Source organism: Diadema setosum, chromosome 8, assembly GCF_964275005.1.
Source record: "Diadema setosum chromosome 8, eeDiaSeto1, whole genome shotgun sequence".
NCBI lineage: Eukaryota > Metazoa > Echinodermata > Echinoidea > Diadematoida > Diadematidae > Diadema > Diadema setosum.
Window position 1 is genome coordinate 18455740 of NC_092692.1, and position 67645 is coordinate 18523384.

At 38.9% G+C, this 67645-nt stretch overlaps 3 protein-coding genes across 3 annotated transcripts; 2 read left to right on the plus strand and 1 right to left on the minus strand.

The window, feature by feature from the left end:
- The first annotated feature begins 238 nt into the window (after positions 1–238).
- Positions 239–6717, plus strand: LOC140232052 (uncharacterized). The gene is made up of 5 exons (XM_072312204.1): positions 239–298; positions 2242–2449; positions 3151–3298; positions 4458–4569; positions 5863–6717. The coding sequence occupies exons 2-5, from the start codon at positions 2287–2289 to the stop codon at positions 6097–6099; spliced, it is 660 nt and encodes a 219-aa protein (XP_072168305.1). The 5' UTR covers positions 239–298; positions 2242–2286; the 3' UTR covers positions 6100–6717.
- A 5683-nt stretch (positions 6718–12400) lies between these two features.
- Positions 12401–34971, minus strand: LOC140232116 (uncharacterized). The gene is made up of 18 exons (XM_072312264.1): positions 34862–34971; positions 33162–33271; positions 30718–32541; positions 30125–30464; positions 29365–29655; positions 28787–28944; positions 28251–28410; positions 27318–27641; positions 26448–26642; positions 25103–25278; positions 24044–24312; positions 22702–22870; positions 21963–22056; positions 18141–18205; positions 16773–17357; positions 15898–16517; positions 15284–15424; positions 12401–14477 (listed from the first exon to the last, which is right to left on the minus strand). The coding sequence occupies exons 2-18, from the start codon at positions 33207–33209 to the stop codon at positions 14375–14377; spliced, it is 5562 nt and encodes a 1853-aa protein (XP_072168365.1). The 5' UTR covers positions 33210–33271; positions 34862–34971; the 3' UTR covers positions 12401–14374.
- An 8896-nt stretch (positions 34972–43867) lies between these two features.
- On the plus strand, positions 43868–57623 carry LOC140232048 (uncharacterized). The gene is made up of 3 exons (XM_072312199.1): positions 43868–44372; positions 53899–55717; positions 57376–57623. The coding sequence occupies exons 1-3, from the start codon at positions 43868–43870 to the stop codon at positions 57479–57481; spliced, it is 2430 nt and encodes an 809-aa protein (XP_072168300.1). The 3' UTR covers positions 57482–57623.
- The last annotated feature ends 10022 nt before the right edge of the window (positions 57624–67645 follow it).

Consider the following 67645-nt stretch of genomic DNA (forward strand, 5'->3'; position numbering starts at 1 on the left):
TCTCTACAATGTAATACATGTATGTCGAGATTTTGGAAATAAAGACTAACTTTTCACATGCACTCACTACACAATCATTGATCCGCATAGCTTTTGCTTAGTCTTAACTTCCGCTGATCAGACCCAGATCAAAACGGCTCACCCAATTCAAGCATATGGCCAATGCTTTCGTATCTACGTCTGTCTTGCGGTGGTACCTTGCTCACGGACGAACAGCTAGCTACGCAATCCAGTGCCAGTGGTGACTTCTTGATGACACAAAACTGAAATTCCTGAATTCAACCGACCTGGAACACAGGTAGGTGACAAACCGTCGAGTATAAGTAGATCTAGCTGCTGTTTGCGTCACTGATAGAAAGTTTAATATAGTAATCCATGCGTTTACGAACCAAAATAACCCGGCTCTTTTTGAGTTTGTAGGTAAATATGCGTTTCATTCGTGTAGTCCCATATATATATAATTTTGTTAGTCATAATTCAACTTCATCGATTCGGCAAGCACGGCGCGCACGGCAGTCACAATTTAATTTTCTTTGTGAAGCGATAAAGTGAGTTACCACAGAGGCATACCACAGAACACTTGGGTAAAAGAATACAAGTTTATGTAGAAACTTGTATAATTATGCGGCGTTTGCGATTAGTAATAGACTAACCATATTGCATATACATGCAATGATAGATTTTTACAACTTTTCAATTGGTTGGACTTGGAACATGATGCTATTTACACATTTAGATGGGACTTGGAGATAAACGAGCTGCTGTGCTGTATTAGTTTTGTTTTGTTTCGCTTTGCTTTTTTGTTTTGTTTGTTCTTTTTTTGTGGGCGGTCACTTCAACGGCTTGGCACCCTGCTCTTTGCCATGAATGAATGAAGGGGGATTTTTTACATGCATGAGTTGTGACTCCCTTACACAATACAAATAGGACCTCCATTCTGTGCTAGCCAAGCGAGGGACAGAGTGGTTTTGCCCCTTTTATGTAGCATGCATGTTGAGGGGACTGGGGACAGGATGATAACACACAATTGCTCAGTGAGAATCCAACCTGGGTCTTTTGGATCTGGAGGCAGACGCGCTGTTGACTGAGCCAAGTCACTGTCCTTGCTCTTGCTCTAATTCAGAACATGAAAATCACATAGGTCTATGACTAGATCCAGACTTTTTTCAGACTTTGTATATTTCTCACTATTGTCTTTATCAAGTCAGAGTGTGAAATTTAAAGGGGATCGTTAGTTATGCATTCACATGGATTGTAAAGCAGAACTTAGAAAATCACTTGAGACAATGCTACTAAACTGTTACTACTACTGTAGCCTGACCAGACACTGTGCTGCGCACAGGGTCTGACATGTGTTAGTGTTTCAACGTTGTAAACGACCGTCACTATTGACGGCAAAATCACATAAAATACCTTTTATTTTGTATGATTTTAAGAGTAATATAATTGCAACACTTACCTACAGCATATTTTCCTGATTGTTGAGTTGAATTCGGCGTTTTGTTGGTATCCAGACCTTATTGTTGAATTTTTCGGAGTATAGATCGTGCGGTGGCATCTTTTCCTTCGAGAGCTTCAAAAAATCAACAAACTACCACGCATGCGCATTCAGAAGTGGTTGCTTTTTACCTACGCCTGTGCGCCCGTGCGTTTCATGTGTTACGTAAAACTTGTAGTAGATCCGCGCGTGCTGCACCGGCAATGATTTGACCTTTTTAGTCGGGGTCATCCGACTATCTCCGACTACCTACGTTGTAGTATACGAGAGTGAATGCCATTCATATAACACGCAGATGAGGAGTGAAGCAGTAAGGACGTTTACAGACCTGATTTCAGCCATAGATTTCGGTAAGTTTTAGACGTAATTAAACAAAAAATCGCATACCGGTTATTGAATGATGGTCATAGATTACGATAGTTCCTTATATTTTAGTTTTCCACGATTAATAAAGATATATTGATTCATGAAGGAAACAGTGAACGATAACAACGTCCGCGAAGGAAAAGAGGTGCAGCGCTGTCGCGATTCGCAACAGCGCTGCGTGTAGTTACTACTACTGTAATTATGCACAGCCCTGTCACTGCACTGTACACAATGTGCTTTGCACAGCATCTGGTCAGGCTACTACTACTACTAGTACTACTACTACTGTCTAGTACTAATACATTAAAGCAAGATTTGCTAAAGAATACTCCCAAAAAGAACATTTAACATTTTATGTACATTTTATTTTCATTCAGGATTTGATTCTACAACCAGCTGCTTGTGCTCTGACCAAAACAATCATGTCACAGCTCATAAACAGTGTGGTGGTCTCGATCATCTCCACCCTCCTCTTTTTGAATGTGGCATCAGAATCATGGACACCAAGCAAATACATTGCAGAGTGTGGTTACTCGCTTCCTCCTTCTTTTCTCTGTGACCCTGACAATATTTTGGATGACCCAAGTGAGTTCATATGTTTAATCTTGTAAGTTATCATTTGCGGTACTTCTAAGAGAAGTTTGATGTTTTTCCTTGCTAATTATAAATATTTCCTTTTCATCGCTCAATAAATGATTATGGCAATGTTTACAAGAAAAAAAAAATCCATCTCCTACTTATGAGCTCATTTTTTTCACAATTGTCTCGTATACTCTAGGTCATGATGCTCTCATTTTCTTTTTCAGTTAACTTCCTGTCGGGAAGAGACAATTTTGCATTTCTGTTATAGTGTCTGGCTTTTTAAAAGAATCTAATCATTGGTCTTGCCATGGAAACAATTATATTCTATTGCGGTGTATTTAATCACAGTATGAATCGCTACAGCCAGAACATGCATTGTTTGCTTTTGGTTTCAGTATGAGTAATAATGTGATGATATGGTATTATAAACCCAGGGTAGCTAGCCTCTTCAATGTTAGCACAGTTCTTTCAGAGGTTTCTGCAATCATCAGTACTCACACACTGCCAGGAACTCATTTTTAGCACCTGGGTTGAGATAGACATGATGGATAAAGACCATATCCTGTTCAAGAAATTGGCACTCGGCACTTGGTAGGACTTGAACTCAGGGCCTCCATGTCAAAGTCAAGAGCCATATTCATCAGGCTTTGGTTTACCTAAAACTCAAATAAAATTGATTAGATATTCTGTCATATAACCTGCAGCCAATGAAACTGCAAGTCAGCTAGCAGAAATCAACAGCAACAACACGGAGGGCGTCATTTACTGGAAGGAGGGGCAGTATGTTGAATTCTTCTACGGCTACACAATCGCAGCCACTGTTGTGGGCAGCATCGAACCAGAAGAGAATGAGTAAGGCACAGCATTATGTTGATATTCTATATCAAGTGTAGTTTGCCTGTTCTGTGGAATTCATGCATCCACCTCAGTCTTTCCGTTGTCTTTACTGTGAGTGCTTTAATGGGGGGTAATTTACCCAAAATGGTGTATGCAGACAGATTCTGTGAAGGCAGAAATAGTAGCAGTACATGCAAATTAAGTTTGGGGAAATCTGCCAGTCTGCTCAAACATTACATGAATTTTAAAGTTTTGGTTAGATCCATGTGGCGCTGTCCATGGAAAAGAAGATTGCAATAATTTGTGGTGTCACAGTAAAACAAGGATAAAATGAGTATACAAAGAGAATTCAACATATTTGAATTTTTTCAAGCACAATGAGAGAGCATCTTACTCTTTCAGAAGACAAGGGAACGATATTACCTGTAATGTGTTCGAAACAAGTCACAGTTTTTCAATTCAATTCAATTCAATCATAGTTTATTTCCAATCTACGAAAATCAAAACATAGTACAAAGTATACATGTCATGAAATAATATTGTTCAAACATTTGCAAAAGATTCATGTAGTATCCGAGATAAATTATGTAACAACATATATTTATATATATATACATACAATAATTAGGAGGAACAATACATATGTACTTCGTGGGCGTGCGGAAAATAGATTCGATTATGGAAAATAGTGATCCACTAAAAAGCAAAGCTTGTGGGACGTGGATCGCTAGATAAATGAGTAAATAATATATTATTCGAGGGTTTTTTATAGCTATTATATTTGATATAGATTATTTAGTCATTTGTAAAGATATACATGTAGTTATATTGAGATATGCAGGTACATTTTACCAAGCTTTAAATTTTGATGATTTTTTAATATGTTTTCTTTATAATAGCTCTGCATATGAATCACACATGTATATGGGTTAGATTCCCCTTGAACAACACTTTGTTTGAAATTAAGCAACAGGATAGAATAATATTGGCAAATTTCAATGCAAAGAAATCAAGATTCAGTCAATGGAATGCAATGGCTTGAAGTAATATGTCATAGCATATCAAAAGCTAGTGTTGCGAGTATCCTAGATAAAACAAGAAAACAAACACAAGTAACTCATGTAGGTGTTTAGTCAGTCTTATGACATTGTTTGTTTATTTGTTTAACCCACAGAACTCCTGACCAGAGTATAAAAAGATTTGGGGAGGCAGTGCAGAAAGATTGGTTTGGTCACCGGAAATGTGATAACTCCACTCTTGTGCTCCTTACCCTGAATTCCTCAAAGGTAAGACTAGAGTTGAAATCAGTCGAGATGGCATGTCAGATTTCGTTATGATTCTTTTTGCATAACGATGTATTTGGTCAACACTGAAGAGGGTAGGTTTGATGAGAAGAGAATTCTGAATCCTGTTTTTCCGCGCCATCCTAATGTATCAATAGGTATCATGTGTAAATGTCTTTTAGGTTGCCATGTAATTTTTTTTGTAGGTGTCTAATTGGCCATGATCTTGCAAAACTATGTATCTCGTTTGTGGCGATTTCGAGATACTTTATGTTAAAACAACGCTGTACACTGGCACCGGTTCAATGGTCCCTAACCAGTAAAAATTACTGTTGCACCAGTAACTTTTTCGGGAATGGACCATTAAACGATGGAAAAAACAGGGTACCTATTGGTCTGACAGACAGGTCAGACCAGTAGAAAAAATAAAATAAAATGGGTTAGTGTGCAGTCCTGGTTTAAAGTTTGAATGTTTGCCAATTTTCATATGGCGATTTACATAAAATAGAAAAGTGTTCTATTCCAAAAAGTAAAAGTATATTTTTCATATAACTCAAAATACATTAATTCCTTATCAAATATTTAGAGATATTTTATGGGATTTTTTTTTAAAGATACATAGTTCTGCTAGATCAATGCTGTAATATGGGTAATACCATACACTACATCCGTGTAGAGAGGTAGAAACCAGGAAGCTGTTCGATCAGTCGTTTAAGAAACAGCTTGATGGGTTTATACAAGTGACTGTCTTCTCAAGCAAACCGCAAGAGCATGTCTACCTGTGTGTGTGTGTGTGTGTGTGTGTGTGTGTGTGTGTGTGTGTGTGTGTGTGTGTGTCTGTTTCTGTGACTGTCTGTGTCTGTGTGTGTTCACTTTGCTAACACATTCAAAGTGACTGAACCAGGTTTTCATTGTTATTCTATTTTTTTGTTGGGAAAAGTGCAGTAGATGACTCTCTAACCTCTAATCAGGGTTTATTTGTGACAGCCTTCAGTAGTCCTGCATGTGTGGACAATCATGTAGCAACCTGCGGGCATTTCCGTTAATGAGATTTTGCTACAACGACAACGAGTATTTGAAGAACAAGTGATGACAGTAAGAACTGATAGCCCTGAGTATCTCAATATGACAGGGGTTCGCCTGTAAGTGCCATGATCCCCTGAACGTTGACAAGATTATCATTGCCAACTGGTGGCAGAGGAAAAGTAATGGTAGATGTTATTGCCTGTGCTATTGTCTCCTTGCACAAGTCTGAGTCCTACCGTAACCCCCTTGATGACTCCCTTTCAACCCTAGATCTCCCTCTTTCCCGGAGAGGGCTCGTTAAAGAGAATGCGAGCCCATCACTTGACAGTCTGCGATCACCTACACGTGGAGGAAGGGAACGTCACCGACACCCTGATGGCTTGCCTGGCTGACCTCGACGCTGCCATGGAGGATGCCTTCAGACCGATGACCAACACCGGCTGGGGATTCGGCGGGGTGATCGCCATCCTAGCCATGCTCTTCTTTCACTACTGGATCAAGTATTGAGCAAGTCACCCATGCCTTCCCTCCTCCTCCAGATTTTGCTCAAACACCAATTCAACCCCAGAGTTAGAGAAAAGAAAAAAAAAATATACACTGGACTGATATAGAAAGATACAAAATGGAAACATATAAACAAGAGAGTGTCTTAGTGCAGATGAAATGAATGCATGCATATTTTATGAATCAAAACTAATAAATGGGTTAGTGAATATTATTTCCAGCTCTCAGACTTTTGTGATGAAGAGTTCATTCACAAATAACACTTAAAATTCAATAAGAGTGAAAAATGCTTTGCAAGTAGGATCACTAATAAAAGTCACTCCCATACACCTGTCAGCAGTCCGAGGTCTCCTGAGGTGAGGAGCTGCTGAGGCAGTTTTCTCCTGTGCATTTTGATTTGGGGATGACCAGAAAAGTCACCAGAAGACCACACTCTTAAATTCAGTATTTTCATGTATTGATGAGTGAATAGATAGATAGATGGGAGTATGAGGATTCCAAACATGAAAGGTAATACTGCCCCCCCCCCCAAAAAAAAAAAAAATAATAATAATAAATAAATGAATAAAAAAAAATATCTGGTGCTGTTCCACAGGCAGCCAGTGGAGGGTTTGAAGAATTGGGATGATATGAGATTACATGTATCCTGTACATGTGCTGGTTACCAGGTGGGGAGTGGCATTTAAATGCCGTGTGGCATCTACAGTTGCCACCTTGGGATGTCGTAGAATAATGAGTTACAACCGTCAGCCCTTGATGTGGCATGCATAAGTTACTCAGCAGCCCTCACAAAGGAATTTGACAACATATAAAAGACTGCAAAGGTTGTGGAAGGTATGATTCAAACAATATGAAATATTGGATGCCCTCATTTTGTTGGCACCATCTTTCTCTGTAGCTATTCTAAGGGGATTAACATATTTGACAAATGTTGAGGTCTCAGTTTTGGGCTTCTTCAGAACTTTCATCAATCACCTCTTCATTTTTTAAACTTGTCATGCTCTTAGCTCTTTTCTGTCTTTTTCCCAAACTTACCGCACAATCTTCGTAGTCGGTGGAGAGCTTCTTGCTGCTTACCTTCAGTATTTAAAGCACAATGAAGCCACTCAGTTACATAGAACCAAATTCTGTGTATTTATTATTGATGAAAGGTCAGTTGTGGCATATAATGTCTGTGTGATACAAGTAAAAGGACAAGTGCAATCATAAAAACTTCTAGATAAATGTACAACAATAAAAAGAGAAAACGCATGAAGATATGTGTGATAAGAGATTTCTATCATTGTAAAACTGATTTATTCTATGTTTAAGAAAAAGGATGGTGCTCAAGGTATAGCATGTTGATGATTAGTAAAGTTTAAGTCTGTATGTGCATACAGTCAACCTCACCGAAGTCAACCTTTCACAAGTTGAAAAATTGGCCAATTTAAATGAAGATTCTACTAGGATTGATATAAACGTGTGTAAGTCTAAATTCATGTAAGTCAAAAGATTTCCTGCAGTCTGTTGGATTCGACTTAGTTGAGGTTGACTGTATTCAAATCTGTATTTTTTTTTCTACCTTCAATGAATTCTCTGTGTATCTCCATGATGAAATATGAAATATGATGATTTGCAGATTTCTGATGAATTGCAGAAAACATTTAAGGTCCAAAATTTTGTTTTCCATTCTGGTGCCAAAACTCCGATGCACCATTTGAATGTGAACAAGAAGAGACTATTTTTTTATGAAACGATTTTGATATTATGTAAATGTGATGGTAAATTCCTTGTCTGCCAGCCATCTTCTTCCTTGAACAATAATTATGACAGTCTGTGATCATTGCAGAAATAATGGGGCAAGTCTGCAGTGGTATGTAATTGAAGTTTTATCAAGATTTTGTTGCTGACTTTTGAAGTAGTCTGTGAAGAGAAAGCAAAGTATGAATCACATTTTGGTCATGTTATCAACCACACTACGTGATATATTGTGACTATTTAGATTTAAACAGTGACATGAAATGAATGCAGCTGTACTTAGCAAGGGAAATGTCTTTGGGATTCTTTGCATGTCTGTGGTGACATCTTTTTATGAAATACCATTTTGGGATGTGGTTTTCCTTGTTATTTTCTTCTCATGTTCTGAAATATGCTCTTGTTTTTGTGTCAAATGTAAAGTGCAGACGTCTTGCTTGTGCTGTCGTTCATACAGGTAGTTATCAATCATGTCATATACAGTTAGTGGATGATGATGTTCTAGTCTTTGTGATAGGGAGATTTTCACACTTACAGTCTCAAACTGTAAACCAAATTAAGTATTTTGTCTTTCCTAGGTGAATTTCCATCCAACCCTCACTTTACAGTGCCTTGTTTTCTAAACAAAGAAAAAAAAAATGTTCTGCATCATAATTGATATTTAGAAAGTGTATGACCAATTTCTGACCACAATGACAGAACAGATGTGAGCATTGCTGACATAATTGGGGAAAAAAAAAGCTGACTGATTAAAAATATTTAGCATATCATTTTATGTTCAATAGGTGCATGCAGTCTTGAACATGTGATTGAATTTTGCCATGGTTCTTGGATATGCTCATTGTTGTTTTATAAAAACTCTACTCTTCTGGGAGCATATTCCCATTTCCTCTCTTTCATGCACTCATTTTGAAAACTTTCTTTGTTTTTAAGCAATTATGTTGTTTGAAAGGTCCCCAAAAATATTGGGTGCATGCCTGCAGATGAAATTGATACACAAAACATTGTTGTTAGTCATAGATTGTTTGTTCATTTGTTTGTTTGTGTGGTTTTTTTTAAACAAAAGTATTTGATGATTACAAGAATAATCAGATTGTTCCATGTTTATTGTTTCATTTTTGGTGATCAATATTCTATATTGTCAGTCAATAATCTAATGATGAACTGCTGTCATCGTCATTGTACCATTACCAAAATTATTATGTCATTTTTTGAAAAGGTGAAATTACTTATCCATTTATTTTATTGCTTACTACCCATTTTTTCTCTATTTTCAAAAGCATGCATGTGAGCACATAGCTACCTTACTGCCCCTGAGTGTGCATGGATTTTGTTGTGTGTAGCATATATGGCTTTTATCTGCCAGAGGAATATTTAGTCAGAAAAGCTGTTATTACTCAAGAAATGTTGTGTCTGCATGATACATGGTGTTCAATGTTCAACAGTGTAGCTTACTTATAACCATCCTATTGCAAAATGCAAAGGGATTGTTGACTGTTTTCATTTTCAGAGTGGCTTACTTGTAGTGTGATCACTATGTCTGGTTCGAAAGTATCAACCAACAATCTTAAATCCAACTCCTGGTTCTAACTTTTAAATTCCCAATTTTTACTAAATCTTTTCATAAGATGGCAAAGAGTATTGTCATGCATTAGTGTCATGTGTAAAGTATCAGATCAAACAGTTGACCAAAAGATCGGTCTGTATCGCGTCATTGTGGATATGTTCTGCAGAGACTACATCTGGGTTCACAAATAAAGTTTTAAAAACAAAGTAAAAACAAAACTCCTCCAGACAGACAGATTTTTCTGTGTAATCAAACTGCTACTGAATTTTAAAAGGAAGGGAAAATACAAAGAGACTTTTGCATTTTTAAAATCTTATTACCTCCACCAAGGGAGGAGGTTATTACCTCCACCAAGGGAGGAGGTTATGTTTTCTTTACCATTGGTTTGTTTGTTTGTTTGTTCTTTAGTTAGTTAGTTAGTTTGTCCGTGTGCAAAATAACTCAAAAAGTAGTGAACGGATTTGGATGAAACTCGCATGAAAGGTTTAAAATGATGCAAGTAACAGATGATTAAATTTTGGTAGTGATCCGAGAATTTTTGGGGAAGTTATCAAAGATTTTTGATATTTTGGCAGGTTGGGTCAATGAACTTGGGAGTTCAGGCTGCGCGTATTTGAGGTTTGCATGCGTGCACTAAAGTGCGTGCTCTAGTTTTTGCTAAGGCGAGGCGCACCGTGCAGCTGAGGGTTTATGACATAACAAAGGCTTCTATATTGGGAAATCGGGCGACTTTCAGCACACAATGCTGTAAGTATGTATCTGGGTGGAAATCACTGATATCTCTATGGAAGAATAAGATCAGTGGTGGAAATGAGCTGCATGCTTGGCGGAGGTCTGTGCTCTCAGAGTGCTTCTCTAGTTTATCTATTATATTTACTTTTGTATAGGCCTATGTCAAAGGTCTTCCAGTCACAAAGGAAAATATTCTTTTTTCCCCTCATGGCACAATCTGAAGTTTTGCAAACCACTATCGTCTGTGTACGGGTTGCCTCGTCTCAAGGTTCTCTGTGCTCAAAATTCAGAAAGGTATGCTACCAAATGTTATGCATAGGCGCCTGCTACTCTTGAGAGACCTTGATTTGTATTTATATCGGTTTGTTTCACCAGTGTGACTATGATGATATCTTTGTTCAAATTTTGGCCATGTTTACTAAGATATTTGAAAACTATGAGCACACACATGATAATTGTACGAGCAGACTTCGGTTCAGCTCCATACTGAGAGTTGATGTTTTGTCATTCCTTGAATATTTTGTGTCAGTATTTGTTTCATTCCATTGCAATATTGAATGACAGGTTTATAAAATTCATATTTGGCCATATAAATATTACCCAGTAAGGAAGAAAATACATTTATTTCAAAGGTACAGTGTACTGTGTATTTGATGCTTTGTGTTGTCATTGTGAGCATGTGTATTGCCCAATGGTTTGTATGAAGGATTTTGAATACAAGAAGTGTGTGTGTATATATATGAAGAGTTTGTTTGCAAAAACCGATAAGTCCATACTTGCCAAATGGAGATATTTGCGATTAAAGGTCAAGAAAAATAAAGAGAATAATAAGAAAATTTTTGCTTCTTTTGACCATAACTTCAAAAATGTACCTTTATATGTAGTGACCAATATATCATTTAAAAGGTATTATTTTGTACTTTATGACAGAGACTGTACTTCAAAATGTTAAAAAATGGACTTATCGGTTTTTGCGAACAAACTCTTCATATATATATATTTATACAGGGCTCGATATAAGCTTTTTTAATCGTTTTGGTTGTGTCACGAGGCAAGATACCAAGCCGTGCACAGATACATCTACAGCTGTGAACAAGGCCTAAGGCTGAAAGTTTGGAAATAAAGTGCAGTTGGCTAAAGCTACATAACTGGATGATCACTCCTTCATTCATAGACATACACATACACTACATATGTATTTATGTGTGTGTGTGTGTGTGTACAAATGAGGGAGAGACCATCCAGTAAATATAGCACTATATATATATATATATATATATATATATATATATATATATATATATATATATATATATATATATATTCATAAACATAAATTATACACGCACACAGAAGAACCTTGATATAACAAATGTTGATGAAATGTGGGATATTACAGTTACATCCATGGTCGGGATTTTTCTTTTATAGAAATCAAGGTACAGTACTGTATACGCCATATATTTTGCATTTTGTTTTTTGTTTTTGCAGATTTTGCGAGTCTGGTGCTATTCGCAAATTTTACAGCATGCAAAAGTATCAACTTTGATCCTGACGACATGAATGCAGCCTGCATGTGTACATTTTTCCATCTTTTACTGTACTCCACGATCGCATACTCAACCACTCGCGAAATTGTTGAGAAGTTTCAATTCCTTAAAAATTAGACTCGCCAAGAACTGTAAAAGTACATATTTTCATGTGAGTAATTTTTGCGCTTGGCTGGGTAACATGGATTTCTTGTGTTTCTGATTCCGCGGAATCAGGACATTAACTACTGGAACACACATGGCATGCAAAAATATTTGCGTGCTTTTCTTTTCGCTCTAGCTGCTGGTTGCGCGTACTGTAATGCGCAAAAAATTTCCACACCGTGAATATGTCTACTTTTGCAGTATATGAAGTATACAGGATTACGTTTTTCTTACAAGCTCGGATATAACTGAATCTTATGACTTCCACAGAGAAAAAAACAAAAAACAAAAAACAGAAAAACATAGCTAACTGAGCATGCTGAAGCAAGAAAAATCCCACATCAGCTATAATAAAGAATATGGTTGGGCCCTGCTGACCCCCTTGTAACAAGTTTTCCTTGTAACATACATTTACACTGAAGAGAGAAAGACGGACCTAAAACAGACCAGAGCTATGTGAAAATTTGATGTACGTGTATATACACTGCACAAGTACATGTATAATGTTATCATGCTACATCTTTAACCGATTTTAATAGTTGCCATTCAGGGATAAATGAACATGACAAATCAAACGTCAAAATATTGAGTAAATTTATTCAAGAAAATACAATTACATGACTGTACAAATGTGAACTATGACAAGAAGATATACTGTACAGAAATTTCACACATCTCTCATTCCTTTTTTGCTTTGAGCAAAAATAAATTTGTACAGACATGTACAGACAGCAACTATAATTCAAAATTTCATAGTAAATACATCTAGGCCTACACAAGATAATTCAAGGTTACACAATCTACACATACATAGGGTTGCTACATTTCCATTTCTCCCCTCTTTTTGCCCACTCTTTGCCCACTCTTTGACTGTGTACAGGTAACACATAATCGATAACACATAATCCATTTACACTGCACTCCACTTTTTAATTCACCTTCTATAAGTTTTTCAGTTTCCTGTTTTTACCCCCAAAGATAGGCCAGTCCCATTCAGACTATGCAAAACTATGCCTGGAATACTTCTTGATTTTTTTAACTTCTTGTAGATTGAGTGCAAAATCACACTACTGGCAAAAACTATGCTTAGTTCAAGCGAGGCAAAACTACCTGTAGGTTTTGTGTCTACCCCCATGCTCCACAGGGGCAAAAATTGTACGCCCTCCTCAAATATAAAAAATGCAAATGTGCAATTGCTTGCAAAAAATGCGCAATGTAAGGAAACAACATGGAATGGATCTAATCACGATCTAATCACACACTAACTTTTTTTTTAAATTTTCACCTGTGCTTGTCACACTACAATTTTGCAAGAAGTTAGAAACTTCCCAAGTGCATGTGGAAGTGTCTCTGCTTAAACTTCCTGAGAAGTCTGCAGTCAAACTGCCCAAACTACGCAAAGCAAATACTGGGGAGTGAAACTACACATAATCTTAGTTTCACATAGTCTGCACTGGCCTACTGTCAAATACGCACACACACTACCACAAGCATGTTTTCCTACAAGAACGTTGCACAGTACACATTCAGAATACATGTACTGATAATCCTCCAAACAGTCTTGCAACATATAACACCACTTTCAAGCTCACAAGGCTGATCTAACAGTTCCTACAAATTTCTGATGGTTGTTTTTGTTTTTTTGTTTTTACTTTTTTTTTTGTAACAGGATTAAATGCAAATTAATATGCTCATTATTAAATTGCCTATAAAACTCTTGTATTTTTATTTTCCTTGATCAAGATACACAGGTGCTAACACTCACATTCTCATAATGAGACAGCTAGGCAAACAACAGGCGTGAACATAACAAGCTTGATCTTCGTTACTGAATACTGAGAAAGAAATTTCCCTACAAGAATACTTCATTTTGTCTGCATTCTGCTATATGCTACCATAACAATTAGCATGATAATGTGCAGGCACATATGCAAATAATCCAGGAAATATAAACTTTGCCATCATATTTCGTTCCATGACGCACTTATGTTTACACTTTCAAAATGTTTGCTGCGGTTTCAGTCTGGTGCATTACTGAAAAACTACCAATCTACATACTCCTCCAATATTCACTAGTGGGAACAGTATGTCCCAGTGATTCATGGCAAATGTTGGGCCTTCATTGTCTAATAATAGGACTGCCAACCTTGAGGCAACAAAGTCGGGGAGGTTTGAAAGGGGAATCAAGAGATAATTGTTTGTTACACATTCAATTATTATACAAAAGGAAGCTATGACTAACACACTAGAAGGCTCTTATATTCCTCTTGAAGAAATTGTCTACTTTTTGAAGTGCTGCCAACAAAGTTACTGATCATAGTGAATGAGGCATGGTGGCACCCCGCAGGCTGAGAAACCTCACAATCATACCAGTCAAGACTGGATCAGGATGACAAACAAAGATAAAGTCCACGTAACCTGATGCTCTCAGAACTGCTAGAACTCTGACGGCATCCTAGTTTGAAGTTAGCAGACAATTTTTTTTTTTGTGTAATGCCATACAAGTCTGCCTGCCGACTTATGAGAAGGGAGGTAGTGCGCCAAGAACAAATCAAGATGACGGGGGACAACCATCTGTGGAGAATGTGCTGGTTAGGCCGAGGTAGGTTGCCGGTCTCAGGCCCAAAGAGATGGCGTCCAGGTAGTGGAAGAATCTGTGTGCAGGTCAGAAAAAAAGAAGAAAAAAAAAATACAATAAAACGTGGCAGCTATACACGCATACCAATTTAGAGAATGTATTAATGATGCATAAGTTCATAATATGAATGCCAGTATTTTCCTACCAATCTCTGTTTCATTATTTCATCAAATGAACATCCTTTCTTCAACAAGTATGAGTTGATGACAAGGTCTGATTTCAGTAGGAAACTATGGACACCTGAAAATATGCATCTGACTTACGTGATGGGTTATTAAAACTTTAATTCGCATACAAATTTGATCAAAGACTAGATAAAAACACTGTCTAATTGTTATCAAAATGTCCGAGTTTTCTATACTTTTACTGATTCTGATGGGGGGGGGGGGGGTGGGGCAGACTGACTTTTGAGAGTAAATAGCCACCAGCATTTGGGTTATGCCAGTAAGGAGCTCTTTGCTTGAAGTAGAACACATTGCAGGTTTCTGTCTCTATGGATCAGCCTGGTCTGAAGCCTGTGGAATGGGTGCAGGTGCAACACCCCTCCCCACCCTCCCAATACTTATACTCTGCTGGTCTCTTGAAGATTATATAATTGCGCTGAAATTAATGTGACTGTTCACCAAGCTTGAGTGATTCTGTTCGAAATTCGGTCGATGATGTCTCATCAAAGAAGTTATACCTCAGTATATATTTATTCATACCGTTAAAATATCAAACTTGAGGAGATTTTTACTTTCAGATAGGAAATGGAAGAAATGACTACGTTTGCAGACAGTCTCTAGAAGAGAGAGAGAGAGATAGATGACTCTGACGACAAACCTTCTCTTCAGGTTAGCCTCTCGTCTCCTTTCCTCAAAGCGGCATATTCCCCTGACGGTGGGGAGATAGTCCAGCGCCAGGGCGGGGTGGTTAGGGTAGACATGCAGTGGTAGGTGATCAACGGCTGCCTTGTGAAGATCTCTGTGATACAAGAGTGGAAAAAAATTCATCTCAGTGACTATGGTATCCTTGGGAATGAGCTTTTCAGCACGGGCAATAGGAATATATAAATATGCCAGCAGAAAATGTTGATCTTGCCTAAAATGTAAGCATAAGAAATGAGTGAAAGAACACTCTGATAACATGATTTCAATTGGGAAAATGCAAAATATTACTGGGAAGTACCGTAGTGCAATCTCAGAGCATTCCTGATCTTAAAAAAATTGATTTCTTGAACTGATTTTTAAAAATGAATTAGAACGATTACCATATAATGGTTACAAGCAGTATTCACTATCAGAAATTGAAACGCATTGGCAGTTCGTTACCTGCATGCAAACCAATACTATTGTAGGGGATCGTTTCGATCATCATTTACTAGCAGCATCATACATACCCACCACTAAAACATTCTACCACCATGGAAACATTACGGAAAATATATTCCAACTCACCCGACTGTGGACTGCAAGTCTTTTCTTTGTAACCGAAGTGCACTGTTGCTCTCCGTTGGCGAGATATCTTGTAATATCCGACAACTGTCCTCATGCGAGAAACCACCAAGAATCCGCTCACTGTAATGCCTATATTTTCTGCGACAGCACACCAGACTCGCTGCTTCCAGATGACAGTCGATCTCTCTCACCACGGACTCGCTTTCCTCCGAGTAAGGTCTGACATCCGTTGAATTAATGTCTGTAATCCCTTCATCTTGGCTGTCATCCAGCCCCGGAAACATCAGGGGTTGCCACCAGTCCTGGTTGCCATAGCGACTGAGTCTGCATCCCTGTCTCTGCTCCTGGGGCAGCATGGTGTCGAGGAGGGACATCCTGTCCACGTGATCAGCAAGGACTTTCATCAGTCCACTTTCCAACTTGACAGACGCCTTCTTCTGGTCAGCTGACAGAACGTCTCGACTGGATTGGGAGGGACAAGTTCTAAGAGGACTCTGGCCCTCCACCCATGATGGGGCTAGGAGTTGAGGTAGATTGATGTGACACAGATCCAGTCCCTGCCTGCAGAATGAGTCTATAATCAATGCTCTCCGACTTGAATCATCTATGTGCTCCAAGTTCTGCAATGAGAAACAACAATTTCAGTGTGACTTTATATATCATTCAGCAACAGCGATATTCATAGCACCCTCCTCCAGAATGAGAAAAGGCTGATAATAATTCCTGATAAGTACAAGGGCTACTGCATTCGATCAAGGGTTATCAACTTGTAAAACTTTTGGCAGAATAGCACAAAGGAATGCTACATGAAGGTGACAAGATATCTATGAGAACAGGTACTAACCCTCTCACCTCTGATGTCATTGCAAACATACCTTCAGCAATAGTAGTGTGTCTGCCACTGGTCCTGCTGCATTACCAAGCCCTAAGACACTCTCCAACAACCCACGATGCCTCGCACACAGTTTTTCTGAGTCCCTGGGGGCTGCACTTTCACTCGCTCCATCTCCCTGCCGTTCCTCGTGTCTGCCTTTTGGCTCCACCTGGTTACAGGTCTTCTCCACAACCTCCCCTAGGCTGTCTCCCTGTGTGGTTTGATCCTTATTTGGCAGGTCTGCTCTCGACTCGGTGTTTAGTATCTCTCCATCTGAGACATTCTGAGGTTTTTCGGCATCAGAGCTAACCCCATCACCACGTGGTAAATGTTTTGCATCAAATTCACAGCTCTCCTTGCAGTCCCGTTTAAGTGCATTGGCATCTTCTCTGCATGACAAACCCTTCGAATTCCAGACTGCCTGGACGTTTGTTGGCATGGCAGCCGAGAGGACCCAGAACTGGAGGTTCTGCAAGCAGCGTCTCACGTCGCAGTTGAAGAAGCTCACCAGAGAGGTCATATCTGGCTCACTGACACACACGTTCTCTGCCAGACACATCAGCTGCAGGTGCTTTGTGAGCGAACTCTGTTCAAAGGATGCATTGAGGAAGTAAAAGGTAGATCCCCAATGACAAATGCATGGTTCTAATACTTTTGAAAATTAAAGCTGATACACTGCAAACTCTTTGACAATTTCAATAATGACCCAAGGTTACTCTCCCCTCCAAATTTTATCTCTGGATCTGACTTGCTTTGCAGGGATGGGCGGACAACTCCAAGTGATTGTCCACACTATGGTTTTGGAGGGGAAAGTCCTGCAGCATGGGACTTTCCCAGCGACATGGGTGTCAGTGTAAATGCAGGGAGAATTAGTCGAATTTCAATGGTCTTTAATAATCTGCTTATAAAAACCAAAAGGTTGCCATTTCAGCAGATGGACAAAACTGACTTGAACTATTTCATGGTTTGTTTACACTTGCATCCTTCATTCATTCCTACCTATTTTTTTTTCCTCAATCATCATGTGATAAATACAGAGTTATGTTTTAAAGAATCCACAAAGAACACACAAGAGCATACAGACACATGCATGTCCATTTTGATTTGTATCTGTACATTTTTATCTGTACTCAACTACATAAATCAGCAAATGCCAGATGGATGTTGAAATGTGACATACTATTGACACATCACAATCCATCTGCAAAGAAAAAAGCTATTTCACAGTCTATCAAACCATCATTTTCAACAAATTTGAAGATCAAAGAGATTGATTCTTCATGAAATTAATAAAGATTTCTTTCAAAACACCTACTAGGGCCATTTCCCCAATCCTGGCTTTCCCGATATCCCTACTTGGCACTCTTACCACTGGTGGCTTTTTGAACTTCAGTTCTTCAAATCTCCCGGGCAGTGTGTACGCAAACCGTGGATCTGTGTAGAGTGACATAAATAGAGTCAAACGATTTCAGCAACAACATTCAACATACCATATATGGGTCATTCCATGGGGTTGGGTCTTCTCTAGATTTTCATGTTGTGTAGGGAATAAAAGTCATATTCTGACAAATTTATCAAATAATTGTCTGTGGTTTGCAGTTATTCTTGAAGAGAAATGTGTGAAGAATTATTTGATGAAAAAAAAACAAGCCTGTGTACAAATGTATTTTGTCTATGACTGTTTCACTAATGATGTCCCATGGTTTTTTGTGGTTTATGTTGTGACATAAATATATGCCATTTTCATGGCAATGTAAAACAGGAATATACAACCTTTCAGCATTATGCCTATCATAATTAAGAGAGGCAAGGTGACTTCTACAAAGACTATAAGGCACATAAACATTTGTAACAAAATAAGAACACCAGAGCATCTTCAAGCAACCTCATACCTATGTTACAAACGATGTCCATGGCAATTTTTGTTGTAACATAGGTATAGCATGGTTTTACATACACTTCCAATCATAATGTGATCAGAAACTTTATTTCTATAATGAGATTTATATTTCAGAAGTATTCTTATCCAAAAATTAGCATCAAAATCCTCCAAATAAACGAGAAAATACAGAACATATCACTGTACTTCAGTGCGATGTCCGGCCTCTTCGTGTAACGTAGGTAAGGAAAGACGCGTCTCGCGATAAAAAGAAGAGCTACTAACTTCAGCAATCATATTTATGTCACTGGCAGTCCTCCCCCAATGGCAGAAAAACTACTCACAGCCAATATACACTTACCTGGACAGTGCAAGATCTGTTTTTCTGCCGTTGTCCATGTAACGTAGGTACAGGAGTTTTAATGTTTCTGAAGTCAATTGGTAAGCTTTTACGCTATTTTACGAAAATAATAACATTTGTCATATTCTGTAATTCTATTAGAGGAAAAAAAACGACATCTAAACCTCTGAACTGGCCAAAAATACTGTGGACGATGATACTGTAGTCCCACATACTGAGATATTTGTTACTGGTTCATGTTCATAATTTTGATCGCCAAATTTTCCGTCCATGCCGGTCTCTGCAAAAGGAGCATATAATTCCTCTCTTAGAAAACCATACAAAAGTATATCAGTGTATCTTCACTGCAATATAAATTTGTTTTACCTCCTGATTATTGTGAATTTTTGGACCCTTTTGTCATAAGGTATCTACCAAGGTAGACGTGCTAAAGTTAGTATTCATCACTATATACTAGTTGGAAAACGTAGATGTCCAGACTGCATCTGAACTAGAGAAATAGAGTTTGCCTTATTTTGCTGGTGATATTGAGAGAACTAGGAGCTGTGAAATTCTTTCTCTTTAACAGATTTACTTCAAAAATGTCAATGTTTTCCTTCCAAGATTCCACTGACCTGTTAGATGCTCTGATGAAGTTGTTAACATTTCACAAGGATTCACCATTTCTATTCCATGCTAACCCACTGTGAAGTCTCAAAGCTAAAATGCCAGTGTCCTATTCAGTTTGGGTGGGTAGTGGGTAGGAAAGGCTTCAATGAAATTATGAACCCCAATCAAAATTGGACTATTATTGCTCTACACAATCATTCAAAAAGAGGGCGACAATTTTGATGGGGGATGAATATAAAATAGGGCCTAGTATTATTTTGGGAGTCTATTAAGGACCATAACCGTAACCGTAACCTTGACCCTAGCCTAACCTTAGCTACGTTGTAGGACACTGGGGGCAGCGACCTGCCCTTCCTAGCTTACATCAAAACGAGTTTTTAGCATAGAGTATGAAAATGATATTTTCCTATGTTTTACATGCTATATTATTATTATTATTAATATATATATATATATATATATATATATATATATCATTTTAAGCATAACCCATTTTTTTTCCAATTTTGGTGGGAGGTACACATGGAACTCTAGCTAATGGGTATGCCAAGAGGTAGAAATGTAAGCAAAATTGTTGAAATTATTTAATTCCATTCATAAACACACAGATACATCAACAGGAATATATAGTCAACCCCGACAAAAATTTTCTTTTAATTTTTTTATTCTATTTCTCTTTACACCTTATGTTCAGTTTGTCGATGAATCTGCCATGGCTCCTCCTCTGCCACCACTACGTTTTAAACTACATGAAAGAGTGACAAGGACACATCCACAGCACTCCACAAACAGAGAGGAAGCCGACAAAGCAACACCCAAGAAAACGAATGTAACAAACTAGACAAGAAGAAAACTGCACAGAGGGAAAATGGACAGAAGAAAAACAAAAATCGAGGGCTAAATGGACATTGGACAAAAGAGCAGAAATTAATTTCAAACAAAGAACATGGAGAAGACAAGAAGACTTGTCTGATTTCTCTTGATTAGTTTTCTTAGTTAGTTGACAACTAGTTGATGATGTTAGTGTATATAAGGTCAAATTGTGTAAAGCTTCACTTTCTTCTTCTTCTTCTGATTAAGTCTGCCTTCTTTCATACCAGAGTTACAAAGAATTGAATTCTGTGTAACATAGGTATTGTTCCACAGGTGTGCAGTAGATATAATTCCAAAGAACTGTTACAATAGTGTTATTTGTGGGAACATACATAAAGTCTATATGTGTAGGTTTTAACATCTCACACCACAATAAAGGAAATTAGTTGATATGTCGTAGTGTACCTATGTTACAAAGACATACTGTCCGTGTAACATAGGTAGTACACTGTGGGCGAGGTTGTTGACTGAAAACCCCTGATTATAACAATAAAATCATGTTTTCACTTGAATACCCATACAAATCACTTGCTTCAATTGTGGTGCTTTTAAGAATATTGTCATTGTGTCACTCTTGATGAAAAAGTTAAACCTTTGATTGAAATTGTTAATGGTTTGTAGAAAAAAACATGTTAATAAAAGTGGCTTGCAGTTGACATCAGAACATACAATCTTACTAATAATGATCTCATGCGCCTGTTAAATAACATGTTGATGTGTTATGGACGAAAAAAACGTGGATGTGTTCATTGTTATCATTTCAGAACACAAAATTATGAAGGATGTCAACAAATGAAGTCCGTGTAACATAGGTATTTTGCCATACCTGTTTACCCATGCTGACTGAAAGTATGCGAAGTAATAAACAGATTTCTAGTGGAATAAGTTGAAGAATGGGAGTAACAAATCAGGGGGAAAAAGGAAATTTCAATTTACCCAACTTGAATTTTCAACTTGTATGTCACAATTTCAGTCCCAACCCCATGGAATTACCCATATACCACAGACTGAGGAAGAAAAACAAAAAGCCACCAACAATGACTAAAGGAACTTTCAGTGAAAGAACCGGCAGCAAATTTCACCTAACCACAGCTACTGATAGCAAACACACAAATGAAATGCAACTTGCAACTCATTAACTAAACAATTTAATAAAGATTTGCCGTTCAAAATGTTAAAATAAGTGTTAATTTGTGTTGTTGTTGTTGGTATTCGTGTGGGGGGGGGGGGGGGGGGGGCTTTGTTATGAATATCTCAGGCTACTGTTTTAAATTCAGTTGAACTTTCTTCCCTGCTTGTTAAATGTCTACATTGTATATGCCTTTATGTCTGAGGTTTGAAAGGCATGGACAGGAAAAGGAAGACATCTAATGAATTAATGATTCAAAGACTGATATTATACAACTTGAACATGTAGAAAGCTGCATGGAACTGGAAGCTCTGCTTGGGTAATGGGACATTTCAGTTACCTGAGGTAGTTAGGACGATTGGTCTCTTGGTGCTCTCCATGAGAGATGTGATGGCCGATAGAAAACCTTTGTCTTCATCAAATATAATATCAACCTACAGGAGAAAGACAAGAAAAGGAAGATGTGCCACTCAATCACAAATTTTCAGCCATTTGCATTTTAAAACAGGAATGCTTAACAAATACCACATGTATACTGGTAGCTATTCTACTCCTTATCTGAGGGACAAAGAAAAACAAACTTTCACTATAATTTCAAAACAAGCCAAGCAATGTTTTGCTCTCTCTTCTGCTCCCCTCAAAAAAAAAAAAAAAGAAGAAATATCTCTTCTCTTTAAGAGAAGAAGTAATACTTCTCTACCATTCATATAATTCCTTAAAATCAAAGTGACTAGGATTTAACTTCACAAAATAGCATGTGAGAGTATCCCACGAGTTGAAATATTTGTAGATCAATCTACTCTATTCATGTTGTGGACTTCATTTCTTCAAGGCTGCACATAAGAATTCTGTACTTTTCTACAACAAAATCTCAAAACAATCTTTGGCCTATAGATACATAATATGATAGGTGATTACCAAATACAGCTATTTATCATGACAGGTGTGGAAATAAAAGTTCCCTATCAAATTCAAAAGGTTGAGTGCTATCAACTTTGCATGCACAAAATGCCTACCTGATTTTTTTCATTTGACCAAATGCTAAGAAAAACAACTGAAAAAATAAGAAAAAATATTACCTCATCAAAGAGAATCAGAGATGTGGCAGTGGTCTTTGGTTTGTGGCCGAGGTCAGACGTTGGCTTGGGGCCACCTAGTGTCTGCTGCTTGCTGGCCTTGGTCTGAGAGGTCAAAGGTCTCTTGGCCGGAGACTTCTTGGCCAGTTTCTTGGGAGATTTCTTTACTGTCCTGTTACAAGTATATTAGAATGAAGAGAAAGGAATTATATCTTGTCAGAACAATATATACACATGTACATGTATATGTGAGCTGAAAGCCCCATCACAGTATGCTAATTTGAATGCACTTCATAAGTCATAGACCAAAATGTGTTTTATTTGACTATATAGGAAAAGAAAGCTTGGATGATATTAGCTTTGAAAGTTAACTACACATGTATATGAACTAAACAGTCTCCGAAGATGGAATATGCTAAAACCTACTATTCAAAACAAGTGAAAAACACTAGTTAGGAAACACAAAGCATCTGTCACAAGTTTGAAAAGAGTGTGCTGGTCTATAAGTATTTTATGAAATGTTCTACCAAAACACATGTGGTAGATGTGACCACCTCCGACAAATGCAATTCTGAACTAGCAACTGGTTATACAATTTTGGAGGAGACTTTGTGCAACAGCACAAAAACCTAATATGTACAGGGGAGGTGCAGATTAAACATGCTTCATTACCAACATCAATTAGGGTAGCTTTAATGACAAACACAAGAGCAGCGGTCTACCTCTAAAGGTTAAAGAGAGAATAAGCAACTGTTATATTTCAGAATGATTGCTTCACGTGAACATATTTTCCCCAGGAGAAGCAATATTCCTTCCCTGTACAAGGTACAAATACACTGAAGATAGATAACTGTATAGAGATATACTTCCAGTAGACTTCAAGCACTCTTAGCATTGACCTCATTCTAGGTCAAAAATGTATTTTTCCTTTTTCACATCAACACTCATTCATTTCCATAACGGCAGACCAGAGCAAAAATATCATCAGCTGAGAGCCAGAAGGACGCTATCATGTCGTAAGATTTGAACATAAATAAAATCGAAACAATTAATTTTCATGAAATCAAACATTCATTTAATCAAAAATGGAGTTGATTTATAAGCATCATTCCAAATATCAGGTAAAAACACGCCCTTGTGGTTTTGATTTTTAACATTTTACTGAAAATGAAAATAATCTAATATTGAAACCATAATGTAGAGGAGATTGAGCTTTGCAACATGATACCAATAACTCAATATGCCCCAAAATTGTGATAATGCCCTTCTGGTTCTCAGCTGACAATATAATACACACATGTAACGGATGCAGAAATATAAGACAGATAAAATGCAAAGCACATACCCTGGTTTTTTGACTGGGGATCTCTTGTTGACTTTGTCCCCCTTGTTGCCTGCCTTGAAGAATGCAGCAAAGGCTTTCGGAATGGCCGGCTTCTTGTTGGTGGGAATTTTCCGGTCCTGGGAAGACAGAGACTTGCTTGGCGATGACTTGAAGAGGTTGGTAGAGGAGATGCCTGGTTGCCTAGCAACCTGATGAGATTGGGTGACCTCCCCTAGCTCCATGAGGATCTGCCGTCCACTTCGACGAGAGGATGCGTTCACCTCAAACACCTGATGTGAGGAAAGATTGATACCATGTCTTTTTACTTCATTCCCCCATTCCATATAGATTTTTTCTCATCGGTCACTCATTGGAAGCAAAGTTTTTTTCCCGTCATACTGTACCAGAGCATAGTCAGATGAATCCGATTTGTGTTGATCAACAATCAGCTCAGTGTCAGACATGTCTGACGTGATCCTCATGGATGATCTTGCCTCATCGGATCATATCTGACATGTCTGACACTGACCTGATAGTCGACTGACACATGTTGCATTCATCAGACTGCGATCCAATACACGTTGGTTGGTGGTTGGAAGCAAAAAAGATTTGCTTCCAACGAGTGAATGATGAGAAGAAAAATCTCTGTGGAACTGGGGTATCAAGTCACCATCTCTGCAGCAGTTTTCCCCGACTTGATGAGCCATGAAGCTTGTCAAGTCAGAAGATTCTGCTAGGATTGAAAGCTTGGGCCCCTTTAGACTCCAAGCCATGAAGGTCATGGGTGATGTCACAATATATTCACAACTTAGCCAGGTGATAAATTACAAGAAACAACATTTAGTAAAGAAGACAACATAAGTTTGTACAAGAGGCAAATCAGGGGAAAAAAAAAAACCTACCTCTCCTCATCTAAAACTATAGCAGCTATGTGAAAAAAAAAAGAACTAAATACAGATTACTCCAACAGAGTCTCTCCTGCAAAAACTTTAGCCCCCTCACAACTGGGTTTTTCTATGCTTGCAATGTTTTTACCTCACCTACTTCAAGTATTCATGAATCAAAAGCCAGTAGTCTCACCTCAAAGCCCTGCTCCTGTGCACAGGCGTAAACTAGCGATGTCTTGCCAACCCCATGCGGTCCCACGAGGAGAGTCGTGTTACACAGACCGTCCTCATCGTCGCTGTCGTCACTGTCGTCGCAGCAGAAATCCTCATCACTGTCATCGTCATCATCGCTATCGAGTCTCTTGGATTCTTTGACAGGAAAGAGAAATAAGTAGTGAGGCACTTCCAAATGCAGCTGTATGGATAGTAGAAGGGCAATTCCGCGGTTAGTAACGTTACATTTGAAAAAATTTAGATATTTGTTTTTACCACTAAATTACCATTTATTCACTTCAAGTCAAAATTATGTCAAAAACATGTTCATCCTTCCCAGGTTTATGATACAGAAAAGAATGAACACAATCCAAGAAATATTAGAATTGCTATAGCAACTTAAAGGGCTGGTTAGTAACGTTACGAAAAAAGGACATGACAAAATAAATCAATGTCTTGTAACAAAAAGTGTGCAAAAATTCAAGTTACTTCAAACAAAGTGTTGCATTAATTTCAATTATTGCATCATGACAAATGTTCATGCAAATTTTTTTAGCAGTTCGACCAATAATTTTTTAGCTAGACCCCCAAAAGCATGGTTAGTAACGTTACATTTGTCCGGAGTAATTCCGCAGGTCATTTCACCCTTTTGTAATTGACAAAATGTCACATGACTTCTGGAGTATTTAAATGTATTCATCTTTTACCCTTTAGCAAAACTTTGAGGAAAAAATTTCAAAGGAACCCACTGTAATTAGCATTTAAGTGAATTTCAGCGTCCCCAGTCCCACATGTACATTTTAAATGATGGTTTTAGATCTCACAAAATCAATGAATATGAAAAATAAAATCTACTGAATTTGAAAGACCCTAATGATTGGTGAACATCCATGGCATTAGTTGATACCTAGATTAAAGGGTAAGATAAAGAGGCACATTTCTTTTATCCATATCATGTCCACCTAACTGCGGAATTGCCCAGCTAAGCTTTTTGTCAACAAAAAATAAGCCTGTGAATTTCAATTTTCCTAAATCCAAAGCATATTTCTATGGTGATGCAGTCATAAGAGGGGAACATATCCTCAAGTTATTTAGATGTTGAAAATCTTTTTTTTTTCTTTTTTTTTTTTTTTTTGGTCTTTTGCTTGTTTAATCCATCTCACAGTGTTTGACAAACATTTTGGCAAGCAATAAAGGCATGACAGGGCAAAATGCTGGCATGGCTCAAATATAAGATACTAAGCAGATCCAACATACAATCTAACATATGTTCAACATACAATCCTTTGCAATCAGAATGCAAACAATGCCACAAATCAACTGACTTGTTTGTTTCTTCTTGGCCTTGCTTCCCATCCTGGACGTTTTCTCTTTCATCCTCTGGGTCTTTTTCTTCCATTCTGAGAGCCAGGAGCTGAACTTCTTGCAGGTAAGAGCATTGCCTATCATGGCCGATGCTGAGGTTGGCTGGTATTTGTCCGTCCACGCCATGCTGGCGAGTCTTTTGTCTGCCTGAGCTTCTGCACAGTGGGAACAGAGTTGTCAAGGTCAAACATTGTCATGGCAACAGATCGTCATGGCGATACTATGTCATAGTAATATATCGTCACGGCTACAGATTGTAATCGCAGATACCAGTACATTGTTTAGGCAGATACATTGTGAATTCTTTTGAGTGTAATTCATGCTACAAGTTGAGGAAGAAAATGTGCTTAATCCAAAAAAAACAAACCAGATATATATTCAAATGAATTATTTTTGTTTCTAGTATAAGATTGCAAAATTGGGTGACGTCTGCCTTTGTGAGTTTGCAGTGAGGAAAAGGCAGCTCATCCTCATGTGACCTCAAGTTTGCAGCTGATCATTTTTTGAATTACCGGTACATAAATGGTAACTATTCCCAAGATGTTGAAAGTTTCAAATGTAGTACATTCCTAGCAGAATGATCAAATTCATTTGTGATCATCCATTAGATCTCGACATGAGAGAGAGAGAGAGAGACAGACAGAGAAAAGTTATAACCCTTCCATTACCATATGATCATAACAGTGATATGTCACTCATTACTCAAGTGATGAGTTATTGACAGTACAAATGATGTCTTGATGAAGCAGATGTAACTACGTCAGCTCTCAAATATTGGAGAGATGCCAATGCCTCTTAACACATGGCAGTTGGAGTGTATTTGCTTCTACCTTCAGAGCTGACTTCTTTGCCATCCTGCTTTGTAGGGTCAGCGTCCGAGGGGCAGGATGTAACTTTATCTTTGCTTTCGTCATTTACAGCAGTCTCCATGGCAACCAGCCTCCTGCTGCTCCTCCTTGATGACCTCCGTAGACTCCGACCGCCGTCGGTCTCGCCGCTCTCATCTGTGGTCTGCGTCGCAGCAGAGTCTGCTGACACGTCTAACGATCTTCGTGCCATTTTCCGCTTTCCGCTGGCATCCTCTGTGCCATCCTCTGCCTTTCGCTTCCCCCTCACAGTCCTGGCCTCTTTGGTCTCTTGTCCATCTTCAAGTGCTGTTTATCATACCAATGAAAAAGACAAATAGAACATATTTATCATGAATTTATGTCAGCAGTGTACCAAATCTATTTTTTTTTTCTAATTTCTTACTTTTTAATCAAGCAATATGATGCGCGACAAAAGAAATACTCAGTGTACATGTGTACACCGTAACCCATGAAACTGAGTGGATAATAAAATAACATACCGTATTCTCCAGCGATAAGGCCGCATTAATTTTCACAGAAAAGAAGCAATACACTCAGGCTGCGGCCTATTTGCCAGCACAACCATATCATGGCCTGTTCAACCTAGAGAATAAAATGCTGAACCAAAACACATAATCATGTAAGGGACTATGTAATGTGCCAATGAGCAAATCAATGTCAAACAATGAATCAATCAATCTTATAGACAATGCTATGTTTCGCAATCAATTTTTTTTTTTTTTTTTTTTTCATCACCTACTAACTGCTGTTGTTTCCGTGCCAATTTTTGGGTAGCGTGAACATGTTGCTTCACAGAGCTGTCCTGGCCACAGCATTACAATAACCTGTCTTGCACGCATCATAACATTACACAATGATCATAGCTCTATCTCATAAATTCATTTTCAGACTTACCATGCTTGTCCTCTTCTGTTTTTTTCAGCTTCTCACCAGACTTCTTGGCCTGGTACATCTTAAATATCCTCTGGACTGGAAACTTGGGGTTGGTCTTGAGGATGCCATCCAGGAAGGCCTTCTTTTCTGCCTCTGCCAGTGGAGGGTGTCCATGGAAACCCTAAGATGGAGATGATATTTGGAAAGAGCAGAAACAGAAAAAAAGTGTGCAGAATAAGTACCGATGACAAAGGTTAAAGTAATTCTGAGAATGCATCAAAATAGAATTAAGAGCAGCACATGCAATAAAGCTAATTGACAAACAGTACCTAAATGTCATATCAAGCTCCACCATGTATGGGTACCGTCACAACTATACAGAAATCCTAAATATCAATTTGTCTTGAAATAATGCCATTGCTAGATGTTCTTTACATGGCAAAGAGATTATGAAAGCCAATGCCACTTAAAAGAACTAAAGGTCTACTTGAAAAGATGTAGCTCAATACGTCCTCTCAAAGTACACGACTTGCTCTCATGCTGTCAGGCATGCCTACCCTGAAATCAAACGAGGGCGCTGCAGACATCCTGCTGAATGTAAGGCTTCCCAGGTGTATCCCTCCCTTGGGTTGCATGGGTTTGGGGTCATTGACAGGATGAATTCTCCATTGACCATAGTTTGGGGCAGGAAGATTCCAGAATATATCAGAGGAATCTGTACATGGGAGAAAAATTTACAATGTAGATCTGTCACTGAAGAGAGATGTAAGTAAAAGTTCCTATGATATCAGCAGAATTCTCTGGAAGACAGAAAGCAATGATGAGATGAAGTGTCATAAAATCAAAGACATTAGTCTTCATTTGTTTAGTTCCACTTGGTTTTCAAACCTCTTCTTCAACATCTTTGATCACATATGGAAACCATCAGTTCTCCTACAAATTTACCTGGTATCATCTGAAAATGGCAGTTGCATATATTAGGCATAAATCAGCAAAATATATGCTACACAAATTACCAGAAAAGTATGCAGTTTTCTAAAATCAATTATCTGATATAAAGAAATTTTATCCCCCCCCCTTTACAAGACTGCATTAACAGACTAGAATAAGAAAATGAAGATATATCCCACAATACCTTTCTGCAACACGTGCACAACTTTTTGAAGTGGCAAATCTTCCACTTCTTCCACCGACCCAGCTGGCGCCTTCAGCTGTTCAAGCATGTTGTAACCCAGTGTAGCCTGCCCCGGAGTGCTGACAGGGGGCGGGGCTAACTTCCCTTCAATGAGGCTGTCCCTGCTGGCCTCGTCCATTAGGAGGCAGTCTCCGCTGGTTGCCATGGCAGCGGCGAGGCTGTCCTGCTTGAACTTCTTGGCAGCTGCAAGCTGGCCTTGCTTGGTGAAGATTGGAGCTAGTTTGGCTGCAGCTGGGGGGGGGGGGGGGAGGGGGGAGGAACATGTACAATCTGCTGTAATCTTGGCATTGAAAAAGCAATGTTAATATACTTGCAAATAATGTACAATGAGCATAGACTAGTGATGCCACATATATATCCAGGACACAAGTTTGACACTCAAACACCTTTTAGACTGACTTACATAGGAGGCACCTACAGAAATGGTATATTGACATGTCTAAATTCGACAGAGTATGAAAATATCTTCATATCTTACAGAAGCAGATTGTTTTGCTAAGTAGTTCAGTACTTTTTACTGTGACTGCCTTCATATCATTTCCCAAAACTTGGTACAGAGGCTAGACTAACAAGCTAACATGACCTCATAGCGAACATGTATACATGCACGGTGTCTGCGAGGACTAAATCATATGAAGCAAGGCCTTGCAAGACCGCCTGACTGAAGAAAGGAGTAGGAATTGTTGGCCCAAATACTCACGTTTACGTGGCGTCTTCGGTTTGTTCCTGGAACTAGACCTTCTCCTGTTGGGCGAGACCTGCTTCTGTGTACTATCTCCACGCTGCTTTGTGAATACCTCATTTCTTTTCCTCCCCAGGATCATTTGTTCCCCAGCTTTACCCTTCTTCTTTCCCAGCACCTGTGTGAGGCCACTTCTACTGTTGGTGTTCGAAGATGGAGCTGGGAAGCTCTTCGCAAGTGTCTTCTTGGCAGTCCCTGAGAGTTTGCTTGCATTTTGGTGTTTGGTTGCTGTGGCCACCTGTTGCCCCTTCTTTGCTCTTTGCAAAAGCTGCTGTGCCTTGGTTACCTTGGTACTCTTCTACAAAGTATGACAAACATATTAGAAGGATAAAAAAATTAGGCTTACGTAGCTACATCAGCATGAATTCAGTAATCAAGATTTGTACACGATAAGACATCAAACAAGACTTTATCTCTCAATCTCCAATATCTGAACAAAAGTTACAATGAAAAGACAGATAAAATGCAGTGTGCTCAAACTTGCAGATGTCAAAAGGGCTTTGGCAAGTGGGGACATATAATAGGGGAAAAGTGAATAGGCGGAGTCTTACCTTTGGAGAAGACTTGATGGCTGTCAGTTTCATTTTAAGTGACCCTTCACCTTTACTTCCTGGGAGTAAAGAAGCCTTGAACTTTCTGTTGCTGTTGGCGACAGGACTTTCAACTTTTTTTGCTCTTGGTGCAGCAGCCTTTTCCTGCTTGCTGTCACCTTTGGGTTGTTTCTTTTTGTGAGACTTTGAGGGCAGAGAATCTTCGAATTCTTCCACACTTTTGTTGAGGTCAGCTGTGAGGTTCTTGGCTGCCCTGGCTCTCAGCACTCGTCTGGTTGGTTTGGGAGACTCTCCATTTGATGTCGCAAGATCTGAAGTACTGCCCGCCTGCATTTCCTTCTTTTCCTGCTTGACAGGATCAACATTCATTTTAGTCTCGGTCTCTCCCTCCTTGCTGTCTACAGTATCCTTACTATCTTTCCTCGATGCAGCTTTGTCCTGTACATCAGACACACACTTCGAGATTTCTTCACACTTTTGATCTTTCGTTTGCTCAACAAGTGCTGCCTTTGTGTTGTCAAGATGTTTCACACTGTCCGTGTCTTCTTTTTCACGACCCCCCTTCTCATTTTTGTCCTTCAGTGGGCCTTTGACATTTTGCGGGCCCACCTGTTGCACTTCTTTCAAAGATTTTGATTCCACTGGAGCCTCTTTTTTCAAACTTGCTGGTTTCTTTTGGAAGATGCTGTAAACTGGTCCAACTTTCTTCACCTCCTTCTCTTCCACAAAGATTACCGACAGTTCGGGGTTAGTGTCTGGCACACTCACATTTGACATCAGTCTCCGGGGACGAAACCCTCCCTCTTTCGATGATGCACTTTCTTGATCCTGACTTGGAGACTCACTCTGAGGGGACGACTCTTTGTCCCCATTGGCCTTGCTGCATCCCTCGAATGGACTGTGGACCTGGGCTCGGACTGTGATGACCTTGCGTGGAGGGGGATCATCTTTGCCCTCTCCATCTTTTCCTGCTTTCTCCTGCCCAGGACTTGACTTTGGTGGTGTTGAGACTGACTGCTTAGCAGTACTGGGGTCAGCATCTTTGACTACCTGTGAGCAATGAAAATTTGGAGGAGTATGTATGACGTTGTCTGGGATCTCCTGGGAATGTGGAGGCTGGCAATCTTTAGAGGCACCCTCCCCTCCTTCTAAACTATTCCGGTGGGTGTGTGCCGAGTCCTCAACATCATTTTCCACATCTTCCCCAAAAGAATTGAGGAAGTCCATGTAAGACACATGAGTACAGGTTTTAATCTCAGCACCATCTTCCCCCTGATTGGGGAATGTCACATCAGTGGAATTGGAAAGTTCTTCAGTTACATTTTGATGTTCCTCAGCTGATTGTTTACCCTGAACATCGGGAGCGCCTTCCATCTGCCCTTGGATTTCACCAAAAGCCTCATCCAGCGAGGCAGAGTCCAGGCGAGACTTCCTTTTCCTCCTACTGGGTGGCGCAGGCTCAAAGTCCTCTTCACTTCCATTGCTCACTCTGTCTTCTGCCTTCTTTCGTTTTTTCGACCCCTGGCTGGCGACTTCCTTGCTTTGTTTCGTTTCCACCTTCCTCCTCTCCCTCTTAACTGTGCTATCACTTTGAGAGTCTGTGGCTGAGGATTTCCCATTGCAAGTAGCATCACTAGTAGTAATAGGTGAAATTTCCTTCTGCGTCTTCTTCGAAACTGGGAAGTAATTCCTGAGATCAGATGGTTTGTTTTCTGTCACTACAGGACTGGGCTTAGGAGTTGCCTTGAAGAATGTTGCAATGGATGGTGTGCTAGTTTTGACATCTGCCTTCTTCTTACCCTGTTCTGGAGTTTGAATCACCTCCTGCCGATGGAGAATAACAAGGAAACAAATGAAAAACAATGTTTGTTGACATTACAGCACATATATGGAAAATAGGAAGCACGTACTGGGTAGCTTGTAACACTATTTTCTTAATGTCACTTTAACAGTCAGAGAGTGTGGAATATGGTGAAATGGGTTGAAAATTGCATACCGTATATAAAGTTCAGGAGTTTTATGGTGATTTTTCTGAGGGAAGAACGTTCTAATGGCTACTTCACTGACAAACCAGGTTTTATACTATTTTCCCCTAAAAGCATAAATACATGGGAGAGCTGAGAGATGATGACATCATTGCCTCATTTTTTATGAATAATCCAAGGTGGTGACATGATTGTGCCCAATACCACTGACTCTTTAAAATCTGTACAAATTTACACACACACAAACCCACACACACACACACACACAATAATTTTCCAAGCAAGTTTATTAAAACTTTCAATGACATGTTCAAATGGCGTGAATCTTTCTTAAGTGAATCATTTGAACAGAGTTAAGCATCTTTTTACGAATTAGAGTGATGCAACTAATAAGTTCTTGTGATGCAATAGGAAAACAAAGAAGACATAAAAAGGACTCCTGCATCGATCTAGTCTTACATTTTCAGAGGGTGACTCGCCCTCCTTGTGATTCATCATTCCAATCATGAAGAACTGGCAGTATTGACTTTCCTTGACATTTGTTGGTTGACAGGTGCTGTTTGTAACATCTGTGGGCCAAACTAACATGCAAAGATACAAGTATACAACCATACAATATTCAACATTCATGGTGTGTATAAAGACAGTGTATTCAAATACATACACGGGGCATTAACCATGGGTATTCTGCACTTGTTTGTGGGTACTCCACAATTTAATCACAAACTTTATTCAACCAGTCTTTTTTTTTTAAACAAAAGTTGTGCTCCTTAATTGTACCCATCCTAATGTATGAACCATTCTATATAATCAGACATACAATGTAAATGTAGCAATTGACTACGACATGCATCATATTAAACCTCTGAGAGATCCAACAATACATGCACAAACAGAATTCAAATCTTGAAATAACAATTCATTTATTTATTTATTTATTTTTTTTTGGGGGGGGGGATACAATTCCAAATTAATGTCATACTAGTATTTAAGTTTTACTGTTCTCCTTATCAAACTAAAATTGGCTGCTTGTGCTTTTTGATCTCTATTCCTTCTAAACCAACACAAAATAGAAATTAATTTGTCTTCCAGCAAGTCATTCATAATCATCCATAGGCACCTACATGTATGTTCAATGTTCAAAAAAAAAAAAAGACAACTTCTTTTGTTACCATGGCACTTCATATTACATGTAGGCTGCCTAACAACGCACTATACTGATAACTGGGAAATCTCTTAGAGAGATTTTGAGAGAGCAGGATTGGAAACCTGGGCCCGTTTGTAGAAAAACGAGGAAACAACAAAGGGAAAAGTCAGGACTTTTCTACCGTGTCGACTTGTCGAGTTGTCAACTTTAGCGATGTTGACTTAAATAAAGGGAGGTTTACTAGCTGTATTGCCATTGGCATAACCTTTGGCTTGACAGGACCCTGTCACTGAAGTGTACTGTAGTCAGTCATCAAGGCTTGGACATACAAGATCGTGTGAATAACCATCAAGTTGTGCAAATTTAATTTACATATTGGAGGGAATAATTTTCCTGGTATCGCATCGCAATTTGCTATGCATTTTTACACCACTGCTACACAAAGTCACAAACTATCTTTGATTGTGTAGCAGTTTTCTTCCATAGAATTGTACAGGATATCATTTGAAATATTGTTCATCAGTTGAAATTTCTAATCAAATTTGAGTTGAAAAATTATTCCCTACAGTTTGTAGGCCCTAAAATGCAGTTAAAGCATAAAGGACACGCTTGAATGACTTGGGTTTGGTATCTAATTAAAAATAAAAAAAATGGTTTCTAGACTAGAGTCTAGACATTCTGGACTTCTAAATTTTACTTCTACTAGTCTATTAAATTAATCGATTTCCATTATTTCAGCATAGACCCTACACTACAGTAAAATCTACTGCACTGGAACATCCTACAGACTACTCTTGACAAATAATCTGGGCTAAAAAAATCGCGGTATCGTATCGGTCCCCTCTTGTTCTGCGAGTGCGTCTTCACTACTAAGCACTGTAAAGTTTACGTGCAAAGTCTATGGGTATGGGTGTATGGAGGTGGATTAGCTAGCCGGCAATGACAAAATGAATGGCGGTGAATGGAGTGGTGACCGATATCAGGATAATGCCAAATACTGCAAATTACTTACCAGACAATTCACAAAGTCTCGTGCTGCATTTTCCGATCCTGGCTCTTCACCTCAACAGCATAATTAGACATCTGCAGTGCAGTGCATCCATGAAACAGAACAAGCTCCGTATAACTTAGTACTCCGTACGTACAATACGTGCACGATGAATCCTGTGTACTGCGCTAGCTGCACTAATGTGTAGTTGATTGCCTTTTCCTATAAATCTCCCGCGAAATCCAAATGCGCGAGATTTTGTCGACTAGCGCATAGACTTTCTTCAAGTCACTTACTAGTATTTTGAAATAATGACAAAACCAGCAGACCCTACCGAGCTAGCTCCATCAAAAATGACAAAAAAGATTAACATCCCACCAAAAAAGCAATGTAGCACCGTTTAAGAGAAGTAAATAAACTCTCAAATTATCTGTAAAATGCAAATAGATCTATACATGATGATAATATTGACGACGTCGACCATTCAAAAACATGTATTGCTGATTTACAGGTTCTCGACTATGTTCACTTAGTACTGGGCACGAGAAAAATAGCTTGCTATTCATAGATATAGTAAATTATAATTTTTGGGAAAACTTAAGTCTCTAGGAATACGAATAATTAAGTTTCAGGACGTGAAAACTTCTCTAGTGCGATGGAGAGGTGGTGTTTTGACTCCCTTTTCTGACCATGCACCACTATTATTACGATACTCGAGTATACTGAACCCGATCTGACGGCGACTAGGAAAGTTATTGGGGGACCCAACTTATGACGTCACGCAAGGATCGAATCATCAGCCCTGGGACCTTGGTGGAGATGAGGATTGGGCTCTTAACTTTCTGCGAGATACCAAGAAACCATGGAATACCGTACCATATGCATACAGAGCATCCCGGCCATTTTACAAGAAATTGAAGACCTGAATATAAGAACGACCCATAAAGTCCAATTTTTGGCCAAATTCAGTTTGACATGGGAAATTGTAGCTTATGCCTGGACTCATCTTGTGTATAAATGATAAATCCCAATTACCCCCGGAAGTGCCTGAAATGAATGAGTTAAATCTTATATGAATGTAAGAATGAAGGACTTGGGTCATTCTTACATTCATAGCGCCCCCTCTCATCCTTCTCTCATCTATATAGCAGAATATCATGTATATATATGATTCAAAGAACGACCCAAGTCCATAGAACGACCCAAGTCCATCACACAAACTGGCCTCTCCACAATTAATGTAAATGTTAATTGTCATAATAATTTATGTTCTAATTTATATATACAATGTTGCCTTCCCATCACAGTTAAATAGAATATTATTGGACAAATAAAAAAGATAGGAAGTTTTTTTAAGTTTACTCGAAATGGTCTTCCATGGACTTGGGTCGTTCTTATATTCAGATACTCAATTCAAAGTTTATATGATGAAAAGCATTTTTGGAATGGCTGAGACATCCAAAAAAGAAAGAAGACAAAGCGATCCAAATAAAAGGTGCATGGGTCCCACCTTTTATGATAGGTTCTCTGTTTTATCTAAGCCACTTCAAAACCAATTTTCATCAAATAAATGTTGAATCCCTCTTGGAATTGCATGCTCTTTCCCATGTCATAAAGAGGTTTCCCATTATTAAACCTAAAGTTATGTCTCAAACGAAACCATACTATCCACTCTATCCGAAAAAAAAAGTTGTTTTTTCCCCCAACAAACGATGTTCAAAAACTAACAAAAGGAGGTGCATTTTTTCCTAGGGCGGGTGATTGTAAGAGGGTCGATTGTTTGGGGCCTATGGGGTTTATTGCCAAGGGATCAATAGGCCTAACTCTGTGGTAACTATACTAGTAACTAAATGATGCAGCAGGGCAATTTCAAACAGTAAAATCTCGTCGAAGAAACGTCAGTGAACTTGTGGCAGTGATACAGGCATTGTCGAAATAGATATTTGTCCAATGAGTTATAAAAATAGATTATAAGGCATACATGGGCGATATCACGGTTATTAACTCCGTTATTTTTTTTTTTTCCCTAGCAGTACTTGTCTGGGGGACTGGGGGTTGCCCTTTCATGGGGGCTGTCCTATGGGGGGATGATGACACTTATGGCCTAAACTATCATTATCATAATCCAGTGATTGACACACAATTAACGCCAACATATATGCTAATGTGTGTGTGTCTTTGTGTGTGCGTGTGCTGTGTGTGCATAATGTGTGTGAGTGTGTAGATATTTTACACAGATTTTCTTCGCAAAATGTGATAATGATGGACCATGAGAGAAAGTTACATTTAAAGCGCCTGTATGATATAAAAAAGAAAATCGGAAAATCTGTGATTTTTTTTAAATCATGACTTTGAATACAGAATATAGGTCCTAAATTGCCCTAAGAGGTTTGTTATCCATATAGGGGTAGTTGTATAAAATGGGGCCTAGCCCTAGTTTATACGGGGGGGGGGGGGTAATCACCGGGGTGGTATATCCAGGGGTTCATAAACTTTGAATCGGTCCTGTTTACCTTTGGGAACAGTGATTTAAAAAAAAAAAATTCAAGATATCACATTTGATGCATATGTTTAGGTCTGTTGTATCACAAAACATCCTACCCAGCAAAATTTTTGCAGTTAAGCCTAAAATATAAGGATCGAGATATCAGTATTTTTCTCATTAAACCATATCTGTATAGATGGTTTAATCTGGAAACATTTTTATCATCACATAGGGTCCATAACTATTTTTTCACATTTTGTGTATTTAACAATACTTAATTATACGTATTCAGATTTTTACAGTGGTTGTTCTTATCCCTAACTCACATTTTAGAACTATTTTCAAGCACTAATGCTGGTTTTTGTTTCTTAGCTTACTGCAAATGGTATAACCCTCACCTCAAACAATACTGTCAGAGTGGGGTGAAGTGGGAAACAATAATTTTATTGTGATTATTTATGACTTTTCCAGTATAACTTTTCTGATATTACTAACACAAGAATGGGGCACTCATGTCTCGGACCCATGCAGGGACACATTATGGGTACTATTATATATATATATATACATATAGTAGTTATGCCCTATACTTCATTATTTCTACAAAGCGTCATAGTAGGGCAGATATGTAGCAAATTGCATGGTCGAGACTATGATGCTCACATCCGGCGGAAAGTATGAAATTTTGCATATAGGGGTATTCTGGGGCGCTTATTGCCGGATCCAAGAGATCTGACCACGAGGTCGGCCGCCATTTTGAATTCCAATATGGCCGCCATCACAAAATAAATTTAAAGATCCCTATCTTCAGTTCTGAATGACCTGCGATACCAAAACTTGGTACACAAGAGCGTTTTGACAGATTAATTTGAAATGTCTGACAAACATCGAATAGCCGCCATTTTTAATTCCAATATGACGGCCTCGACGAAATGTTCAAAATCCCTATCTCGAGTTCTTTATAAGTGTTGAGTTGCGCTGAAATTAGGTGCAAACAAGTATATTAACATGCTGAGTTTAAAAATTGACTAATGTGATGTGTCTGACAAACGCAATGCCCGCTAATCGCAATCTGGCTGCGAAGACAAACATCACGAATAACATTCACAGGCATGCCAAAAAGTGCAACAAAAATGAAGCACAATGAACCTTTCACTGACGTCACAATGTAACTACAGCAGCGCGCACTCAATCAGTTACAAACGCGCGCTCACAGGGGGGGGGGGGGGGACATTTCATGAAGCATTTTGTCCGACAAAGTTGTCGGACAAAATTGCTCTCAGCCAGTCAGATGCAAGGAGTAGCTTGTAACAGTTTGTCAGAAAAATATCCGACCAAAACGCTTCATGAAATGCCCCTGGAGCCTAATTTACAAACCCAAGATAGAGATTTTCAGCACTCCAACATATTATGGCACCTATATGTAGGAAAATTCAAATTGGCTGCCGTGCAGCTTGTCAGAAAAGTCTGTTATTGAAGTCATCATATCACCATGCTTTTATGTATCAAATTTAAAAGGCTTGTGTCATTCAGAAGATAGGGATCTTTGACGGCGGCCATATTGGAATTCAAAATGGCGGCCGAACCCATGGTCTGGGGGGTGTTTCATCAACGCTTGTCAGCGCCGACCACTGTCGGCGCTGACCAATTTCAGCAAAATCCTTGGTTTTGATTGGCTGAGATGCTCTGGTAACTGACTGTTACTATGGTGATTCAATTTGTCAGCGCCGACAAACGTTGATGAAACACCCCCCAGATCTCTTGGATCCGGCAATTTTTGAAATCGTGAGCCCTGTCTTATAAAACTTGTGATAGAACTCAATCAATCACAGATATCTTGAAACAGAAAGCTGCAATCAATCGCAACCTGTGATAGATTGATTGTAGTTCTCCGTCTTAATTTCAGTCATAACTTTTTTATAAGATGGATTTGCATTCAATCGTAAAGTTGTGATTGATTTGAATCAATCACAAGTCTTTATAAGACGGGCCCATAGAGCTGTATTTATACAGCTCTATCGCGGACGGGGCCCAGCGCCCCAAAATACCTCTCTGCGCAAAATTTCGTACTACTGTACTTTCCGCCGTATGCAATGGTATGTGAGCATCTTTTTCACAATCTGCCCCATACTTGTAGTTCTACAGTACTAGTGCGTAAATCATCGATCCCAGATTGCGCGCACGTTCCACATGACACTGGGGTAGTCATTCACCACCACAGATGGCTCGTCTGCTGCAACACTGCGTCGCGTGTTAATGTGTGTTGTGGTAGCCGGTGCGTGTTTGGTGTATACAGCAGGGATGTGTGGTGATCATCGGTGTAGCAAGAGTGTGACGGTTCGATGCCTTTACTGTACAATAGACGTATAAGTAGCAAGCAGTGTACGATCTTTTTGGACGTAGCTAGCTCGCCCTATCTCGAAAAGTGATGGTGATGGTGTGATTGCTGTCGTAAGAATTCAAGCTGCTGTGCTGCTCTGCTATGCTGTGAGACGAGCTGATAAAGTAACATTGAGGCGAGTTAGAAAGAAACACTTTGCCATTACTGTCTTTGCGTCTGGGCAGTCCCAGATTTACTTTACTGCATACCCGAGCATTTGTTAATCGAATGTTCAAGTTCAATTTCAAGTTCAAGTAGGCCTAATGTTAGGTAGCTTTTTCTTGAGCCTCACGATCGAACTTGTACAATGCAATAATTGCCAATGCGTTAAAATGGCCAATGCCTGTGTCTGTGACTACTACTACTACAGTAGACGTGATAATGATAGACAGTGTGTGTTCTGAGCTGACATTGGTTATGTTTGGCTGACGACGTTTGCAGTTTGTAACGTTAGATTTACATCATGACACGCAGAGTAAATTTCCAGACTTTCGTCAGTTTCTGAAAATATGCATGCTGAAATGTTTTCTGTATCATTTAGACCAACTAGTAGTACTAAACAGTTGGAATGACTTGCCAGTTGCCTACAATCAGTGACAATCCAGCTACATTTTACTCATTAATAGGTCTACGTAGTATGGTAGCCCTACTACATATCGACCACCCTTATTGAAACCGACCGCTTTAAATTCGCGCACTGAACACTTAGTACGCACTTCTCTGCGCGCAAAGCACATAAAAATGGATTGGCTTTGAATGTAGATGAGGATGGTGTGGGAAAACGCGATAATTCACTGTTCATTAATGGTTTTAATCAAGGACAAAATTTCGAATGAATATTTTCACCGAATCGTAATGACAGCACAATGTAATATCTATGGAAGTTTCTAAAAGGCTTCTAAAAAGCTTCGTACAACACGGTGTTCAATACAACTCGGTTTGCGTGCATTGTCAATGCAAAAACAGCGGTCGATCCTAATAACGCGATTTACCGCGGGGAGCTGAAACGAGGCCACGCAAGTTCGTCGGCGATATTTTTGCACTGAAACTTCGAATCGAAAAGGGAACAACGGCATTTGATAGAGCTGGATTTTCTCAATCACGTAGGTCAAGTTTTTTACGTGAATTTCAGTGTTAAATATTCTTATCAAGCAAATAAACATTAGGCGGTCGATAAGTAGTAGGTCCAACCATACTAGATTTAGAAGTCCATGGTCTGGGCGTCATACATCACTGGCGGGGGGGGGGGGGGGGGTTCCGTTGCATTGGTGAGAGCGCATCCCCCACCCTAAAAAGGAAAGCACGCACAATCTGTCCATGGGATGGGCCCTGCACACTCTTATTCATAATAGCCGGGTTCACACGTACACCAAATAGCGGGATACAAATCTCGAGATTTGCATCGCGATTGTCATCCCGAGTTTTTTGCACGTGTGGACAGAAAAAACCCGTAAATTAGCGGGATAAGCATCGCGATGCTAATCTCAAGAAATCTTGCGCTGGTTCGTCAATTAGCGGGATAATTGGCCCTGCGCTGGTACGTGTGAACGGTCGGGATTAGAATCTCGAGTTTTTATATCCCATCATGCAATGCGCACATCACAACAGCGAGGCCTCTGCGAAGAGGTCCTTCATCTCTTTGGCGCACCAAAACAACAGCGCGCGAACCACACCACTGACGCGTAAAAGACAATGGACAAAGGAAAGTGCGCACAGGCAGTGATAGAGTAGGGCGCTGCGTGACCTAGTTTGCAGGCTTTGCTGTTATCTCTATCTGCAATTAGCGGGATAATTCGGTACGTGTGGACGCTCGCCAAAAAACTGGAGATGTGGATCGCGATTGTCATCCCGCTATTTTGTACGTGTGAGCCCGGCTATTATGGGCTCGGTCACTTTGCGCCCTCGCATGCGTGATAGAAAACTCTAACTAATGTTACGGGAGCTTTCCGCTTTAACAAAAATCAGGTTCTCACGACGGGGATGTTCAGAGGGGAAAAACCATCATGCTCATTCATGAATTACCATAGTATTTCTGGCCCGAAAGTACACCTCCTCTGCTCTGTGACTGAGGTACTAGAGTAACTGTGCATAAGAGTCTCCTGACATTAAAGGACAAGTTCACCTTCATAGACATGTGGGTTGAGCTTGTGAGTGAATGCAGCAATATTAATAGAACACATCATTGAGAGTTTGAGGAAAATCGGACAATCCGTTCAAAAGTTATGAATTTTTGAAGTTTCTACTCAGTCACGGCTGGATGAGAAGACTACTATAGAGCTTGTGATGTCACATATGTACAACGATATATAAAGAAAGAATAAAGAAAATTCAACATATTTTCACTTTTCTCGCATAACAAAATAATACTTTACTTCTCTCTTTCAGAAGGCAGGGGGAATAATATTACCCTTAACAGACGTCGGTAACAAGACGAAGAAATGTTCACTTTATTCAAAAAGTAAAGTTTTGTGAAATTCTCTTTTTATTTTCCTTGTATCGTTGTACGCATGTGACATCATACACTGTAGTCTTCTCATCCAGCAGTGACTGCGCAGATACTTTCACCTTCATAGACATGTGGGTTGAGCTTGTGAGTGAATGCAGCAATATTAATAGAACACATCATTGAGAGTTTGAGGAAAATCACCTTCATAACTTTTGAACGGATTGTCTGATTTTCCCCAAACTTTCACTGATGTGTTCTACTAATATTGTTGCATTCACTCAATCTACATGTATATGAAGGTGGACTTGTCCTTTAAGGAGAGAAGATGAAGTGACACACACAGACTGTACATAGTGTGTGTGTGTCAGGTCACATGAGAGATAGGGTCTACACCACAGCACAGACACTGTGATGGAGGGTACAAATTTTGTGACATGATGTGCTCTCAAAGAGCTCACACACATTTTGGACGAAGTTTAAATGACCACACCAGCGTGAATATGGTACAGGTTGTATTTCACAAGGTATTTTGCTGTGTATTTACTGTTGTGTTCACACTACAGAGTACGGTGCAAAATCGTATCTTTGATCTGAGAGTGGGAGTGATTTGTAAACCGTGGAAAAGTTGTGTAGGCCCTAATGGGCACTCAATGATCGCTCAGATGATTGCTGTAACTCGCATCCGCAACATTTGCTGGAATTGTAGGCAGTCGCAAAGTTTAGGACGTTTAAAAATTTGGCGACCTCCAACTTCGAAAGGGCACATTCGCAAGCAGAAGCGGATAGTGAGCACTCCCGGATCGGCCTCAATCGCATGCTGGGCCGAATCCCACTAGTTTGTTGTTTGATGTTGTCTGTGTACTGGACAACATATATTCATGATCAGCAAGAGTTGGGTAAAGTGATTGAAAGTTGGTTACATGGACTGTTCAGGTTTGAAACAAAAAAAAAATTTTGATAATGCCTCATTAATGGATTTGAGAAACGATATCTGTAAGGAATTCTGATGTAGATGGTAAATTACAGTTTGACTTTGTCATGAAGGGGGAAAATAGATCTTTTAGGAAGGCTTTTCTCAAGGAGGTCCATGCAATGACTGGATCGAGAAAAATCACTGTGTATGTAGACATGAGGAAATATCACAAAAAAAGAAGAAGTAAACAATGGTGCATGAATGAATGAATTTGTGCATTACAGTGTTATGTAAATTTGTAAGTTTTGGCATGCTAATGTACAACTAGTGGCTTGGTATGGCATGATGCACTACATCAGTTGCCGCAGTTATTATGTCATTGTACCCCACATCCTTCTTTCTACTGTCCCCCTGGAGATTATTACAGAAAGCTTGTGTTTGTGTGTGTTCATGTGCATGATCAAGCAAGGGCATGTCTTTGTGTGCAACATGTATGTGTTTTAATTTTTGGCACACATTCATAAATGAAGAAAGAAAAGCCATTCTTATGTCCACAAGCTTCAAAGTATAAAGACCTCTTCAAAATACCTAGATATAGGGTCGGACATTTGAATTAAAATGGAAGTTTGGAACAGACCCCCGATTGTTGTCAGACAGTGGCTATGTGGAACAGACATAAGAATGAACGTAAGATTTCTTGAAGTTTTACACACTCTAATTATTTAAATCATTGTCGTTTATTGCTTAATTTTTGTTGTAGATCCCTCAATGTTGAAGACCTTCATGTGATACCGACAGTTGACAGCATGGCAAAGTATGATGTGGACCGCTTTGAGACTCCTCCTGACGAGGACCTTGTGTGCTGCATTTGCCAGTGTGTCTTGGACAATCCCCTGGAGAGCCCCTGCCGCCATGTCTTCTGCAAGGTGTGCATCGAGACCTGGCTGACCAATCGCAACAACTGCCCGAACTGTCGCAAGCGGCTGCGCGTCTCCAAGTTGAAGCCCGTGCTGCCCATTGTGCGCAACATGATCAACCGGCTCCTCATCAAGTGCGAGAATCGTGAGCATGGCTGTCTCAATGGCATCAAGCTTGAGATGTACGACAAGCACCAGCAGAACTGCGACTACGCCCCCATCAAGTGCCTGAACACTGGCTGCGGTGAGACGGTGCTGCGCATGAACATGCTGGCGCACGAGCAGAACTGCAAGTTCAGGCTGATCATGTGCAAGAAGGGCTGCGGCCTGCCCATCCCTATGGAGCAGTCTAAGAAACACAACTGCCTAGAGGAACTGAAGCATAGCATGGCAGGTAAAAAGTGATTTCTACCACTATCACACAACAATCCTCTTTATTATGTTTCAGTGTATGGTATGCATGTTCAAGACCTGGTAGTGTGGGGATTCAAGAGTGGCCCAATTCATTCACTGCCCACCGTGGTAGTCCCAAAACCACAGGTCAGTGAATGTGCACATCGAAGCAGATGCTCATTGGTAGCGGTTGACTCCAATCAAGATTTATTGGCTGTGTGTTTCCTAATACATAGATCAGTGATGAAGTTGTACACAATTCATTACGGGGATTATATCTGAGCTGGGCCAGCCTCTCCACTCCATGGTGTTCCCATTCCACAGAGTCTCTAACTGCTAATGGGTCAATGTCAATTTCTAATCTCCCCCCATTCCCTCATTTTTTTTTTTTTTTTTTGGTAACTTTATTATGAGATTCAATGGCATTCAATCATATTTTTTATGCGTATGTCAGAGCAGTTCATTAGCTTTACTGTGTCTAAGGACAGATAAAATCAGAGGTCAATGGTAAAGGCCAAAGTCTAAAGCCACATTTCAAATGAAATTAAAGTCCAAAATATGTCTTTTTCTGCGAATGTGTAGTATGACAATGCATTATGGCATTTTAAGTTAAACCTAACCCTGGATATAGTTCATTATACAATAATCAGCCACTTTCGTGATGGCAAATGTGATGTCAAGTGATACAATGCTTCTACGTCTTTACTGTTCATTTGTTTTTGAAAACTGCCAGATGCATCATTGCCTGTATCTTCTTCAGTAGTCATTCTGAAGCTGGGCTTCACATCGTTAAGAAGTAACTAGCAGTCATGTTGAAAATTCATGTTGCCAGGGAACATGAAAAGCTGGTAGTCATTAGGTGATCCGAGTATCCTCTCGGATCACCTTCTGTATCTGTACTGATTCTTTGTTTTTCTTCTTCTTCTTTATTTCTCTACAAAAGTTGTGTAGAGATTAGCTCAGAGAGTGCATTGCCTATGAATGTCAAACTTATACCATATGGCCATTTTTACAATCAGTGGTGTAAAACACGGTTTTGGCACTAATTGGTGTATAACTTTCTTATACACAGACAGATATGCATTATTTTTTCTCATAAACTTACCACCCACAGTGTCTACCTTGGGTACCTTAATGAACTTTCCTCTCTTTTTCTTTCAGATATGGCATGCATTTACATGCTTGAAATCCAACACTTTTGGTGTATGCACTCTGACATGGTTTTTTTGTCAGACCTAGCATATTAAATTGTTTATTCCTTTTCATTATTTTTGTTGTTGTGGTGATAGACAGGTATCCAAACTTAAGAACTATTATGTTTACCAGGTTCTGCTTTGTCTTCTTTAAAGACTGAAATTGTCCAAACTTTATGTTTCGGAGGTGACATTTTCCGTTAACAGTTAACCCCTCTTTTGAGTTAGCTCTTGCTCACAATTATAAAATTCAACTTTGCTAATTTCCATCAAAACAGAATAGTAATCAGTCTGACTTAACTTCGATCCAAAGATTATTTGATTCGAATAGCTTATCATTTTTTGGTGAGTGTTTATAAATTTATGCAACTTTTCCGTTAACTTTTCTGTCACCTCCGAGACAACAGATTTATGTATTTGATTTTTTTATTCTTGACATCAGTTATACATTACATTTACAAAATGTAACATATCCCCTCACATTATCTCAGAAGGAAGGTAGTAGAAATATAGCCTGTTGTTTTCATTTCGGAGCAATTTACAATTTTCCGTTAACACTTGTCACCTCCGAAACAATCGTCACCTCCGAAACAACAAGCATATTATATTTGATAATTTCTCGAAGACAAAGCAATTTTGTTTGATTCTGTCCAATTGACAGGAATCTCTTTTGGATGAAAATAGTAATATGGCAACAGGAAGTGAGAATTTTCTAGAGATTAATAAAAGATCTGATAAAAACTAAGAATTACTGTTTCGGAGGTGACAAAACACTGTTAACAAGAGTTTTTGCTCATTTCTATGGAAGAGAAACCATATCATGTACACCAATGGTTTCATTTATTTTAGTAACATAAGTCTCAAAGTGGAGAAATCAACTAACACACTCTCACTCTTATTTTTATTACTGTACTGTACGTTTTAGTGCAAATTTACATTTTTTCACTTTTTTAACAAAGAGAATGCACAAAATACACCCATCTGTTGTATATATAATATTGTAATCAAGATCAATTCTCCTGCTTTAGTTAAGTAAACATATAGATGCTTTCATCTTAGAAACTTGATTTCCAATTTAAGCAATTTAGTTGTGAAGATTTACCAATCACAGCTTTCCATGTAGGTTGCTTTTTCTTGTGTTTCGGAGGTGACATTGTTTGTTAACACCATATTGTTATGTGATAGTGAAAGGCAAGACTTCAGTTCCTTTTCACTATCTATTAACATTTTCAAATACATTTAATATCTACAAAATCATCACAGTAGAAGTGACTTTTGTATGTAAACCTAGCTCACCAGAATTCCCTTGATACCAAAGTGATACATGTGGCAGTTCATGCATGCCCTAGTCCACAATCTTAAAAAAATCATAAAATAATCAAACTCCACAAAAAGGCCACATGCCTATAGCTGGTGCACAACTTGTTCTTGAATTCTTAGTTGTTGTTTTTCCATGTACAACGTGGTAAACATAAACAAAATTATGTGATTTTGTTTTAATATGACAATAATTATTACATTTTCCAAGTTGAACCAACTGTTTATGACATTGTATTTTTAAATATTATTGAAGTTATCTGACAACTAAAGTGAACAGAGGAACAAGTCCCCAGGACTGGAAAGGGAAAGATCCAAAAACAAGATTTGTAGAACATCTATCTCAATATAATTTTGATGACGTGTTTACCTTGTTTTGTTATTATGTTTTATCTTAGAATTTGGCTTTAAGTACTGGAATTTCAAGGAAAAGAAAATGGTTTCTTAAAGGACAAGTCCACCTTCATATACATGTGGATTGAGTGAATGCAACAACATTAGTAGAACACATCATTGAAAGTTTGGGAAATTGGACAATCCATTCAAAAGTTATGGTCTTTTTCAAATATTGATGCAATCACTGCTGGATGAGACGACTACGACAATGTATGATGTCACATGCATACAACGATAAAAAGAAAATATAAGTGAATTTCACAAAACTTTACTTTTTGAAAAAAGTGCACATTTCTTCAACTTGCTACTGATGTATGTTAGGGCAATATTATTCACCCTGCCTTCCAAAAGAGAGAAGTCAAGTGTTCTTTTGTTATGCAAGAAAAGTGAAAATATGTTGAATTTTCTTGATACTTTCTCTATATCCTTGTACACGTGTGACATCACAAGCTATAGAAGTCTTCTCATTCAGCTTTGACTAAACAGAAACTTCAAAAATTCATAACTCTGGAACGGATTGCCTTATTTTCCTCAAACTCTCACTGATGTGTTTTACTAATATTGCTGTATTTACTCAACTCTCGTGTCTATTGAGGTGAACTTGTCCTTTTTCGGTCCCTTATAAGGTTATTTGAGACCAGTTTGTGTTCGGGACCTTCTGTGAAGTTGATGGGTAAAATTACTGAACTAAAAAAAAAATTCTACATAAGTTCACACAAACGCATTATGCTGCTCTCTTCAGCTGGGAAACACAAACTGTTGTCTTAACCAAACTGTAAAATTTGCTAAAGATTAGTATGAATTACAATCTAAAACAAAATATGAGCTGGTATCCACTATCATGAAAGAGAATAACTTAACAAAATAACAAGTAAGAACTGAAAGAAAGAGCTTATATTTGAAAATTAAAGCCATGAGGAAAGACATGAATGTTCACAATTGTATTAGCTAACACCTGAGAAGTTGGGTTGTCTCTGTGTTGTGTCACCTCCAAAACAATAAAATGATTTTTTTCTTATCTTATACTTTTTACTCTCAAAAGTGACTAATATATATGATTTGCTGTTAATTTTCAAGCAATTCAGAGAGATACATAAAATATATTTTAGTAATGTCAACAGTTTAAATGAATCTGGTATATAGAAAATTTATCCCAGATGAACCAAACACCTTTCACCAGTATTATAACATTTGTATGGTGGCTATCAAGAATGATGAAGAATTCATGAACATCCTTGAATTAATCTATTTATAATACTATGTGCAAACAAAAACATAATACAAGTCAAATAAGAATTTTTGCATTTGGCATTCATAACCTATGTCCCCACCAAAAAATTACAATGGTACCCTCCGCAACGATAACTTTAAAGATAGTGAATCAATCTAAAATACAATTTGAGGGATTGAAACTATAACTCATTGCCCACACCTTTAATACAGAAAACCCCATTCAATTTGCTTCAGAGGTCAAAGACAAATGAGGATTTTTGTAGAGCATGTCAGGAATCCCTTCCCTCCAAGTTCTGTATATTGTGTTTACACATTAATATGCAGTTCCAAGAGCATCCAAGTGCTAAACTTGGAAGAATCAGACTCTTGACATCCTTTATAACAATCCACATTTCTTTGAGACCACTTAACCAAATTGACTGGGGCTTTCTGCAAAATAGAGCTAAGATGTTATAATTTAAGACCCCAAAGTAGATTTTAGCTGATTTAATCATATTGGGTGCTATCAATGCAAAAGTCTAATTGTATTTTTTTTTTTTTTTGGGGGGGGGGGGACATACTATATGAATACTTGAACACAATGTTAACATTGAATGTCACCTCCGAAACGAAGTGATTCTTCCCTGGTGTTGTGGAATAAAATGTTCTGAGAGCAAAGAAACATTACTAAAATGATCTCACACCCTCATCTCAATTTAAGGTAGAAAATGGAATGCCATGTTTGTTCAGATTACAATATTTAGCTTACAACCTTCGTCCAAATGGAAGGCAAACTACCGGTGCCCATGCTAATTAATGAAGTGTAAAAAAACACTTGTTCTGTGTGGTTTATCTGCTTGAAACAGGAGTTAATTTCTTATTCTCGAGTTATAATTATCAAAAACATTGATAAAAAGAAGAAGTTTTGTGTTATTGTCACTTATTCTCAAAAAAACTGAGTGTTAATATTAATGTCACCTCCGAAACATTCTATTATGTTAACTGTCACCTCCGAAACATCCATGTGTGAAAAATCCAAGATTTAAAGAAATGATTGGAATTTCATTTAACCTACATAGGAAGGTAGCCCTTCTTAAAGACTTGTTATAGTATAGAGTTTGACCTGGCTTGCCCTCCAATAAATAGTTAAAATCTTAAAAATTGCATGTCAATTGGTATTTTTACCAAAAATTTGTAAATCTCGTGTATTTTTTTTTAATTCACTTTATATTCAACCCCCAAATAGTTTTGATTCACAAACTATATATTGTTGTTAACCATATAAACTTTGCATGGTGAAGTTTGACTACAGAGTTTTGTCATTATGGTGCAATTCATGAAAACAAAATTTTGCTTAAATTTACTTCAGGTGCCAGGGTTTTCCTTAAATTACACCAATAACTCTTCAGCTTTAAGGTCTGAAATGTTATTTTTTCAAAAATTTGAATACTTTCCAACAGGAATCAAACAGAATAATGAAAAAATATTTTGTTTGAAATTTTGACCCTCTGAGTACAAAAGTTACACCACTGATCGTAAAAAAGGCCATATATGTATCGTGTCCCAAAGACGACAATCGAACTAAAATCAAAGTGATCAGTCGACCGTGACGTCACTATGACGTCATTATATGAAAACACATTCTCAATTATATCTCAATTATGGAATGGAATTTTTCAATGAAATTTACGTCACATATAGTTCAAGTCAACGTGATTCTACTCATGTTTTCAAAATTCATCTATATACTTCAAACGTGCGCGTACGCGCGCGTTGAAATATTTGTATGCTCAAATCGAGCTCAAAATTTTTTTGCACACGTTTCAGACCATTTGGAGCATTTTTTGAAAAATTGAAAAAATCGGACGGACGCGTACGCGCGCGCACATATACGCACGCACAGCTCATATGCAATGAAAATTTCCCGTTTTTTCACTTTGATCGGATGTCTGAAATGTCAAGGAATATTTCTACCAAGTTTCAAGTCAATCCCACTCAAAATGACGTCATACGGGTCCGTCAAAGTTGAAATTCCGCGCGCGCGTCAATGGCGATATACAGTGCAACAATGCCAAAAAACTGCCAATTTTAAATCCGATTTTACTCGTCAGGATGGACGGTGACCCCCCATTTTCTTTACATATTCTGAAAGCTGATGAGTTGTACATGTCATTTCATGGGTTGGCAATGCTGGAAAAATGATGAAAAGATATCAAATTTCTTAATAAATCAAAACAAGTAAATTTTCAAAATGACGTCATCAAATTTCAAGTTTACTCGAGCGTATCTCACTTATCCTTAGTCAATTTTCACCCAGATTTCAGTATGCTGTAGCTTATTTAATACTCTATCAGTTATGTAATAACACAATTTTGATTGAATGACAGCATGACCTCATAAAAATGAATTGAAAGTAACCTTGTCGAATTTGACCAGTTTACGTGTTATCTCTATGGGAGTGCAGTTTTTCTGGAAATGAAAATTGACCATGACTGTCTTTTTCGAGCACTAGCTCACTTATGCTTCGGTGAATTTCTCCCAGATTTTAATATGTTGTAGCTGAGACTTTGGGCTATCGTAAATGTGCATTTTGTTTTTTCATACGATGTCGGGATCACGTCAATAAACGTGGTTGAAATTAAAGCTTATATTCGTTGTATTGAAATATTTCTTTCTTTCTGCAACTTTCTTTGCAATAACTCAAGAAAAACATACCCTATCAACACCATATTTTGTACATGCTTAGTTCATGTCACGTTCATTATTTCATAAAATAACAACTACTTGATCAGATGCCATCTTGGTTATGTAAAGTAGGGTCAAAGGTCATAAATGTTTCATCCTGTATCTTGGTGAATACATGTCCTATCTTTCCCATATTTTGCACACGTAAAGACCATGTGACAAGGATCATATCACAAAATAACCACTTTTTGCTCAGATGACATCTTGTCTTTGCAAAATGGGGTCAAAGGTCATATGTACTTCTTTCTTTATCGTCATTATGACGTGTTATCTCTATGGGAGGGAATTTTTCTAGATGTGAAAATTGACATGATTGTCTTTATCGAGCACTAGCTCACTCACCCTTCGATGAATTTCTCCCAGATTTTAATATGTTGTAGCTGAGACTTTGCGCTATCGTAATGTGTCCTCCGTTTTTTCATACGACGTCAAAAGCACGTCGAAAAACTCGGCTTAAGTAATCAAAGCTTAGCTTCATTAGGTGATCCGAGTATCCTCTCGGATCACCTTCTGTATCTGTACTGATTCTTTAGGTGATCCGAGTATCCTCTCGGATCACCTTCTGTATCTGTACTGATTCTTTGTTCTTTTTATTTTCCTTTATTTCTAACCAAAATTTGTGCAGCGGTTAGCTCAGAAAGTACATTGCCTATCAATGTCAAACTTATACCATATATGTATCATGTCCCAAAGACGACAGATCAAGTAAAATCATAGTGATCAATCGACCGTGATGTCACTATGACGTCATTATATAAAAACACATTTTCATTCATATCTCATTAATGGAATAGAATTTTGCAATGAAATTTACGTCACATACATTTCAAGTTATGCGCAATTTAATCATATTCTCAAAATTCATATTTTCTCTTAAAACGTGCGCGTACGCGCGCGTTGAAATATTTGTATGCTCAAATCGAGCTCAAATTTTTTTTGCACACGTTTCAGACCATTTGGAGCATTTTTTGAAAAATTGAAAAAATTGGACGGACGCGTACGCGCGCGCACATATTCGCACACACAGCTCATATGCAATGGAAATTTCCCGTTTTTTTACACTTATCGGATGCCTAAAATGTCAAGGAATATTTCTATCAAGTTTCAAGTCAATCCGACTCTAAATGACGTCATACGGGCCCGTCAAAGTTGAAATTCCGCGCGCGCGTCAATGGCGATATACAGTGCAACGATGCCAAAAAAACGCCAATTTTAAATCCGATTTTACTCGTCAGGATGGACGGTGACCCCCCATTTTCTTTACATATTCTGAAAGCTGATGAGTTGGACATGTTATTTCATGGGTTGGCGATGCTGGCAAAATGATTAAAAGATATCAAATTTCTTAATAAAGTAAAAAAAGTAAATTTTCAAAATGACGTTATCAAATTTCAAGTTCACTCAAGTGTATCTCACTTATCCTTTGCCAATTTACACCCAGATTTCAGTATGTTGTAGCTTATTAAATGATCTTTCATTAAAATAATTACAACATTTTGATTGGATGACGGCATCACCTCGTAAAAATGGATTGAAAGTAATATTGTCAAATTTGACCAGTTTACGTGTTATCTCTATGGGAGAGCAGTTTTTCTGGCAGTGAAAATTGACATGACTCTCTTTTTCGAGCACTTGCTCACCTATGCTTCGGTGAATTTCTCCCAGATTTTAGTATGTTGTAGCTGAGACTTTGGGCTATCAGAAGTGTGCCCTCCATTTTTTCATACGATGTCGGCATCACGTCGAAAAACTTGGTTGAAAATGGCACGAGGCTTCGATGCAGCGTCGTTTTGCTTAATACACAGGGCTTATGGAGAATGAAATAGGTCATTGCGTAGCGCATCCGACTCGTAATCCTAAGGTCCCTGGTTCGAGGCTCACCCCTGCCAATATTTTTTAATTTTTTTTAAAACACTTTTTTCTTCTTTTTCTTTCGTTAATCTTAATCTTCCTTTCCTTACTTTATCTTTTTCTGATTTTTTATGCTTCTCCTTCAAATTTCTATAAAATAACATAATTTTTTTCTTTATTTTTCTTTCTTTCTAATACTTTCTGTGCAATAGATGAACAACAACAATGGCTATCAATCCCATATTTTGCACATGTTTAGTACATGTCACGTACATTATTTCATAAAATAACAACTACTTGATTGGACACCATCTTGGGTATGTAAATTAGGGTCAAAGGTCATAAATGTTTCATCCTGTATCTTGTTGAATACATGTCCTATCTTTCCCATATTTTGCGCACGCAAAGACCATGTTACAAGAATCATTTCATAAAATAATCACTTTTTGCTTAGACGCCATTTTGGGTGTCCAAAGTGAGGTCAAAGGTCAAATATACTTCATTCTGTATTTCCGTTAGTGTATACGGAATTCGGTACCAAAGATGGCAGGTCTCACTCCCTTTTCTAAATGAGAATCCAAACATCACACGGCCAATGTCCCGTCCACACAGATGAAACCTGTATGGTCATGAATATTTGGATCAGGACTCAAATCATTGATTTTCGAAGAGATCGGATCACCTAATTTGTCAGTCTTGACAAATTCCGAGTCTAGTATCAAATTTGATTTTGTTTTATCTTTTGATCTTTGATTTGATGCAGATTTTCTTCTCACCCATTCTTGTTTTCTCATCCTTTCTCCGTCCTCTCAGCCATGGAAGAGCAGTATCAGCAGCGCCTGCGTGATCTGGAAAATAAGTTCAACGCCAAAATCCAAGTGCTTGAAGACCGCATCAAAGCCATGGAGGAGAACTGCCAGCAGGACTATAATTCTGGCTGGGGATCGGCCCGGGACTCTTACTCCTCCATGGCAGGCTTTGACGAGAGTGACACCCAGAGCAGAGACATGGAATACACGGACATCCAGGACTATGAGGAAAACAATGATGATGATGACGATGGAAGCAATTCATTCTATTACTCTGGGAATGAGGATGACCACTATGATAGCACCCCGGTCTACCAGGAGTCACAGGCACCTGAAGATGGGTATGACTCCTACACCCCTCAGGACCACAGTGACGAGAGGGGACAAGATGACGACAGGGACTCCGACAGTGCGTTTTATTTAAACACGGATGCGGATTCCAATAATGATGACTCAGATGGTGATCTTAATGATTCCTTGCTAGACAGCAGTGATGGTCAGTCAGATGGTGACGACAATGACCAGGATGACATTGACCCCGTCCAGGTCTACGAGGTGAGTCCAACCAGCCCAGGCTTGCGGGATGATGTAGGGGGCAGCAGAGGCTCTCGTGCCATGGGCGGGGGAGAGGAGGTAGACTACGATGAAGTGATACATGTTGGGTCTGAAGCTTCACCGCACAGCAGCACACAAGCCGAGCATGGCAGCATCGAGAGGCAACATTCCGACGTGGATGATGCGTTCCCGGTGACTGTTCCTGCAGGAGAGCAAGGAAGCAGCAGGATGGAGGCTGCAGGTAGTGGCAGAATATCTCCCCATGGACTAGAGCACTCTTCCCTGTGCAGCCTTCATGTGGAGTATGGAAGCAGTGGTCGTAGTTCCCCTAGAGAAACTGTCAGTGCATACCTGTCAGATCATGACTCTGATGCAGCCACCATCAATGAAGACAGTGGTCGTAGAGGTCGCAGGAATCGTAGCTCCGCGCAGCGCTCACAGGAACGCAATAGCGACAATAACAGGGAGAGAGAGTCATCTCGTGAGAGGAGACATAGAAGACCAAGGAGCCGGGAGAGGAGGAGTTCCAGGGAAAGGCGTAGGAAGTCTCGAGGTTCGCGAGATAGGAGGGATCACTCCTCGGATCATGCCGACACAAATGCCAATGAAAGGAGTCGATCATATGACTTGCGGAGCTTGAGGCCTGCTAGCCAAGCAGCGCCTACTACTGTGAGTGACAGTCATAGCAGCACAGAGGGCGCTCACCACCAAGGAAGTGCACATTCATCGTCACTCTTGTACGGCATCCCGGTGAGTGATTCGGATTCCAGTGGTGATCCCCCTTGGGAGAGGACCTCCCAAGATCATTCCTCTGATGTCACAATCAGTGAAGAGGCCTTATCACCTTATGACTCCATGGATGGAGCCAGCAGCCCAGACATCTATAACAAGTTCATCTCTTCTTTGCACAATGTCCCTTCTAGTGAGAGTGACAAAACCTGGACCCCAGGTGACCGTGATTCCAGTGATGGGTGGGAGTTGGGAGTGGACCATAGTGAGTATATCAGCTCCGACGACACACACCGGGACAGATATTATAGTGACCTCGATGACAGGGATGGGGATGATGAGCATGATGCCGAGCCGAGCAGTTATTCCAGGCGGGAATCCAGCCATTCGTCTCGCCGCTCCAGCAAGAGGTCAAGCAGCAAGTCCAGTTCAAGCCGAGAGGACAGGAAAGAGGAGAGAGCAAGTGTCCGGTCAGCAGACCAATCCACCTCAGGTCAAGCTCCAAGTCACCCCACCTCGGACAGCGAGACTGTTTCTGTGTAAGTGTTGCATGTCAGATCGACTCATTGTCATCAGGTAGTGACCCTCATTCAAAGAGAGACTGTTTGACAAAACTCATGTCTGTGAATTATTTCCTGGTATCCCATTGCTATTTGTTATGCTTTTTTTGTACTACATGTACTGCTACACAAATTATCTTTTGTGAAGCATTTTTCTTCCATGGAAATGTACAGGGTACCATTTGAAATATCATTTATCGCCTAAAATTGCTGATCAAATTTGAGTTGGAAATTAATGCCTGCATGTACGCATGGGGTTGGCAAAGCATGAAACAGAAACTGAGGCATTGACATCAGTTCTCTTCAGTTGTGGGGTGTATCATGAGTAGAGTATGTGTATGAAATGACCTTCCCAATTTCTACTGAGATGTTTATCAATTGAAATCATTTGTGTCCAGAAATATCTAGAAAAAGGACAGAACTGGAGATTCAAGAACTGAGAGTACTGAAAAGCTGACTTCTAATAATAACAGTAACTCCTGAACCCCCCCCCCCCAAAGAAAAACAACAACAAACAAACAAACACTGAAAACAGAAACAAAAATGCAAACCAGGGAGTTTAGCGTTCATGAAACTGTGTGCATGGTATGATGAAAATGAGTTGGGTAAAGTTAGTTACACATGTGTGTCTGGCAAAACATCACATACAATAGAGATGGAGGGATAGGTATTTCAGTGAAAATTTACCTCAAACCAATACTGTTAAATGGTGAAATGTGTGTACACGGTTTTTAAAGCACTATAAAGCAGAAAGGGGATATAATTGATAATTGTGTTTTTATTGATACATATGTTTTTTGTAAGTTTCTGGAAGTACATACTGTTAAAACTTTAGACTTTTTTTGTTTAATGTAACTCACGTCATTTGCAACCTATTTTGATTTACATTGTTTCTGTTTTTTCCTGAAAACTGACGAGTGTCAGAGCAGTTTCGAAATATCCTTATAGCCACCCCTACATTCAGCAGTGAGTAATAGTCACATCTGCTGACTATCATTACTGTTTTGTGGGTGTTGAGGTGTACTCTTGTCTCGTTCAATACTAAGGGTGCGTTCGAGCGCTCTACAGCGAACCAAAGTGAACCAAAGTGAACTGAACCAAAGCGTACCATACCGAACTGTGCCAGATATGGAGCGTTCGAGCGCTTTGTTGAGAAAGCGTACCTCATGAGTTATTGTTAGAGAAGGTCACACATTTTTGTAGCAAGAATGTTATTCACCTGGTGCTTGGACTACTTACAGCTGTCCCGAACAAAGAAAATTATGTCTCTGCATTGTGACATATGCGCATGATACGCGCATTCTTTACAGCAAACTTTTGGTACATGTTTGGTACGCTTTTGGAGCACATCAGGAAGTGGTCCACTTTTGACTCGGTACGGTACGGTATGGTACATTTGAGGAGCGTTCGAGCGCTCCTCTGGCGCGGGTACGGTATGGTACAGTTTGCCTTGGGAGAGCGCTCGAACGCATCCGGAGTGATGTACTTCATCATCAGCAACTTTAAAAGAAAGCAGGCTTTAGATCATAAATGATTCTATTGAGAGCTGTCTTTGGTTTGCGTTGGCAACATATTTCCTGTGGCTATTATTTCTGAAGACCTCATTCCTCATAGTTGCTCTCCGCCTCTTTCCACAGAAGCAGAAGGCGCCCCCTGATTGAAAGCAGCTCCGAAAGCGATAATGCCGAGGATGGCGATCACCATCCGGCCTGGAAGAGGAGGAAGCATGATGAGACGCGATGACAGCGAGACTAGCCTTCAGCCCAGAATGGAATGAAACATTCATCCATCTTATAAAGTAGGTCGAAAGGAGGACGGGACAGTCACATCAAGTGTGAGATGGGCTGACTGATTCAAGTCTAGTCGGCTCTTGTGCTTGTTATGCCGATGCCCTCTGCCGCTGGAGAGGCATGGTCAGTGATGAACTGCTTCTCTGCAATTAGTCATGCAAAGAGAGAAGGACATGTATTGACCTACCCTTATTCCAAGGCAAGAAGATACGGTGGCGTATGATGTCTTGCAAACCAGTGTGTGGGATAGCCCTGCATTTGGAAGAATGTGTTCATTCAAAATGTCCTGTAGAATTACAAAACAATAATTCTGTATAAGCTGTCATTTTTTCGCATAGAGATATTTTCACAAATGAGGAAATTGCAGAAATTTTTGCGAGATTTTTTCGTGAATTGACACCATTTCTATTGTAAGTGCTATCACCTTGGCGCATGGCAACATTTTTGCATGTCAACTTCATGATCCAACAGTGATTTGTGAAATTTGTGAAAATTAAACCCTCACAAAAATAACGGCTTACACAGTAGATGAGTTTTCACTGAGGAGATTCCCATATCAATGTTGAATTGAGAAATGACCTGCATTTTTTGAGAGTTTTGAATATAATATGACTGAGCAAAACATAATAACCCATATACCGGTAGTTTAGCTGCTGGGTGGGCAGATGTAATTCCTGCTTCAGAGCTGTCCTTTACCTTTTCATGGGTCTGTGGCTGTACTCCTTTGGCCTATGGCACAAGTACTGATTAGTTTCCCAAAACCAACCAAATAGATATTATGTAATCCTTTTACATCCTGTTCTCTTTGTATTGTGGGATTTTAGTAGTGTTACACTTCAGCAAGTTTACGCATCAAAGCTCCCTATTCTCTGTTAGTTTGAGATTGGTGTGGTGTTACACTTCAGTAGGTTTGTGTATCAGTACTGCAAAGTGTGGGGCATGTGGTAATGAAATAGCGTGCCTGGGCCCTGTTTTATGAAGAGTTGAAATTGATTATATAGTTGATTTCAACTGTAAGTCTATGGTAGCCTGTGTGGCAAGGGAATTTAAAGGGACTGTACAGTACTGGTTGAGGTGGAGATTCATGTTTTGAACATTCCTAAGTGAGATAATGAAAAGCATCTTATGAAATATGAAAGAGCAATTAATTTTAAGAAGGATTCAACCTTTATTTGATGAAAATTGGTTTTCAAATGGCTGAGATATCAAAAAAGTGCTAATAATTAAAGGCGACATGCCACAACTTTATTAGGATCTCTTTGTTTCACCTTGTTTTTGGATATCTCAGCCATTTCAAAACCGATTTTCATTGAATAAACTTTTGATACCCCTTAGAACTGCATGCTCTTTGACATCTCATAGAGTGGTTTCTGAATATCTCGCAAAACGTTAAAAGCTAAATCCTCACCTCGACCAGAACTGTACACACCCTTTAAAATCAATTTTTATCTTTTGATAAAATGGGGCCCAGGTTACAGCTTCGTGCACTGGGATATATCAAAGGTAAACCACTTGCCAATCTGTGCACAGATCGTCTGTGTTAGTGAATAGGGATTAGCTAGTCATCATTACTCCAGCAAATTCCATTCCCTGTTGGGACTACAATGATAGGGCGTGTGTACACGTGAGTAGGTTTTCCTCACTAACAAGAAATCCCTTTGCACCAGGAGATTTCCTGCAGTGTCGGTCTCTACCACTAAAGATAGCAATAAAGTTAACCTAGTTTTGCATCCAATTACAAAAATTAACTGGGTATTGAATTGCAGAGTAGGATTATTCAGGCATAATAATACGAACCACAAAAAGAAATTAAGATTTTCAAGCCCTGCTCTCCACAAATGAATATAGAAGCACACACACAAATGTGCAAATGCATGGGCAAAAGGATAAATTCAAGTTCTTGCATGGACTAAAGCATCCAATGAAATAATGAGAAAATGTAGCTCAGGCTAAATGTAGATGGACTTGAATTGTTGATAAACCTTCTATTGATATGTTTGCCAGCAGCCGGCAAACGTATCAACCACGAGGGTACTGCATGCTTTGGAAATTGAATAGCTTATAGAATGTTAGAAAGGGTAATGATGTGTTTAAGAAAAGAAAAATGAATTCTGTATCATAGATGCCTTGCAAACCCTTCATTCAGCAACCTGCTCCATCTAACTCCTTTATCAAATGACAAATGAAAAGCAAACTAGAGCAGATGTTGTACGAATGCAGTTGGTATGAATGCATTATTATATTAGATCAGAATGTTAAGATAGGCAGATTTTTTGTTTTCTTTTTCTATGCAGCTAAGTATTAGAATGTTTGGGAGCAAATTGCGATACGCCCTACCAAAATTAAAATGGCTAGAAACACTGGTAATGATAACTCTGCATGTGAGCCTATCCACAGGCTCCTCATCAGGTTTTCCTCACAGTGTGGTGATACCAAGTTCTGCAGTTAATAGAAACATACTTTTCCAAGTCTGTTCCTTCATTACATAGATCTCCATGAATCATGTGTAGGTGTTATGAGTACTGTGTCAACTGCACAGACACAGCTGCTATGAAACTTAGCTGTACCTTTAATAGCCCCGAGTTAGCTAACTCAAGGTGATTTTCAAAAAGGCAAGATTAGTCACATCCTGTTACACTTTGGAGTGTCCATAGAATTTCAGGTATGCCATTAAATGAACGCTTGATGTGAAGAAGTGAGTGCGCCCTCTTTTGACAGATCTATGCCATTTTCATCAGTAACTAGAATTTGGCGAGGCAGAGAAATTGTAGCTGTGTTGGTGAGACTTCAGCACTGATTGTTCATTTTTACACTAAGATTAGTCTTTGTCCCCTGTATTGATGACTCAGAAAGCCTGCAAGGGCAGAGTGTTGCTAAGAATTTATGTTTCTTCGGGTATTGTTCATTTTTCTTCAAATGTTCCTTCATGGCAAGAGTGTGGCAACCATGATCACAGTTGATCAAAAGAGAAGACACAAGAAATATGTGAACAATAATCCAGATGTTGATAGCTTTAGGAAACCAAAAAGAGATTCAGTAGGATTTTGAAGTCCCTTTCTCTTGTATCTTTACGTAAGACAAAAAAAAAAAAAGTCTCCAAAACAGTCACTGTGTTTACTGATCCTCACATACACTTGTACTGAGAAAGGGGAATATCAAACCAGTTAAAAGTTTGTTTGAAAAGAAAGAGCAAAACTTTACTAGCGCAACAGTGCAAATTTAATCAAAATTGAATGAAAGTAGTTTTCTTTTAAATCTTGAAATTTCTAGGAGGGTTTTTCAAATAGATGCAGTCATGCCCCAGTCTTAAATCCTGCTGTATCTGACTGATCCATTATTTGAAGTTATTCAGCCTGGAATGAAATCATGGTTTACACTTTTATAGCAGAAGAATTTAAAGGGGATGGCTAGTAACTGATAATTGGGAATCAGTGGGAATGTTGGGGGATGATTGTTCCAATCCTTGTGGGATTCATTTAAGAGTACATTATATATCTATTGTTGTGTGAAAATTATTTGCTTCAGAATGGTCTCATATTCAAGTAATGTGCAGTTTAATGTTTCCAGGTTAGCATGCTTGTAAAGTGACAGGGCGATCGTTAACGGCCCGTTAAAATAGAATCCTCTCATGGTTGCCGGGATAATGAAGATACATTTGATCCATTGAATACAGTAACTTAAGAGGTCCTCTTTCCAAAGAGACAATCATCAATTCAGATCGCATCACCATCCTCATGATATTGAATTACAAATGACAGTAACTTCAGTACAACGTCAGTACAAGAAGGCAGAGCCTTCCTGTACGTAACTGACACTATGTTCCAAATTTTACACCACAATACCTTTTTGTTTGCCAGTCGAAACTTGAGTTATGTATACACTTACATAATATCTGTTTCATGTAACTGAATATGGTATTATCCAGTCACGCATAGATCAGTAATGGCCAATTTCTGTCATTTGTGATTTGTTTTGATATGCATGAATCTAGTGCTATAAAGTGTTCCCTCACTTGAATTCAGTCTTTTAGTCATATGTAGCCAACTGCTTACATACTGCATTCTGTCCATATGAACTCTGGAAAAGGGTAGTTACCTTCATGATTTGATGTTATAAATGTCTGGCTTGGCTTTTGTGGGTTTTTTTTTGTGTTTTTGTGTTTTTGTGGTTTTTTTTTTTGTACACTTCGGATGGGGAGAAGTTGATTTTTTTTTTTCTCGCTTTGTTTTCTTTTACCAGTTTAACCCATAGTGTTGTACACAATGTCCAAAGACACTGGCACAGAAAGGGCTAAAAGACACTCTGCATATGTGCATACCCATGATATGTTTTCTACTGGATTAGGAACGGAGAAAATTTTTTAGGAGGTGTATGTGTGTATCAGATGTCGGGCATCAATGGCATTATTGCAAAATGTGATGCACAAGAAGTGTACCATGTCAGCAACAGTTTCCAGCAGAATACGCAGTCAACCACGCTGTTTACCCCAGGGATGTCTGTAGCAACCGCTGTCAAATTTACAGCATGGGTGTACACGTCCCCCATACCTAACGACCCAGATTTTATGGCTTGATGTCCTCCTTGCACCAACTCCAAGCTGTGCACAGCACCATCACTGTTCATGTCTGGCTCTAATTGAATGCATGAACAGCAAATTCAATATTTGAACAGGTTTCTTGGAGATGGACACTTGAATGCTCTCCTAGGGGTACTTGGCTCCATGTTCAGGTCTTTTCTTCCCCTTTTGTAACTAGAATTTTGTGTTTCTCATCCCCCTTTCTCGACTCAATATGTGTAAAGGTTTTGAAAAGCTTTTATTGCTTGTTTGTTTTCTAGCAATGAGATCGCATGTTTCTTTGGCAGTTGTTGGTGCAGTGCGTCATAACCTATTTCTCCAGTCACCAATGATACTGTGTTGGTTTGTTTTTGTCCTGTATTTTCTAGATGAATTTACAGCAACAAACAGACAGGATAATCACCCAATTTAATTAACTTAAAATTAACTTAAAATTTTCCATCTATTGAAAGAAATGAAATGGTTCAAAATTAGGAGTCACAGCCCACTTATTCCATTATTAACACAGTGTACCAACAGGGCCAAACATCTCACTGGTTTTACACTGACTGCTTGCTCATTTTTGTCTTCTTTAGGAGCCTACCACTTGTTGAGATAACTTTTGTAAATTCAAAGCCCTGCTGATGTTGGTGTTTTAGCAGAATTTGTCTTTGCAAGCCTGATGAGAAATGTGAAGGATCAACATCCCCAAAGCCTTAAAGTAATCAGAGGTGGTGCATTCAATATGACACCTTGGGGCCTGTTTCATGAAGAGTTGCAATTGATCTAATGCTTGATTTATTGCGCGTAACTTGTTGAATAGAGTGAAAGTTCAATATTGAGAACAAGTCCTGTTTCATAAAGACACTTACGCTTGATTTCAAGAAAAATCAAGTGTAACTTGAGTGTTACTTGCAATCAGTTGTAATAAGTTCATGAAATGTAATTTGCAATTGATTGCAACTTATGCTCAATCATAATGAAACAGGCCCCTTGTCTGTAGGCAGGGCTCAACATTAATGATTGCCAGCAGCCACTGAAAGTTGATGTTGGGTCACTAAATTTCCTACAGAATCTTTTGATGGTCCTTGGTGTTGCGATCAGGCAACTAAGATGCAAAATGGATTGTTATGTTTTCCTTTTATTTTGAGCCACCAAAATCTTAAAGGGATCGTATAGTTTTGGTTGAGACCTTATTTCAGGTTTCTAACATTTTTTGGGTGAGATATTGAGAAACCACTTATAAAATATGAAAGAGCATGTAATGCCATGAGGAATTCAACATTCATTTAATGAAAATTGGTTTTGAAATGGCCGAGATATCCAAATCATAGCGATTCTAATAAAGTGTGGGACCCATATTTTATTACGATCGCTTTGTTTTACTTTGTTTTCATATGTTTCAGTCACTCCAAGCCCGATTTTCATCAAATAAACTTTGAATTCCACTAAAAATGGTATGCTCTGTACAATTTCATGTGTTTTCTTGGTATCTCGCTAAAAGTTAAAAGCCCAATTCTCATCTCCACCAATACTGTACCATCCCTTTAAATTCAAAGATTTTAGTGGCCTGAACAGGCCCCTATAGAGAAAAATGTTTGTGTTGAACCCTGTTCTAGGTCATGGAATGGGGAATGGTAGGGAAGGAGGAGGGAGATGTAAATCTACGCATTTTAACACAAGAGGATGCACAAGAAATATGTGTTTGTGTGTGTTTGTGTGTGTGTTTTTGTGTGTGTGTGATTGACCGACATGCAGAGAAAATCACAGTTCATATCTTCTGTCATGACTCCCGTTTTGCTAGATACTACCCATTACATAACACATGCATCTACTGAATGGAAACAAGTTTGCATTTTGCAGTATGCACTTTTTAATGTGACTTTTTCTTAAATCCCAAGAAATGTACTAGATTATTTGGTGTTTATTTCTTAAATGCTGTTAAAGACCTTTTTTATACCCCCGTTTTTTTTTTTAGATGTGACTTCTTGAGAGAAGGGATCATAACCTGCAATGGAAAACCAAGAGCCACTAGTTGCCACTGCAACAGAAGTTGATAGTTTCCCCCGGCAGTGCTCGCCATACAGCAAGTTGTGATCCTCCAATGTGTTTGTCAGTGTCATAGAATATTGGCATCTAATTCATTGTGTATATAAAATGTTAACAAAAAAAAAGAACAAGAAAACTCAGTTGTGTTTGAAGGATGCGCAAAGACAGTGGTATCGTTTGAATGTAAATAATGTGTATTTATAACCACATGTAATGAATGTAGTTGTGTATATAAATGCCTTGTAAATGTTTTTAAACATACAAAGTTGCTGAAATTAAAGCATAAAAACCATATGGAACTGTGTTGTGGTTCTCAGTGGACTGTTTGAATGGTAAGAAACGCTGGCACGTGTATTTTAAGGCAGAAGACCATACTGTATTTATAAGGCAACATTTTCATGATGAATTTTTTGCGCATTTCGTTTGACACAAAACTAGTATGAAAATATAAGCACACATATTTTTTTGTTTGCTTGATATATATATATATATATATATATATATATATATATATATATGTATATAAAGATTCTGCAGAATTAAAAGCACCTAAAATTTATCTTACCTGGCTGAGTGTGGAAACCATTATTCATGCAAAAAATTTCTTCATGGTATCAGGGAGTCCGGAGACAGGAAGAATCACTATTGATCTGCATAACACAGTATCCTGTGCAAAATTTTGGTTTTTTTTTTAATTCAGTTTTTTTTTTTTTTTTGGCAGTACCATGTTAACACAACACTAGTTTTGCTCTAGATGGCATTGAGACATCTTTGACCTGCAATGACCTGCAATTCAGTTTCATTTTAATTTAGTTTCATTTCTACAATGTAGTTCCATTGAAGGGTTTTTTTTTTTTTTTTTTCTTGCCCTGCTAACATGCACGTTGACAAATACGCAGGGCAATAAATACGCAATTGTAGCAGGGGCGGATCCAGGAGCTTTGTAAAGTCCCCCCCCCCCCCCCCCCCCCCGTCCCCCCCCCCCCACCCCGGATTTGTCACTGTGTAGGGCCCTACTGTACATGTGCACTGCACTCAAAGAATCCAATGTTTAGTGTGTGTACTTGTCAAAGATTGTATTTATTTACATGTGTGTGTGTACCATTTGTTCTGGCTGTCTTCCCTCCCCAAACTTTACTTTGATTTGCAAAAACCTATACTTTGTCTTTCAGGAAATTCACATGCAATTTCAGCACAATTAGTTATTTCAGTTTCCCACTGTCAAAGCCCATCTGCAAATCCAGCTAAAAATTAACCCCAAAGTGTGTTCAGTTCAAGTCAAGGCAAGTTTTTGTAGTGGCGTTGTTATCATATATGGCAGTGTATTGGCCATTTATAAAAAAAGAAAAAAAAGAACCACGTTTACCTTACTTGATTAAGGAGAAGCCTCCAAGATGAAAGATTCTTGTTACAGCCACAACTTACTGGTGTACGACAAATTTCACACCTCACTTGTGAAACAGGAACCTTGAACTCCTTTGTTGTGACATAGCATATTGTGGAATAGAAGTGAAATTGTAAAAATTCTGTTCTTTCTGCCAGTCTTCTGGCTATCTCTCTCTCTCTCTCCTAGCTCTCTCCCCTTTCTCCACCCCACCCCCCCCCCCCCCATTCTCTCCTCATATGAGAAATGTGAGCTAAATGTTGACATATGCTTTTCTAATGCCACATGAGAGGTTCAACTGAAATATCCTGGGGCATGGAGTAGCTTGCCACAAAGGACTTCTACCCTTATCACGTTACATGGTCCATGCTGATCACTCATGTTCAGTACATTCATGCAATATGTTAGAGTAGAGTGCACTGGACTTTAAAAGCTGTACGATCCTGTCCTTGATTAGCCTCCTGTCCAGATGTTCATAGCTCTTATCCCTGTTGAGTGGTATTTGTCCCTGTGAGCAAGAGACTCCTGCTGACCTGAAAGTGGCTTGCCCGAGGCTACCACTTAGCCATCACATTTGTGGAGGTTCTTGCACTCGCAAAGGACAAAACACAGCGGAGGGAGGGGGTGGAGCCGAGAGCGTTTTGATTAAACGTGATTCTTCTCTGTGGTCTAACACTGCACGGATCACTGGAGAAATCAGGCAAACAGAGGAGGAAGGGAGGGAGGGAGGGAAGGGCGAAAGACTTCACTCCCTCGTCTGGCAGGCCTCCACCTGGAGTCTTGCTCCTATTGTGTGCCGAGAGCAGCGTGTGGGCACAGCGGCTTTGCTCATGTATCGCGTTTCCGAGCGCGAGATTGAGGCGAGGAGACGACGACGTGACACACCGAACCAAATCAAACCACGAGAGAAGGGAAATGTTTGTGGGAAGCAGGGGAGGAAGAGATGAGAGGAGTGTAGTGGTGGGAGAAAAAGAAGATGGGGGCGGAGAGCAAGATGGGGGGGGGGGGGGGGCATCATGGTAGAGTGTGGTATTACATATCTAGAGCCTTTGCTGAAAGGGAACTCAACAGCATCTCAGTAACATGAGCAGAGGAGATGAAATTCACGTAATTGACAGATGTAACAGATACACTATATATTATCGAGTATCTATATTTGACATATAGTTACAAGCAACTCCCATTCTGGCAAAGTCTTCAGTAACGGTAGTCCCATTTTGACAAAGCTCTTGGAAATGGTAGTTGTATTTCCTTAAACCAAAATTTTATTACATTAACAGAACAGTAAAGTATATAAAGATATTCCGACAATGATTTTAGGACCTGAATTTGTACTTCATTGGAAATAGGAGTTTCGTTATTCAGTAATCATATTTGTTATAATGGGAGTTCACTTGTAGGTGCATGTAAATTACCTAAAGTAAACCAATTCGGACACTCAAGTCATCCATCACCATTTAACATCATTCTTCAATACAGTTCTGAGGCAAAACCTGTAGTTTAAAAACCAAATGTAGTTTACAATATTCAACTGTAGTTCTTCAATAGGTGAGTTTGTGGCTGCTACAAATACACAAATCCATGAGACTGATCTGGGGATCCTGGGAGATCATAGGTTTATCCAGAAAAAATTCCATCGTTCAGCGATTTGATTTAAACATACATACTTACAAACACATACAAACACACATACATACACATAAAATTGGTAAGCACTACTATTGCTATAATTAATACTATAGTTTTGCTGCTGAGGCCTTTCTGCTAACTTCAAAGGACCAAAATTCTGTACAACTTTGTTTCGCCACCTTATCATGCCTGCTTGCGCTCCATTCTCACACATGACCACTTGCTACCCACACATGCATTTAGTAATGTTAAAGTGTCTGAAAGCATTCTATTGATCTTGCGTTTTCCATGCTTCATCATCAACAGCAACAACAACGGAATAATCACAATAGAAGGGGAAACAAAATCAATGTGCAAACGTAAAAGGGATGTTTAGTGATCAGCTGTTGGAAGGAAGAAAGATCCTTCCATTTTCTGCAATCTTTGCACAGAGTGTCCTTGATGTTAGCAAAAAAAAAAAGGGGGGGGGTTGCCATGGCAACCGTCTCCATGCCTGTAAA

Bases quoted from the DNA above. Each gene is read 5' to 3' on its own strand.
- LOC140232052 (XM_072312204.1), top strand. From the start codon at position 2,287: ATGTCACAGCTCATAAACAGTGTGGTGGTCTCGATCATCTCCACCCTC. The intron at 3,299-4,457 runs GTAAGGCACAGC...TTTAACCCACAG, and splicing joins ATCGAACCAGAAGAGAATGA to AACTCCTGACCAGAGTATAA. The intron at 4,570-5,862 runs GTAAGACTAGAG...TTTCAACCCTAG, and splicing joins TTACCCTGAATTCCTCAAAG to ATCTCCCTCTTTCCCGGAGA.
- LOC140232116 (XM_072312264.1), bottom strand. From the start codon at position 33,209: ATGATTGGAATGATGAATCACAAGGAGGGCGAGTCACCCTCTGAAAAT. The intron at 28,411-28,786 runs GTAGGCATGCCT...TCTCCATCTTAG, and splicing joins CGCCCTCGTTTGATTTCAGG to GGTTTCCATGGACACCCTCC. The intron at 18,206-21,962 runs GTAACTGAAATG...CACTCTACACAG, and splicing joins AATCGTCCTAACTACCTCAG to ATCCACGGTTTGCGTACACA.
- LOC140232048 (XM_072312199.1), top strand. From the start codon at position 43,868: ATGGCAAAGTATGATGTGGACCGCTTTGAGACTCCTCCTGACGAGGAC. The intron at 44,373-53,898 runs GTAAAAAGTGAT...CCGTCCTCTCAG, and splicing joins ACTGAAGCATAGCATGGCAG to CCATGGAAGAGCAGTATCAG. The intron at 55,718-57,375 runs GTAAGTGTTGCA...CTCTTTCCACAG, and splicing joins GACAGCGAGACTGTTTCTGT to AAGCAGAAGGCGCCCCCTGA.